Source organism: Chamaea fasciata, unplaced genomic scaffold (genome assembly GCF_029207755.1).
Source record: "Chamaea fasciata isolate MVZ Bird 193981 ecotype frontalis unplaced genomic scaffold, bChaFas1.0.hap1 SCAF_2, whole genome shotgun sequence".
NCBI lineage: Eukaryota > Metazoa > Chordata > Aves > Passeriformes > Sylviidae > Chamaea > Chamaea fasciata.
The window spans coordinates 87,735,128-87,799,401 of NW_027094087.1; the positions used below are offsets into that span (position 1 = coordinate 87,735,128).

The window sequence follows — 64,274 nt, forward strand, 5'->3', positions numbered from 1 at the left end:
TCTACAGCTGTGACACATTCTCAGAGAAGAACAGATGTAAATATTAGGCAAAATTGGGAAGTGTTCTGCAAAGTGTTTTTCACTGGAAGATGTGGATTTGTCAAAAGCAAGACCTTAGGGAGGAGATGGGATTTTTAAAATGGAAATGCCATATTCAAATACAATCGGAAAATGTTTTTAAAAATGATCAGAATATCTTCTTTCTATAACTTTCAAAAGAAAAGATGCAATTTTCAGACTGAAAGTAAGTTTCTGTTTCGAAATCTAAGTAAGATTAGACCGAAAACATCAGGAAAAAATACTCAAGTAAAAACACTTCAAGGCTTACCAAAAACCAACATTGCAGAATTTTCAATCTGATCTAAATTTTTGCATTTTACTCTTTAAATTCAATTTTTTTCAAGATTTGCAGTTCTGCACATGCAAAAAGTGATAAGCACATAAACCCTTTTTTTTTTTCACCTCTGCAGATCTATAAAAAATGTGTTTTCAGCAGATCGCAGACAGATCACACAAGCTTCGTATCTTTTCCAGAGAAGCTTTACCCACCAAGAAGATGTTGGGGGGAATATCAATCCTTCAGCCCTGGGGGGCCAGGAAATAATAACTACTCTGCTTCCCCAGTCTCATTCTGGACCCCAGCAAAAGCTTTTTTTCCCCAAGGAGAAATGCAGAGGTGCCTTGCAGCTGGTGCCTTCCCCCTGTACATAGAGGTGGCACCACAGTGGGATCCTTTCTTGCACAGGTGGGTGACCTCTGTGTTCTAGTCTGATCAAGGTCACCGCTTGGAGAAGCAGGTACCTGCTACCTGAAATGAAGCCCTGAATGAAAACAAAAAGATTTGGGGTTTGATACTGTGCCTTCCTGCCAGTGATGTCTTTTCAGGGGCAATTAAATGCTAAGCATCGGTCTGTTAAATTTAGTGGCAATTTCAGTTGTATGCGGCATCAAGTCAAGGACAATTTCAGTTTCAGGGCAGCTTTTATTTCATGTTTTGAAATTGCAAGTGCTTTTTATTCAAGAGCAGCTTTTGCTTGAAATAATACAGCCTAGCTGTTTCTCTGTGGTCCTGATCCTGCATCTCAGAAAGGACCTCACTCACAGCCAGAATCCTGCTGATAATCAGATATTTTCAGCAGGGAGACTGAAGGGCCCTAAGTATAGGCTGGGGCTTGCTGTGCATGTCTGTTCTTAGTGTGAGGAGGGTTTTTAAGATCCAGGTTGTTTCGTCCTCTAAGGCCCCCAACTCATCTATTGGCAAGACTTTTTGGGAGAAGAGTCACCTGCAGGATTTTACTTCAGATGCAGACCCAGATCAGAGGTTTGCAAAGGCATTTGAGTCAGGCATGTCATTGGGTTTCCTGTAGGAGAGGGTTTGTGTACCCACTCATTCATGTCCGCGTAGCCATACTTCATCTGTGTACAGGCAACAGCTTCCCTGAGTTTCCTTCCTTAAGACTCAGGTTTTCTATTACCAGGTAAATTTCCTTTCAGTTTTATTTGCATGGAGCAAGAGTGACATTCTGTGGCCAGTTAGATTTATGGCAGCATTTCCTCACTCTTTTTCCCATCCCATAAATACCTCGGGGTATAAACCATCCTCTTTTGTTTCGTTTGTGGCTTCTATCACAGTTTGTGAGAAATAAATATAGAGGAATTCTCAAACACATTTCTGTGGCATAGAATCCTTAGGGACTGCTTTACCATGAATTCCTGACAAATTCAGATGTCTATGTACTGATTACTATTTTATGAGAGCAATGCCTGATTTATATAATGTAAGATACCAGAAGCATGAAGAGACTATGACATGCTCCTCGGGCTCCACTCTAGCTGGCTCAGCCTGTTGTACTTGGAAGGGATGAGGAAACCATGTTCCAAAACCCCATAAAAAAATAAAGCGGAGTGCTGTTTAAAACAAAGCAGTGGGCTTTTTAGGCACTTATGTGCTCCAGATAATACACCAATGACACTAAATTGAACTCATTTAGCTGTAAACATGATATTACATTTGACAGCTTCCAGTGGTAAAATACCAGACAGCCTATGCTGAAGAGAGAAGAAACAATACGTAAGGAGAAAAATTCATCAAAAAAGAAGCCACAAAAGGGCCAACAGGGGAAAAAAATACCCAACAAAACCCCAGCATTTTTCAGTGGTTACAGTCATAACTCAGCACAGACATGCATGGTACCAAAAGCAACCTACCCACTTTAAACAGTGGAGAGCAGGCGCTGGAGTTTATGTTGTTCCCCTGTTTATTAAAAACGGATGGGAGCACTTGACAGAAAAATCAAACTTCTGGTCATGGCTCATTAATCTCTGTTGTATCTGTCAGATATGTGTGTCTAGAGTTTCAACAAGGCTCTAGAATCAAGATTACTGCTGAGCTCTGTTGTTTTCTCTAATTTTGAATGAGGGGAAATGCTGCCAATCACCCTAGGCAAGAGGCGAGCGCCGGGCCATGGCTGCAACCCTTTGCAGCCAGCATCTCCCTGCCCAGTGGTTTGGATCTGATTTCAGAGGCAGCAACTCCTCTTTCCCTTCCTCACCACAGCCAGTTTTGGCTGGCTGCCTCCTTTCCCTTTCCTCTGAAAACCAGACTCATTGCCTACCACCAAAGCACATGTCTGTCAGCGTTAAGGTGATGATGAGGTTGATCTGAGGCAGTGGTGGATGCTCCTTCATCCCTGAATTCTGCTCTCATACACAGTGTTAATCACATTAATCCACTGAAGACAGTGGAGCTCCTCCTGTGTAAAACCAGGGTAAGTGATGGGCTCAGCAGGCCTAGAGTGGGCTCAGCAGGTCTGAGACGAATATGGTATGAAACAATTAGCTGCAGATGGTATAGGAATCTCGTTTTCTGGAAATACAGATTTTGCCTGGAGATCTTTCTATATATATTGGATTTGTCAAACTGATAATGACTTGAACATTTGGAGAGAGAGAGGATAACCCACCGCAGGGCCAGATGCAGCTGTGATGGGGAGGATGGAGGATGTATATTAGCCTCAAAATGTGTCTGTCTCCCCATTACATTCCTATGCCAGTCTGTGGTGGTGGGAGGATGGATGAGGCCCTGAGTAGAGCAAGGCAGAGGAGCTCACCCGCTGCCTCCCCTTATGCCATTACTTTCTTTATTTGCTTTGGACATTGCTCATTTCTACACTCATTCTTTTCTTCACCCCTTTCCTCCTCTTTAGATTGTCAGTGTTGCTGTTTCCACAGACAGAAAAACTGATGGGCACTTAGAGGATGAGGCACAAGATTTAGCTGCTGCTTCGCTTAAGCGCAAAACACAGGCAGTTGTGAGAGGAGGTTTCCAGCTCTGTCTGCCAGAGGACAGGCTGGGGATTCCTTTCAATCCTGATACCAAAGCACTGTTCTTCAGGCAGGAACAGTGGACTCCCACAACACAAATATAGACACAGACAGAAAAATAGCAAAGAAAATATGGTGTTTTATGACTGAAGGTATACCACAAGCAGGCAGCCTGACCCTCACTGTTCACCAACTGTAAATGGCAGCAGCAAAACTGTGTAAAAGCCATGCTTGCCAGCTCCCTTTTCAATGAAACACATGGAGGTTCCCTCCAGGGGATGTCTCTCCTGCTTGCCAAAGTCTGCCCTCAAGATCAGCCCTGCCTGCTGCGCCAACTGCAGGATTGCAGGCACGGCTGCCGCATGATGTTTCAGATCATATGGAAAGCCATATTCCTGGGGATGTTCAGACATGCCAGAGAGCACGGCAGTCAGCTGGACTGGGAGTGGGCAGTAGGTAAATGGCAAAGAGCAGCACTTACCCTCTGTGCTGCAGCTTGCTGTTTCTCAGAAGCACAGTCATAGCCCTGTGTTTCAGCCTTAGCAGAGCTTGCCGATGCAGAACACTTCCCAAGACCACTTTGAAGATCAGATTTTTAAAGCTAGACTTATTAAAAAACCAGAATTTCTACTAGATCTTAACAGACAGGGTGAATCCAGTCACTTGCTAATCTGCTTGAAATGTGGTGGACCCTTCTAATCCCAAAAGTAAATTCCCATTGTTTTAATGTCAGCTCCTATCATTTAAAATATTTTCCAGTGGGTTTTCAGGAATCTGGGTTATTGGACCAAGAAATCTGGGCCTTCTGACCTGTTTATTCTTGCAGACGTGTGAGTGGCTATACTAGCACAACTTGCTGTTGCTCAGAGAAGACTGTGCATCTCTGTCTCTCTATACACACATATATATATTTGCAGTATTTCTGAAGCTTCTCTGTATTTAGCACTTAATTTTTTTCAATAAAGCATATATGACATAGGAGCCATTTTCAACAGCCATATCAGCACTTAAGCCTGGATCCTTTAAGCTATTCAAGTACATACATATATATATATATATGTCTCAGTGGAAGTGTTTCAGCCATCTTAGTGGGTTAGATGAGGAGCTTCCACTGAAATCTGTCCCCAGTTCCAGCTTCCCCTCAGTTGCTTAAGTTGTTCTTTTGGGATTTAGACACTGAGATGACAGGTACCTAAAATATGCAATAGCTGGATGACATGCATAAGGTAAAGACGGGTGTTTGAATACTGTAGGATGCAGGATAATCTTTAGCTGAGGGACAGTTCAGGAAAAGGCCACGTGGCCCTCCTAGGTATCTCCTGATCACCAAATGCCCTAGAGTAAAATTGTCAGGCAGTAAACGCTGGCAGGTACCTTGTTACACGCTTGGGTATGCAAAATTTCTTGTGCAGATACAGAAGGCATGGCACAGGGAAAACTTCCTTGTTCCAGCTTATTGGGAGCCAAGTCATAGCAGTGAACCTCTCTATTGAGAGCAGTTCAGGTCAGCTCGGGTGTAACTGAGAGGAAAGAAGGGACCCACACATTAACCTGGCAGAAATAAGGGTTTGTTTCATTGAAATACTGGGGGTATTTTTAATGGCAACCTGTCAGGAAGCTACATTGTATTCTTCAAAAAGCAGTAGCAACTGCGGCCAGATAGGCAATAGCTGAGTGGGATGTATCGCTTCCTGAATTTGGGCATTGGTCACACAAAATCACTATGAACCCAGGATTTGTTACCATTTTCCATCCTTTTGAGTGTTAATTTTTTTGTCTAGGAGAGGTAGAGAAACCGGAGGTAACAGACCTGCTCCAACTCTAGTCCTATCTCCAGGATATATACAATATAGCAGTCCTTGGTGTCCTTTACTGCATGATGTGACAAGCAGCATTCCCTTTATTCTGAAAAAGACTTTGTGTCTCCTTGGAGAGAATCACAGAATCATAGAAGAGTTTGGTTGCAAAGAACCTTAAAAGGTCATCTAGTTCAATCCCCTGCAATGAGAAATCAGGAGGTTCCCTTGGTGATGTAATTTGGTACTGCTGTGTACCAAGAATAACATTTTTAAGCAGCCACCTGTCCTTTGCCTTCGCAGTTTCCTTTCTGCTCTCTATTGCTGGTAATTTTTTTGCATGAATCTGTTATTTGAACAAAAGAAAATGTTTTCAAGTGAGTAAGTATATAAAATCAAGTTACTTGCACTTTGCTGGGAAGGTTAGTGGAAGGCAATTACAAATGTTTTTATGCTTAGCAAAATATAGCTGAAGATGTTATTTGCTTTGAACTGCAAAACCTGAAAGCACAAACCCTTTTGTTATTTGAGACGTGTCACTATAAGAATCTTTTTATGAAGGGAAAGCTAAAAACCCCAACAATATTATATTCAGTTACTCTGAAACTGCAATCTTTCCCTCTGCACCTCTGTTTCTACCATCAGCCATAAAAAGCCCTTCTTCTTACCACAGAATGTATCAACTGCAGGTCTCCAGTTAACTCATGTGTGAAATGTGCTTGATACCAAATGAATGGATGATCATAAAAACAGCGTTCCTTTTTCCTGGAAACAAAAAGCAGTGGTGATACATATTGCTTCTGTTTTCAGCCAAAGACTATAGTACCAGATGGCTAACACAACCGTAACAGCTAGCTGCATCTGGATTAAAAAGTTTGAAGGGTGTGAGCTAATCTTTAAAAAATGCCAGATAACTTCTGCCTCTTTAAATCATGCTACTGCTTACACCATCCTAGGACCGCTCAAACATGCCTTAGTCATATTCATTAAGCAAATTAAACTGAACAAAAGTAATTGTCAAGTCAGAGGCCATCTTTTGGGATATGATCTAAGATCCACTGAAGGCAAGGGAAGATGTCTCACTGATTTTTGTGGCCTTGAAGTAGGAGCCTAGTGGTTATTTGTCCTTGTCCACATTGATTACAGATGCTTACTTGTTTCTTTGTATGACAAGACTTGGCTTTTCAAATTCAAATGTACTTTTCCCCATAAAGAAAGATGTTTGGGTAACAATGGTTGTAATCGGAATAGTGATCAGATAGAGAAGAAATATATCTTTTTGCTCCATATGATTATTAGGTACCTGAAACAATTACTTGTAGTGAGGCCCTGGGGTTAGCTACAGATATTTTCATTGCAACAGTCAGGTACCATTTCAGATTACTTTAATTTCAGTATCTTTCATAATCAGCTAGAAATGAAATTAATACACTGTTGGATAGGACAGTTGTTTGAAATGGCTTTAAGGAAAACAGTATTTTTATTCTGTGAACAGCAAGGCTGAAATGTGTGGATGATGGGCTAGATACAGAGCCACTGTTCTTTCTTTCCATGGACTGTGCAAGACTATCAAAGTTCTGAATGCGAGCTCTTGGGTTGGTTTTGCTTTTCTTCCCTCTCCCATTTTCTTTCCTGTAATGGTAGCAGCATACCTTAAAATTCCACAATTTCCACCCTAATCTTTGCTACATTGTCAGATACTCAATGGGAAGAGTTTCACAATTGCTCAGTGTTTCATGGTGTTAAAATGTCATAACAATTCAAGTATTTTTTCATGTGAGAACATCTACAAAACTTCATGACTCGCCCTGCCAGGACAGAGAAAGAGAACAGCCTTGCAATACATCATGCCATTTCTAAAATGTTGGCTATCTTAATGGGGTCAGCACTGACATTTGTCTTGAAAGCCACTCAGTTACAGCGAGAAGTTCTCACACGGTCTTCCTCACAGATGGTGAGACCTGCCAGCAGTTTTATGGCTCAGCAGTCAATGACTCTGCAGCTGTATCGGCATACCTGCTGGAAGGCTGCCCAAGTGATACAGACAACACGTGCAGCAAAAAAACCCAGTGCCACTGGTGGCTTCCTTTGTTTAATCTTCCTCCAGCAAACAAAAAGTGACGTGGCTTCAAAACAATGGGAAGGAGGGAGAAAAATAAGGGGAGAGGGTGCTACTGAAAGATTTAGTTAAAGTCTATTCTTCTCTGGTATTTCTCAGAGTAGGGGTCAATGGTTTAAGTACAACAGGCTTGATTCACTGCCTGGATGAAGCAGATGGGGCAGATCGCCAGGCAGCAGCATCCAAATAAAAGCTGTAGAAGGCAGCTTTAACTTTCCCTGCAGACCAAAGGGCCATTATAACAGTGAGAAAAAGGGACCTGACCTGACTCAGCCTTCACTTCCATCTGCTCCGGAGAATCCTTCATACAGCAGTTCAGGTCAGAAGGACCACCTGAACTATCCCTCTCCTCCTCAATCAGCATCTTGGAGATCCAGTAGAGGAACAGACAATCTGACAGTGATTGCTTAAATCGATCAACCCCAGTGTGTTGCTGTATACCCTCACCTGGAGCCCAGAGTTTACTGAAAGAAAAGGCACTGCACCAGCAACTCACAAAAGGTCCTCTTGCCTGGAAGAGGAGAAAGTCTAAGAATGAAACTAGAGACAGCATTGGGAACATGGACACTTAGAGAGAAACACAAAGAAAGAGAGATCTAACATTGTTCAGCATCATGGCCAGCAGCCTGAGCGTTGCTGCATGTGTTGCAGGCCTTGAGACACTTTTAAAGCAGGGAATGAGGTAAGTTTACAGACATCTGCTGGGAATTCTTCCCAAGAGAAAAATGAGCGAAGTGGTGAAAGTACTTATTTGGAAGTGCAGTAAGTGGGTAATAACTGTGGTTTCATGGGACAAGGATGCAAGATTCACAACAATACTAGGCAGTGAAGGTCCAAGAAACTGGAAACAAGCAGTTTATATCAGGAACCAAGATGGAAACCAGGAGAGAAGCAAAAACATTAAGTCAATATGCAGTCTAGAAGAACTACTTTTTTCAGTAGAAGTCAAAATATGTTTTTGTGGCACTCAGCTTTCCATGATTTTCCAAGGCTCCTTTCCCTTCTCAAACTTGGAATAGACCCTAAGAAATCCCTCAGAAACCTGATAGAGAAGTACCTGGAATCAACACACACAGACAACTACATCTTATTTTGTTTTTCAGCATTCTGAGTGTCACCATCAGTCTACAGAGGAGTCTCTGTTCTACATGTTTTCTAGATTTTTAGAGACCCTGACTTTGAACTACTAGCACCCACGTTGTTCCCCAAGCTTTTGTGAAGCTTGAGTTATGAGTGTGTATAGTGACACACAGCTCTGATGAAAGGATATTGTACAGATTCCTAACCCATGTATGGAAATGTGTGGATAAATTTTTTCATGTCTCTTTGGGCTCATGTATTATTAGCAGATAGTCTGAAAGACAAATAGTTAAAAATAAATCACTCAACACATTGTATGTCCAGAATATTTTACTGTCTGTAGACATATTTCTATACTAATATGTATTTCTATAGTATCTTTTTTCTATTCACTGATTCATAATTTTTTCAGTTCTTTACACCAACCTCTGCTTGTTTCTCGAATCTCTGAACAAGAACAGCACAACTGCCTTTCATATGTCCAATATCTACCACTGCCTTTTCTTTCAGCCACAAAGTTTCCTAGACACCAAAACAAAGCATTCTTCAGTACGTGCTCAAGAGCTTTGCTCTCATACATCACTAACTGGGCAATCAGTTCTCACATAGTTCAGTGCCCTACTAATCCTGAAGAAAACTACTCTTGCCCAACTCCAAAAGGATTTTAATTTAGAATTCCTATTTTCCATAGGAGTTATGTATGGACGAGGCTACAAATATTCAGCCACAATGAGGAAAAAATGTGCAATCTACATCTACAGGAGAAGAGAACAATGATGGAGGAGTTTGATACCACGGTCCTGGGACAACAGGAATACTAGAACTAGGTAAAGCCATAATTTCTGCCTTCTGCCCTGTCCCTGCACATTATCATCACCATATAATTCTTCAATTACCCCAGGATTGCAGTGATGAAACCTTGACTATTTTGACTTCAATGGATTTTGAAGAACTGGGTCAGAATGCATGTATGACAGATAATAAGCCTTAACTCTAAAAGCAATAAAAATGCAGAAGGTGCTATCTGTGTAATATAGTCCCATTAACATATCACACTTGAAATCTTAATTTTGGAATTTCCTGAGGTAATTTTAACTATGCAGTCTTCACTTTACATTAAGAGTCTTCCTTGTATAACACCCAGGGTGGCACAGTGTAGCAGGAACTGAAACGTGGGTTTCTGAGCTTAGTGACTTTATCCTCTGCTGCTTGAGCTTAAAGATGGCAGTCAGGAGAGACACAGAGTGCCAGCGTGGGTTACAGTAGCATATTCTTTAGTTTTCTGCTACTCACACCCTTGTTTTCACAGCAGAAAAGGAAGATCAACAGGCCTGAAGGAAACTGGATGGAAGTGTTCCTAGACTCAAAATAAAATAGTAAGATTTATTTTGAGTATTAAGACACATATGCATATATGGGGGTTGGGAGTGAGGAAAAGAAAAATACTCAGCATGGGTGTTAAGGAGAGAAAAACAGTGTCTGCTTTGACAGTTAGTATTTGGTGCCCTCTTCTGCACCCATCCGTATTTTTAAAGTTCTTTAGAATGAGAAGAAGAGCATCTGTCTGTCGTCCATTTTTACATAGCAGTGCTTTCCTGCAAGGGGCAGGGGGTCATCCTAGCAGATGTCAGCCATCGTGGTGATGGGAAAAGTAGAATCCTTTTTTTGGTGAGAGGAATGAGTGTGTTAATAGAGAATAAAAGGCTGGGAATAGAAATCAAAAAATATTTAACTGATATTTCAGTTATGACATCTAAATTATTATATTAATAAAAGAAGGTTGTATTTTGATTGTGACTGAAAAAGAAGCTTATATATCACGTATATAAGGTATATAATCAGTTTAATCATATGCTGATCCCAGGACAATCTCATCCCAACATTTTATGAAATTACAAATAATATATAGCACACACAATTCTTCATAGCAATTTAAATGTCACTTTGCTAAATGAACTTGAAGACAGATTTGCACTTCTTGAATGCAGAATCATTTCAATATTAATTTCTATTTTTTCCATTACTGAGAGATAATTTTATGCTAGAATTTCAAACACTTAAAACCAAAAAGTTCAATAATTCTGGTCTCAGCTCTTGAGTCTCAGTTTGAGTTTCAAATTCAATTGGAAAGTTTCCTAACCATCTTTTTTCTGTCTACCTTGAACTTCATTTTATCCACAGATGCACAAAGCATTGCAAATGTCTTACAGCACTCCCTACCAGTCTGCCACAGCCTGGGCAGCCCTTGTTTCCCGCAAGATTATTCATTTGTTTTGAAGAGGAATGGTATGGAGGTTATAATTGTGCCAGCTCATAGCTCCTCCACTGAGAACTGAAGAGAGCAGTATCTAAATTATAGACATTCTTATGAGAATGACAAGCCTCAGGTTCCTGTACAGCAGTTCACCTGAGCCCCTGACCCTTGGCAGGGTTGCTCAGAAACATCATGTGAGCAAGAAATGGCAGACTGAGGTATGGTTTTATCTTTCCAGGTATGTTTCTGTTCCTGTTTATTGCTGGTTGACTTCATGAGAAGAAATCCATTTGACATTTTAAGATTTTCTTTCTTGGATACATAGGTTTGAGCAGCTGCTTCTAACCTCCCCTACAGTTTTGAAGCCAGTTTGTTTTCAGTCAAGTTAAACCTTAGAGCCAAAACTGTCAAACTTGGGTGACTACATTCCACAGAGAGACATGAAAGCAATTGGCCAGATTTTTGAGGATGGAAAACATTCTGAGTTTGGACCAACTTAGCACCCCCAAAAGTCAGGCCGTTCATGTAAGTGAGCAAATATGTATTTAGATTCCTAAATAGATTTTTTCTTTGGAATAGCTGGCTATTCTTTTCAATTTCCCTCAACACTGAAGTGCCATTCTCAGTAAGCTGTCCTGAAAACTGTTACCTTCTTTCTTATTTTCAAAGTTTGGAGCAGAGAAGAGACATCTTAAGTGTAATGACTACATTTTATATATATGTCAGAGGATAGATAGAATGGAGTATATCACAAAAAAAGGCCCAGGAAAATATGCAGACTATTACTCTGAGCAGGCACCCAACCTCAAAAGCAGTAGGCACAGTGCACCCAGGCAACCTCAGCCTGAATCTGACATATTACTGTCACTAAGCAGATCTGAGCAATATAAGGAAATCTTGCTATACTAGATCTGCATCTTAGTGTGCAGGAGTGCAAATCCCAAATGCAAGAACATCTCTGCAAAGCTAACTTTAGCCTAAATGATGCCCAAGTTTAACCAGGATCCCAACTTCAGTGTGGTGAAGCCTGTGGCTCTGGCTGGCCCACTAATGGATGCAGTCTAACAATTGATCTCCCTGTAGCAGGGACATATGTTTGCTCCATGGGAAAACTTCAAGGGTATACAGTCCTTCAGTGCCTTCTGCTCAACTAAAGAGGTCGGCCTTTTCTTATAAACAATTAACTGGAGATGTTTTGTTTTGTTTTGTTTTGTTTTGCAGCTTGCTCCAGTAAAGAAATCCATAGGATGCCCATCCACAACTGTTAGTATTACATACAAGCATAGTGTAGACAAAACAAACTCTAGTGTTATTTCACAGTGTGGTTGCTTTCATGCAAACAGAGCTTATACAAACAGAGTAATTCAAGCACAGATAATTCATGTTAACTCTTCACTGAAAACACATCCATCAGTGGTGCATAGGAAGTGATTTTACCCTTGCATCGCTTTCACTTAGGTTGCTAATTAAGAGAAGATAATCTAAACAAGTTTGAACTGGATTCAAAGTGTTAGCCTCCTGGATTTTTTTCTAGTTCACATGGATCAAATAAAATTAATTAAGTAAACTTTTGGAACTTTTCTAATGAGGACAAGATCCTGTGTAATAGAAAATATGAGCAAAGACTGCAAAACTAGATTCCAGAGCTTACAGCACCCCTTCCTGTAATGTCTCATATTTTTATATCATATGACCATCTGCAGCTAAGTGGAGCTGGCCATTCAACAAAGGGACTAGTCAGGTCACTGAAATATGGAGTTGCCCTTTGCTTGCATTTGGATAACTCTGATGGATAAAACATTGCTGAACATTATTCAGGAATGACATCAAAAATTTTGCCTCTGTACACAAAAAATAGCAGTCTAGACTGAGAGGAGGCTTTCAGCATTCTTATTTTCTACTCAACTTTGCAAAAAAAAATATTTTTGAATTCATTATTAAATGAAGGCATTTAAAAATAATAAACTAAAGCTGCATTTAAATTTCAAACAAGGATAAAGTACCTGTGGAAAGAGGAGGGACATTTTCCTCCTTTTACCATGGTACCTTACAGTTTTTGAAGGTGATTAACTATTAAATGTTCTAATATTAAAAGAATTCTTAAAAGGCATTTTATTGTGAGGATCTCTGATTTAAAGAGATGCTTCAGGAAGTAATCAGCTGTTTTACTATCCTGTTGAGATAGCTATCTCTGACACTGTAAGCTCAAGTAGAATTTATATCAATGTAAGCAATGTTATGGCATACAATCTCAGATTAAACTGTGTGGAAAGCAGATTCTAACATTGCATCATCTACATAGTAAAAATATATGCCATTAATAGAATGTACTTACAAAGACAACAAACAAATATCATGGATAGGCTGCTTAGGAGAAAAAGGCTTCATCACTATGTCATCATCATATTTCTCTAACCTAACAAAACAAAAATAACTTTGATGAGCCAGTTAAGAACATGATTTCAGAACAAAAACACTTGAGGTTTTTTTTTCAATGTCACTCTGTGCACATCGGATCAACTGCCTTGGTATTTAAACTGCTTGCCTCATGTCACACTGCATCAGCTGAAACAGGCAGAGGGACTTGTGCTAGAAGTCTCTTCTTTACAAAGGAGAAGCCTTGAAGGGGGTGAATTTCAGAGGAGTTATCCTGATTTTTGAAACCATTCCCAGTACCAACTGGTTTATCTAGGCTGTTTTCATCCGAGTCTGTCCTTACAGATTTCAGAAGCTAGTTGCTCTACTAGACCTAACAACAAGGCTCTGAAAAAGCCCCATTTTTAACTCAAAACACCACCTAGTACATCCAGAATCTAAAAGCTAGAGCAACATTCTCAGCCCAAAACTCATGTGGAAAACACTCTGACCTGCCACCTAGGGTGACTCAGCACTGATCAAAAAACACAGGTTCCTGAGGAGAAACAGTTTAACTGATCTAATTCTAAATCTATGGTATTCTGCTTACATATACAGATAAAAGGACCGAGCCCAAGATCAAAAGTGTCTAGTAGCTGCATACTGAGAAATTAACTTGGATCTCATCTGAAGAGGGTGACCTCTGGAAGTGTGTCTAGTCACACAGCTCCCCACAGCTCAGAGCAAATGTTACCTTATTTAGTGTTAACCACCTCAGCCCTTCAAGAGACATTGTCATCCCCTTCTAAGCCCAGCCCAGCCAGTCTGCAGCATGGGGCCATCTCCAAGCAAAAGGCAACACCTGTGCACAGGGACCTCATCATGAGTCTTAAAATCAGTAGAGTTTTTCTCCTAAATGTCCTGAAGCCGGGGCATAGAGATCAGACTCCTTGGCCTATGTCTATGTGACTCTTGGTACTCTCTTACTGATCCAATCTCTAGGATTATATATTGCTAAGTTAAACAGTGTCAGGCAGAGTTCTTGGGTAGGGGAAGTCCATCAGCTATATTGCAAAATTACAGTTAGAATAGTTCAGAATAGTTTAGAAGAGTTGCAAGCACAGCTTTGGTCTTGCCATATAGGACTTCACCAGCCATGGTTCAAGAATTAGTATAGCCCTGGCACCACTTCCAACAGGTGGTGTGGACGGCCTTTGCTGAAGGGAAAGACTTTATCAGTGCAGTTGCAAGTCACTCTGTGGCAGCTGGCCTTAGTGCCAGAACAGGGCCCCGGGATGCTTTGCTAAACACCAAACGCAGTTTAAGCACTTGTCAGGTGAAAACGTACTTGCTCTCTTCACAGATTCAGGACCAGATGTGAGGCATTTTCCAAAGAGACACTGGGAGAGTGGATGATGAATTAGACCACTTCAGTCACCCTCAGAACTCCAGGGCACTCTCTGACACAACTCTGGAGAGCAATACCATGTCCATGTATGCTGCTGTTAGCCTGAGGTACATCTGTGGATGAAAGTGAGGCAAGTATTGCTTTTCATGGCTATCAGAAATGGAAATGGAAGCACCACAAAGCACAGGTTTGCTGCTGTTATAGGCAATATAAAAATGAAAATGGTTATACATCTTCCCACCTAGGTGTTCATTTCCACAGCAGTAATTTTCAGATGAAAGGGTATGTCCTGTTGCAGTCTTAATTTCCAGTAAACAGAGATACGGTTTTTAATAAATGCATACTGTGGCCCATAGAAAATACAAATCATGTCCCTTGCTACTATGCAATAAATCTTCTCAATACCTTTTATTTAATTAATCAATGCATAGTGAGATTTTTATTTTAACATCAAGTCACTCCTTAACTATTAGAGTTCACTCCCTGGAGAGAAATGTCCCCAATTATCATAATTATCATATAGTTCAACTCCTGCAAATTTTATATTATGAACTTAACTTCTGGCATCATAAAATGTGAAGTGCAAAGTACACAGGATGTGCCTTCCTTCACAGCCTCAGAGGAGCATCACCTACTTCCTAGACCTGTGCACTTTCTGTACTTTCGACATGGAATTACATTAACATTAGCCATTCTTCTGTATTGCTAAAGTAAGAGAAAACATTTCTTTGCTTCAAAACCACTTGCTATAAGCCTTTCCTCCATTATACCAACCATTCAAAAACTGTATATTCAATTTTAAGAAAAATTCCTGGAGAAATTTCTGAACTCATCATAACAGGCTAGTTTTTAAACCTTTCTTTTGGAGATTACATGTATAAAAATTTCTCAAACAAGTCTCCTATCTACAGAGACATTTGTTCAACAGATAATGTTGCCATTTGAAATGTTGAGTTCCATTTTTCAATTAAAAACAATTAATCTGTATTAGGTCCTTTTATATTAGATGCTTTGAATACTCGGTTAAGCAACTTAAGGATGTATTTAAGAAATTTTTCCTGTGCATTTAAGAGCTTTTATTCTCAGTCTTGTTTATTTAAGTGCTTTGGACACATACTATAGCTTCCTTTCTGCCACAGGCTTCTGTCCTATCATCATCCATTTATTTTTACTCCTAAATGAACATTTGGAATTGTCACTTAAGAGAAAGCATATTTTGTCAACGTCCTTCTCTGTTCTACTTTACTCAGTTCTGTTTATTTTCTTTCCATATCTTCAGTTACATTTCTTTAAATATTGACTTAGAAATTCCTTATATCTTAACTAAGAAAAAAGACAGACTTCTTTATTGGTTTGTGTTAGAATTACTCATAATGTACTGTATATGCCCATGCAGAAAAAAAAATAAATTAAAAACCAGATTTTGTTCTAAATCAAGAAAATTTACCACAAATAGAACCATAACAGCTTGTTAGCAGACGGTGAGATTATTGCTGTGGCACAAAGGTTTCTAGATTTTTCTAAAGACAAGTAAAACAATGAGATAGTGGTGTGAAAAGGAAGAATCTTCAAACATGGATTATGGAAGAAAGCTCAAGACTGCAGATTCACTTGGAGCTACTAAAAATATTATCATATTCCAACAGTAATGCTTTTATAGATAAAAATCAAAAGGATAACTGGAATTTTAAGGAGAAGTTATTTTGAAAAGATGAACCATCTCATTATAAAATTAGTTTTGATTCTCTAAAAACATTTGGCTTCCATCTGCTACAAATTATAAAGCAAACAGAGAATAGGTACAGAAGAGAATATTAATTACTCTTTTTTATTCTTTTCTTTGATTTATGGATATGATCTTGTTTTAGTATAAACAAACAGTATATATTTTTGTTTAAGGAGAATATTTTTAGGTAAAAAGAACATATTTCCCTGCCCACCCCATTTTAGAGCTCCTCTTTTGCATCAGCTTGTTCAGATATCTTCAGCAGTGTTTAAAAATGCTGCAAGCTGCATGTACAAAACTGCATATTGTAACTCAACTATGCATTGGCCAGCACCCACAAAAGGTAGGTAGATTCAACACTTAATCACTAGAGTGCTTGCCATCCTGACAAAGCACCTGATGACTTTCTGCTGGCAAGGCAGGCATCAGACACAAGGGAAAAGGCTCCAGGGCTCCTGAGCATGGTCCCTCAGCATGGCAGAGCTGCAATCTTCTACTTCAAGCTGAAAACCCCTGGCCTGAAAAAATTCCATTAATTGATCATGGAAATTCTTCGGACCTGGTTCTGAAATTCCTTCTTGTGGTGCATGGCATTGAATAGTGTGCCACTAATGGCAACAGCTTTGTTCACCAGCTAAGAAGTTCTTTAAAGACAAATGGCAGCAGAATCCTGGCCTTGGTTCAGCCCTAAAATGAATTTCAAGAGAATGGAATTCTCCCATTTTTACAAATATGTCCAGGTTCAAAAAACGCAGTGCTATTTACACCTAATTTTCTTATGATCTTCCACTCTACATTCCCATTAATTTGATTCACTGACCTTAACTTCTGAGGATTCCTAAATTTTACATTTTTCTGAATACCGTGTTCCCGACCACTCACAGCACTGCCACTACTCAGTGATAGTGATAAGCTGTTCTATGTATTCTATCAGATAAAACACACCACCATCTAGAATTAAACCCTAACTGAGAGATTAACTGAATATTGCATAGAAGGTTTGAGAATTTATGGAAGTCCTCTAATATTTCAAAGCAGAAGACTAATTCAGATACGTTGATTTATTACATCTACTACTGGAATAAAGAAGCAAGACATCATCTAATTCTCAGCATGAATAGAAGACAAAAATTTTATTTTTCTAAAGAATTTAAAACTATTCCGGTTTTGTGCATCAAATATTTGCACGAATCTGAGAAAAAAATCTGAAGACCAATGTGTGTTTGCAAACATTCTTAAAATAATTAAGAGATGCTTAACAATCAAATGCCATTAGAGTGCAAAACCTTCTTTCAATAGACCTAAATAGGCAATTGAAAAAAATAATTATACTGCATATTATTTGCAGAAAATTTAAAACAGAAAAAGGCAAAACAAATTTTGTTTCCTCAAGCCTGTTCCTCATTGCAACACCAATTATTTTCAGGCTGCAAAAAGGTGTTTAAAATGTGATCTGAGCATTATCCTGAATGTACTTTACCAAATAATTCCTCATTTAATTTCATGCAACAGAAGAATTACATATAGTTGACTCATCTCCCCTTTTATTTTTAATGTTTGAAACCATAGTTTTTATTTTGAAAAGTATCACATTTTCCCTGACAATTTCACTCAGAAATAAACTTTCTTCTGAAGGCTTCTTGCATTTAAAAGCCTCTGTTTGCTCAGAACCTCTATATTCCAACAGAAACTCTTACTGAAATTCCAATCTGATTAACTTTTTTTAATGTATTCAGAAGAGTAGAAAACTAGAAGTCATATCTCAGTGAAGTCCTTTCTCAAGAGATATTTAAAAAGTTTATTCATTTTTCTGAGCTTCTAAAATTTTATTTTTTTTTTAAGTAAACAGAAATAATGTAATCTGGTTAAATCATATTGTATCTATAAGTACAGACTGACCTTTCCATGTAACTTTATAAATGACTGAGAAGGCTTGGCCAAAGAGACAAAATGTCTGGCATCTTTAAAATATGCTGGAGCCTACTTACCTCCACAAGGTTCAGGATAATTTGCTGCCAGCCAACCATGTCCGGCTGGACTGTGGCAGCACATTATAAATGACACATGACTTATGTCATCAATAAGTAAGTAAATCAGTTGGCTTGTGACTATGATCACAGAAGTTGGAGATTCCTTCTCTTTTCCCCCTCAAAAACTGCCAACTTTCTCTTCTGTTTCACCTCCCATTTTGAAACAGAGTTATCATAATATGAGAAATACAGTTGCTTGCTGCAGATGTTCAGATTTAGGCTGACATGCAGTATTAGTTCTCACATGTAAGGAGGTGATGATTCAAACAGTTTCCACTGATACTTATAATAATCTCAATTACACGTGCTATTTCATGAGTGAGCTCCAGACTGTATCATTTACCCTCTTAAAGTGCTTTCTTTGATGGCTGAAGATGGCAGAGCAAGAGATGTCAAAACAGGAACTGCCTTTCTACCTGTAGGTCAGGTTGAGAAGAGAAAGTATTCATTAGTGCTTCCTACTCTTTTCCTCAGTATTATTTCCCACAGTTGGAACTTGGCTCAAAGTGGTTACTGTCTGACTGGTTCTCCAAGCAGGCCGAAAACACCTGTGAGTAAAACCACTTCCCAAGTGCCAGCTTAGTTCTCCAAGAGCAGCGTACTATTTCTGCATTTGGGTTACCACTTGCACTGATGTGTGAATCCTAAAGAAGCTTTCCATGCTTACTTCCTTCTCCAACCATACCCACAAGATTATTGTGGGTTAAGATCTTTACATGTGCAGCAGAACTACTTCCAGGTGTCACGTTGACTGGGATTTCAGTACTGGCACCCACAAGGCAGACTGTAGGTAGTGCCTTGTTGCTGCAGTAAGAGAGAAGCCAAAAATGATCAGTTCTTTACTCAGAACATCTGGGAAAGACATCTGCAATATGTTAGATAGGTGGTTTTGCTGGACACTTTACGGTCTTGACATAGATTCAATACAGGCACATGATTTGCTTGTTTCTGTAGAGTTTTACAGCAGACAACTGCAAATTATTTTCTTTGTTATTTTAATATAATGGTCAGAAAGTAAGAGCAGTGATTTGTGGGTTTTTGTTGTTTTGTTGTTTTGGTTTTTTTTCCTTAATCCAGATGCGATTTGTCATTCTCTTTTCTTGTTATTTCTGGTAAAGATGCATTATATTTATTTCCTTAGATTTTTTTGTGGAAGCCCTGATGACTCAGAAGCTTCTGCTGCTATGGCTGTTTTAAAACCTGAAATCATTTAAGTCCTAATTTCTTTTACTTCATTATTTCAGAGACGGGTTCAAAGTCTATTAATGTAAAGTTAAAGCTTCCTTTTCAGCTCTGAATTGGATGATATTTTGGTCATTAGTTTCATTTTGAGGGGAGAAGAAATTTAATTCTGAATAGCCACTTGGTCCTCTTTAGAACACCTCCAAGAAGCATGAAAAAGTGCAAGGTGCTGGATCTGCCATTTCCTGAACTCCAAAGGCACTGAGAGGACCACTCCTATTCTCTAACTCTTCACCTCCCACCCAGTTCTCAGAAGGTGAATGCAGTCTTTTGTTAGAATAGTTTGTGGCCAAGGTGGCCACAGGTTCCACAACCTGGTCTGTTCAGCAGGATCAGCTTAGTGTCTGGAGCCACAGCACTCTATTGGACAGTGCTTGGTCATTGACCATCACGCACCTGCATGAATTTTAATCCAGCCGGAAAGATGTGAGGCCACAGGAAGACACATGCCAACCTCCAAAACTAAAGAGAGCATGCAGTCTGACAAAGATACAGACGGAGCTCACAACCTCCAGCAGCATCCATAAATGGTAGAATGTCCAATTCCTCTTGTTGTCCCAGGAGGGCATGCTCTGAGATGTATTTTCTGGTTATCTGGTGAGGCAGACAAGACTTATAGTGCCTACTCCCTGCCTACAAATGAATCTTGGGAAGCACACACAATCTGAAAAACTACTATTTTCACCTATTTATTCTTAATATATGTTTGTACCAAGCCCTTAAAGGAATCAGTAATGAAAAGTTTATAAATCTGAACAGGTTTAGTAATGGGAATAACAACATATTTCCTTTGGTGGGATGACGGGATAAAACTACTACTGCTCTGTGTCTAGATGAGGGAGATTATTTGTATTTGTGGTTCGATTTTGGGGTCTTCCAAGAAACTGTGCCATTCAGCTTAAGGAAGGTGGCCCTAAGCAAAGCTGATGTGACTTGATTGAGGCCACTCTGTCTCTAGGCCAGCCCTTAGGCCTGTTTTGTTTAGAAGCATAGGCACAGCTTCTGGATATAATGTCAGTTCTGACTCAAAGATGGTACTAGGATCAGCAATGACATTAGTCTAATCACACTGAGACAAAAAAGTCTGATGCAAACCCTAGTCTAAAGAACTGCTCCAAATGATTCTATTATTGAAATACTGAATCAGCAATAGCGACAGTGATAAACATATGGAGGCAACGTGTATGGTAGACAAATGACAAAGACACATTACATAGTCTAAAAGTACTTGCCAACTAAAAATAGGCATAGACACTGCATTTATATCACTTTGGGCTGACTCTGGCATTCATGTGGGATAAAACTATCTTCAGATGCCTCCAAATTACATCCATATAAATTCTCTTTCCTTCTTGGAACTGTTTGTAAATTCAGTGGGGTCTACCCAAGCACATATATTATGGCAGAGCTGGAACATCATACTCTGGAAAAGAATGCTCCCCAAAATGCCTTGCAGTGCTCAATGATACCCATAAACTGTGGGGGGGAAAAACCCAACCAGCAACCCCCAGATAAGGAAGAAAAGACGAAACAGATGTAGGGCTGTGATTCAAAATGCAGTGAAAATCTGGGCAACACCTTCTTTCATGGAGTAGGAAAGTCACGGTAAGGAACAAAACAGGGGGCACTGCTTTACAAGTAAAGGTCTCTGGCTACTCTTGATTCACTTTTCCTAATTCTATGCTCAGTCCAAACCATTTTCACTGTAAAGTCAAATACAGAATGCCTCTGTATTTGGTGTTGTCAGGTAAATTTGCTTTATTTTTATATTTGATAGTGTTGGAATAAAGATTCTTGAAATCTCTCTCACTACAGACTTGACTGACAGCCCCCTAAGTGCTGTGCCTTTTATAGCGTAACATAATTGACAACCCTTAGGTAGCTGGCATATGCAGTCCATGAAATGAAGTGTGCTCGTTCCACATTTGAAGAAAAGTAGGTGCAATGAAATAGCTGTTGTTATTATTAGCCTTTTAAAATAGAATTTATGTGTTTGCATTAAAGAAAGCATGACTTCTGGATAGATCAGACTCAAGGCTTTCAATAGTGATGAGGAAGATCAATGCAAAACAATTTCTGTGTCAAAAAACACACATATAAAATATCTGGAAATTACTTAACTGGAACAGACTTAAAATACTGCTGAATTGTCTGCATTTTTAACACTCATTTTGTAGTTTTTCAAACACATACCGATCAGCTTCTGAAACACAAAGCTTTCTGTCAAGCCACTCTTCTCCAGTGCTCTCCCGAAACAAAAATTCCAATTTTTTGTTCAAAGCTGGACCCAGGTGTTCCTAAACTTCCTTGGGCCTGAAGACAATCCAGAAAGTGCTCCTGGTTAGGCTCTAAGAAATGCTCTTGGCACGTGGATACTGTAACATCCTGAGATTCTGTGGCCCAGTCAGCCCCTGTCAATTGCTGTCCCTTTTGGCACATGTGCCCTAGAACTTCAGCCAGAGTACTTACAGCTTAAAGAAGAAAGGCACAGGGGAAAGAGAACAGAAAGCGCTTTATAAGAAGAATAACTTCAGTTCAGAATTCCAAAACAAACCTATTTTTTTTATTTCTGTTTAGGGAAAACGGAAAAATTCAGGCATCTCTTCAAAAATGGATTTGGATTACGGCATCCTGTGAAGTTTTAACCCTCCTACAACTATTTTCTTGTTTTCTAATGGATGGAGAACGCCATCTCTGCTGCAGGTTAGCTTGTTCTGTTGCAAGGCAGATCTTGCTATATATCCTTCACTGTTCTGACCTCTTCTCCTGTGTGAGTTTCTCAAATATCTAAGCCTAAGATACACTCTTCAGCTCATTACCGATTAGGAGAACTTTTCTCTTTAGATCTGCCCTGTCTTTATATCTCATCACAGTCTACAATTTTCTTGTGAGGGGACAAGGAGGGGCAGGCACTGACTTCTTCTCTCTGGTGACCATTGACAAGACTGGAGAGAACAGCCTCAAGTTGCACCAGGAGAGGGTTAGGTTGGCTATTAGGAAAAGGTTCTTCCCCCTTAGGTGGGCACTGGAGCAGGTTCCCCAGGGCAGTGGTCACAGCACCAAGCCTGACAGATTTCAAGTAGCATTTGGACAATGCTCTCAGGCACATGGTGTGATTCTTGGGGCTGGTCCTGTGGAGGACCAGAAGTCAGACTTGATGGATCCCCTCCAACTCAACATATTCTGAGATCCTGTAAGCACCTATCACTGGTAGAGTGAAGCCATCAGACTCAATGGATTCTTGTGCTGCCCCAGATCCTTGCCAATTTTTGGACTGCTTCCATGAGGCAGTGAGCTGGAGAGCCACACATCTCCAGCATGTTATCTACAAATCCCATCTCTGATCACAAAAGAACACCCCAAATCTCACTTCAGAATAGTTTGCATGTAGGCTGGTAACATAAGCAATCAGCAACTTTGAACTGGAGCTCAGCCTTAGGTTTGTGCTTAAGAATTTGCACACACTACAGATGTGCCCCTCCGGCTGTCCCCAATCCATACATGTGACAGGCTCAGCCTGGTTTCTTTATTCTCCTTTCAGTGATTTTTCACTTCAGAAACCTGAAGCCACACACAAAGGCACCTTTTTCTTATGTCAGGCCATCCTCAAAGACAGCACTCCAAAGCCTTGAATCATCCCAAATGACATGCTCAGCCTTCATTATCTACGTCTAAAAACAAAAGCAGGTAATGTGCTGCAGGCAACAGTCCCCAGTTCTGTGATTGCACAGAGCATGAATAGCAGGTTACACGAGGATATGGGTAATCAGGCTCACAATTGAAACAGCTCCCCAGAGTAGAATATTGCCCAGCTGGGCTCAGAAAGTACATTCCTGCCACACAAGTGACTAAAGTTCCTCAGAGGGCTTAGTGAAGCATTGGGGTAGTTTGCATGGATTAGGTAAGCATCTACAGTCTGTCAACTAAACACAGAGACAGAAAGAGGAGCCCTTTGGAGTTAATCTTGGGATAAGCAGATTAAACACGGTTTTCTTGCATTTCCCTCCACCCCGTCTTAACAAATTTTGACAGAGGGATGGGGTGCAGGTGGTTGAGCATGTAAATAACCTCTGCTCATTTTTATCCTACCTTTATTTGTGCTAAAAACTGATTTTGAACTGGCAAACCCAGACTCCTGCCACCCAAGCAGAAATGGCAATCTTTCCACTAGAAGGAATCTTTCTGGAACATGCTAGCCACAGCAGTACAGTTCCTTCAAAGCATCCCAAGTAATAACTACATGCACTCTTGATCAGTCTAGAAAATGGTTGCTCAGGGATTTTTGTACAGGTGTCTCCTAGGAGCAAGCAAGCACAGGTAAACTCCTTGGCAGAAGCAGGATGGCTGGGAAATATAATAAACCTGAAATATGTGCAAAAATCTTCCATCTTGAAGGGGCAGCTATCAGCTTCTAAGGGCTGACAGCCCCAACAATCCAAGAGAAAGACAACATTACCCTTAATTGCTGGACTTCACATACACCACAGTCTCTATTCAGCAATATGCAAGAGCAATTCTGTAACCTCCAGCTGAAACCATGGGCTGTATGAACCCCAATGTCATTGAAATCATGCTCCAGATTGCAAAAGCATTTAGGATTTTTTCACAGTGAGGATAGGAGTAGAAAAATGTAGGAAATCAAAGAAGTTGTATTTACATCAACTAGTTACCACGAATAAGTGGGCAATATTTTATAGGTGGCCTGCTCCTCAAGCTTAATTGATGATTAATTATATGTGGGGAATAAAAACCATTCACTCCAGCGGCGCTTTGATTCTGTAGAGCTGACAAGGGTGAGAAGTAACAATTGCTCAGCACAGCGAGGACTGAAGAGCGCCTCTGCTGCTGAACAAAGCCAAGCTGTGGGGCGACAGATGGCAGATGAGATTCACCATAGGCTGCGAAGAGGCCATACCCATCGCTGGCATTCTCCACCCCTTCAGCTCTGCTGGCTGCTCCAGAAGGTGGGTCAATGGGACTGTGACCCTAAACCTTTTTTCTCCCTTTTTCTCCTCCAGAGAAACAGCTAGCAACTAAATGCCATCCCAACACACGCTGTGACTGAAAGCATGGCTGCAGTTCCCAGTGCTTGGCCAGGTGTGCACAGGAGAGACACTTCACTGCTCTCCTTCAGTGCAGTGCTCATGGCAATCATTTGCACATACCCATGTCAGCAAAACTGCTGATGTTTTCACTTTCACAGCTGGCAACTGCAAGAATGGATGAACCTTTCCAGGCAGCTTCTCCTTGACCTCCCTGCATGGATGACTTCCTTTGCCCATGGCCAGTTTTCTTATAACCTCTTCTATGACCCAGAGAGGAAATCAAGGGGGGAAGCAAGGGCCACCCATGGAAAAACTTAACAGAAAAATAAACCTGGAAAAGCAGAGATCCATTCCAGAATTTCCTCTCAAATAGTAACTCCTCTTAAAGAGAAGGTCTCAGCTCAGTTCTTTTCTACAGAAAAGCTTCTTAAAATTCAGTTTTTAATTAATTTCGACTTTTCCCACGGGAGAAAAAGCTACTGACAATACCCAGTCACCTAAAAGGGTGTATCCTACATAACTCAGAGAAAAAGGAACAATCTCAAGTCCCCAAGTTTCAGCATCCAGAGATATTGTCATCACCTTGGGAGATGACAGGATTGACACCAGCTTCCCCTCAGCAAGAGACAACTGCTGTATCTCTAAAATATGTCATTCAGAGAAGGGATGTGGAGCTGGTGAAAAGTCTGAAGCACAAATCCTATGAGAGGAACCTGAGGAGGCTGGGGTTGTTTAGCCCTGGAGAAGAGGCTGCTCAGGGGAGACCTTTATCACTCTCTACAACCACCTGAAAGGAGGCTGTAGCCAGGTGGGGGTCAGTCTCTTCTGCCAGGCAACCAGCAACTGGACAAGAGGACATAAACGTAAGCTGCACCAGGGGAGGTTTAGATTGGGCATTAGGAAGAATTTCTTCACAGAAAGGGCGAATAGACATTGGAATGGGCTCCCCAGGGTGGTATTGAAGTCACCGTCCTTGGAGGGGTTTAAGGACAGACTGGAGGTGGCACTCAGTGCCATGGTCCAGCTAACTGGCGGTGATTGCCACGGGTTGGACTCGATGATCTCAGTAGTCTTTTCCAACCTCGCTGATCCTGCTATTCCTTGATTTTTTTTTTTTCCTCCACGGGAAAAATCCTAACAAACCAGTGCTAAGGGGAAATCTGGTTTTTGCTACAAATCTCCAGAGCAGTGCTGGCGCCCCAGACACGCTGCAAGTCCCAGCGCTGCGTACTTAGAGAGGAGTCCTGCTTTCAGCGCTGTCCTTCCGAAACAGGAGGCCGCGGAGGGGTCTCCTGCTGCCCACAGTCAATGTAACCCCAAATATAACCCACCACTCTCCCGACGGGGCGGCATTTCAGGAAAGCCGAGGGGCCGCCGAGCGAGAACCAGCGCCAAGCGCGAGCCCCGACCGCAGGCTCCGCCGATGCAGCAGCGCGCAGGCGCAGCCTGGTCCCGCCCCCGGCCCCGCCCGCCAATGGGAGGGCGGAGCGCCGCGGTCATGGCGGCGGCCGTGGGGCGCGTGCTGTGGCTGTGCCGCCGCTGGGGCGCGGGGCCGCGCGCGCAGGTGAGAGGCGGGCGGTGGGTGAGGGGCCGCGGTTCGCGTCCCGCCCGGAATGGCGTCCCCAAGAGGGACATGGCCTGGGAGGCCCCGGTGTGGTGCTCCCCCTGCTCCTGGGCCGGCGGGGCTGAGGCAGCCCTGCTTGGGAAGTGTCGAGGGCTGGCGCCGCGTTCAAGTCCTCCTTTCCGTGAGCCGCGTTTGTTTCCCTTGATGTGAAGCAGAAGAAGCTTGGTTAAGCCTAGAATTGACAGAGCAGTATATAGAACAAAGCCACCGCAAAAGATGGCAGGTTTTAAGTTGATAATTTTGAATGATAAGCTAAAACACAAATTCCATCTCAACATGAAGAAGAACTTCTTTACATTGATGTTGGCAGGGCCTGGAGTTTCCCTTCCTGGGGACATTCCGAACCCACCTGGAAACATTCCTGTGTTACCTGCTCTAGGTGACCTTGCCTTGGCAGGGGGGTTGGACTGGATGATCCTCAGAGGTCTCTTCCAACCCCGACAGTGCTGTGATTCTGTGAGTGGTGTTCAGTCAGCAGGTGAGTAGATCACGAATCATGGCGTTGCAGAGAGATTTGGGTCGGAAAGGACCTTAAAGACCATCTAGTTCCAACCCCCTGCCATCGGCAGGGGCATGTCCCGCTAGACCAGGTTGCACAGGGCAAGTCTCTGAATACCTGCAGTGGGGAGAGAAATGTGCTCCGCAAGTAAGGTAACTTCTGATTAAACAGAATCATTTTGTTTTGGGGGGTAGGGGTGTTCAGCTGATTGCCATTTAATTAAAAAGCTTAGCTGCTGTCAATATTGTTTGTGCTGTGGTATTTGATACACCTGTATATATATTTCATCAGTGCCCAGTATCCCAGCAAGTGGATAAAAAGGCCTGCTGGTAACACTTTCAAATTACAAAGTAATTTAGGATAGTATGGGCTGAGGAACTGTTGGTGACTGGACTAAACCAAGCCATGGGGTAACAGAAGAAAGATGCAGTAAGGAAATGAAATGTAATACCGGAAGGAGCAATTTGGACTATTTATATTGGTTACATCTAGATTACCTTTACCCATTAGGGATAAAGGCCTGGTACCCATGTGGATAGTTCTGTATGCAGCAGTCAGGAATACATGCCCTTAAGGTGTGAAAGGAATGACAAAGAGAATAAATTTGAAAATATTCTAATACTTGATTTCATTCTCAATTGGAATAGTTTGTGTTGCTTTGGTTATCTTGTGTCAAAAGTATGATTATGACTGTAACTTGGTTTTCCTGGTGAGGTACATTCTTGAGTTTTAGCTGAAAATTATTTGTATTGTAAATGAGAGAATGTTCTCAAAGGAGGAGTCACAGAGGAAGGTAGGACTGGAAGGGGCCTTGAGGGATCATTTTTCTATTCATCTCGCCCCCAGAGAGGGGAGCAGTACCTGAGCCTGTGGCTATACACAAATTGTCTAGCTGTCTGTGAACCAAAGCATATGAAGAGGACTAATGGGGGACAGGGCCCAGAATCCTTAGAGACTGTTCTTTCATTAGGTGTAGTTAACTTGTGGAAGTGTTTGGTGAGAATGTTCAGGATGGTAGGGATTTATGTGAATAAAAAAAGCAAGTTGAGAAACTTGGAAGAAAATTCCTCTGAGCACCATTAAAAACAAGATACCGGCGTGCCTGAACTGCAGATTGCTGGAAACCAGACAAGTGCCCTGGGAAAATTATCACTACTTGTTGGTCCTGTCCTTGTGCCTCTGATACAGGCTGTGTTTGAGAACAGGGTATAAGTTGATGTATCCATGTTCTGACGTTCTATAACGATTTCTTACATTATGCACTTACCTGTCCTGACTGTTTGGAAATTTTTTTTATGATGCTTTGTCCCTTGCAGTTATTTAGTTCATAACTACTTGTCTGTCTTAGTGGGGGAAAATGTTTAATTTCTTTAAGTTTCTTGTATTGAGAGGCAAAATGGAAGAGGAACTTTGTAATTTGAGTTCCCTTTGCATTGACTGAGCAACTGGTGTAGTTTCCTATTCTTCCAATAAGCAAATGGCAGAGATGTAGTGCTATTTATAAGGAAAAAATGATCTAGCTTAGTGACTATCTATCATTCACTCTGATGTGATTGTATAAGTATGCTCAGCAGAAGAGTTCAGAGTTCCTCTTTAATTTGATTGGGTTAAGTACTTTATCTAAATCACTGTCGATGTTATATGTACCGATATGAGAAAGAAGTAGTAGTACTTGGGTGAGAGACTTTCAGAACTACCTGCTTGAAATGTAAGAGAGGCCTTTTTTGCAGTTGTTAACTAAGATACAATCAAAAAGCCTTTTAGTACCTGAAAACTTGAGCCTAAAAACAACCAGATCCAAATTCTGTTCCCTGTTATACACATCTGACTTTTGCCATGCATCGATACATTTAGGGTTATTTCTTACTTCCCCAGTGTATAGCAAAACTTAATATGTAGATTTGGTAAAACATGCACAGAAAGTAGGTTTTCTGATCAGGTGAGATGCAGTTCTATGGTTCCTGCCAAGGGACTTAATTTAAAAAAAAAAAAAAAGTTTCTTCTAATGAAATACTTTGTGAAATCAGGTATAAAAAATAACATCAAATCACTTATGCATATTTGCTGACATCTTGTGATGCTCTCCAATGTGTTTTGCAAAATGCTTCTGAGGCATAAATCTGTTCACATAATTAGTTTGTAGGCCAGCTGATATCTAAGATTATATCAATGTTGTTTTAAATAATTCAGTTAAAACACATTTTTGTGAAACAGCTCTCTAGAAATCCAAAACTCACTTATTGAGGAAAAAGCAATTCATTAGAAATTGGGATGGCTCTGAGCATTTATATTCTGTATAATTGCTGTGTAAAAAATGTTTTTTTTTCTTGTGCAACAAGTAAACAGAGGACTGTCTTGCGTGTCTGCTGGGTTCAGTAGCAGCAGCAGCTGTGCCAGTAGCTGAAGTGTTGAACACTGGGCAGCTTTAGTCCTGCATACTGATGTGGTTATACAGCTCCAGTTCCATATCTCTTAGTGAAGTCCTATCCCAGAGATAACTTCTTGGTACAAATTTGTTGGTGCACTGCGTGGTTTTTGAAAAGGATGTGGTTGAAGACTTCCAGCTTAGAGCATGGAAGAATCATGATGGTGCAACACTGTGTGTGCCATGTTGTTTGATGTCATCTTCTGCCTCTGTAACTGTGTCTTGTAAAACAAACAACTTTTGGGTTTGAATTTAAATCTCCTGAATCCAGTCCACCTTTTCTCCCATTCCAAAAGTACAGGAAGCTTTACTTCTCTGTTTGTTAGTTTGGTTTATATCCATGTAACTCCAATGAAGCAAAATGAACAGTATGAGTAAACAGATAGTCCCAGATACTTCTCTTATTGGAAGGAAATAGGCCAGAGAAGTTGAAGTTGTCTGAAAATGCTATTTTTTTTTCCTAAGGCAAATTTAACATAAGCTGATTTTCTATAAGATTGTGGTCTCCCTGTGAAATCAGGATTTGCCAAACAGTTTTAATTCTAGGTTGCTCAGAAAGGAGTATGGAAGGAAGGATTAATCACAATGAGTTGGGTCCAGAAGTAAAGGCTTTCCCTTCTCCCATGTTCTGGTGCAAGAGCATATTATTTCATGAACATTGTTAATAATGTTAATAAGCGTTACTGTTATTTAAAAAATGGTGAGGCTGCTGTCTTCGGTAATGCCTTATGAAATATGTGAGAAGTGAATGCAAACCTCTGTGGTTTCTTCTGCAAAGTAGAGGAGCATGCTTTCTTGTTTGACTGAAATGCCAGAAGCATTTAGCTGTGCTTTGCAGTTTCTGCCTGTGCCACCCATGAAATAGTGCTCTTATCCCAGAAGAGGTACCCAATACAATAGTTATTAATTTACATAAGAGGCTGTTTTCTAATTATGAACAGTTTGTGTGTCCAGGGACTTTTGATTAGTGACGAATTGAAACTAGGGAAGAATATGAATAGCTTGAGGGAAGAAGGACAAAAATGAGAAAATTACAATAGAAATTGACAGGAATAAGATGAAAGCAATCTTTTTTTAAGTATTCCGTTTAAAGCATACCAGAGAGAAAGCTATTTTGGGCCAAGTAATAAGGAATCATACGTTCATTAACAAGAATTACAAATAATTAGTTACTATTAAGACAAGTTAGACAGAAGATGAATTGAATTCTTTCCTGAGGAGTGACTAGGAGAGAGGAATAGGGAATACGTGGAGATACCTTTGCTTTCCTCACTGCTTTATAAGGAAACCACCAGAGCCTTGCCTTTGGAAAGTGTGTGCATTTAAAATTTTGATTATTTTTCTTTTAATTCTGTGTATGTCAATGTTTCCTCACAGGAAACATGAATATTAAAAAGAAAAGAAAAAGGAAGAGACAAACCAGGATTAGAGCTGCACGCCGTATGTATATGAACTGCGGAGAAAGTGAAGCAGCAACAGGCTCTTCAGCACCAAATTCTACCTTAGACCTGTTTTAAAATCTTTTCTAGCAGAGGTATATGTTACTCTCCCGAGGTTCATACCCTGAGGGGCAAATCTTTGTCTGTCAGGTAAAAGCATAGACGGTCAGTCCTTTCTGACTCATGATCTTATTCAAAGATTACCTTCTATATCAGACCTGATTGAATTCATAGGACCGATCTTGCAGCCCAGGCATGGGCTCTATAGAGGTATAAGGCAGTATATTGTAGTCTTAATTTCAAATTGAAATTTCAAGTGGAGTTGTTATGCTTTGTGTATTGAACACTGACACAGGCATGGATGGGTAAACTGGTCGTGAGCAGATTTGCATATGTGCAGCAAATTAGATGAGTTGGATCAGTCCATGCTGAACGGCCAGATGTCCAAAATACCAATTGGGCTCTGTGAAAGTACCAAGAAAAGCTGTGTTTCATTTCCTGTTAATGTAGGACGTGACCATGTAATGCAGAACACCAAGAGCTTCTTGTCACAGGAGAAGTTCTTGTAAGCTAACTGACGTTGCTAACAGAAGGTACAAGTTTGATCTGCTTTTCTGTTTGCCTTGCAAATACATTTATGTAATCTTGTTTTGATGAGGCATGTGTTTGTATTGTTGTGGTTATAGCTGGGTTTTGAGATTACTATTGTGTTAGTTACAGGAAGGTTGCAAGTGTTGTTTTATTTTATTTGTATTAGCTGAACTCGGATGAAATCCGTCAAATTGCTCAGCATGTCTAAATTGTGCTCTGAAGAAGACAATTTTCATGACTTGGAGAACAATTGAATAATTTCAAATACTACCTTTGTTCTGTTCCTTGTAATCAGAACCCTAACGAGTTCACATTGCTGCATGTGTTTGGCTTTTAATATTTTGCTGAAAGTAGACTGAGGCTGCAGCTCCCAGAGTATCAGGGGCAATTTAATAATTTGCTCAAGGAAATGAAGGTAAAGAAAATACTCCCCCTCTACTTTCTTCCTTCTAGTTGAGTGTTTCAGCCGCCTTCTTGTTCCAGCTTTGGCAATTCTCAAAGTGATCTCTGAACTGCTCAGACTTACCAGCGTGGCTGAAGTTTGCATGCTTGTTGGGATGAAGCAGAAGTTAGTGTTCTGCCACATGCAGGCAGCTGAGTTGGCTTGCAGAGGAGTCCTGTGCCAGAGCTGGCACAGGGCGAGTAAAGGGAGTGGAGGAAAGGATGCTGGCCGGGTGAACTGTGTGATCGGCACTCTCTGCCCTGTGAGGCTGCACTGTCTCCTTACAAAGCCTAGCCGTGGCATGTTGAAGGGTTGGGGTTGACGTCTTTCAGGGTACTATGTGATGAACAGAACTTGGCATTTTTCTGAATCAGAAGTGATTCTTTTTCTCTCTTTGCTTTTCTGTCTCACATTGCTTTCTTTCTTGTGATTCCCTCCCTCCCCCCACCCACAGAAGACCACACAAATAATCAGTTCTCATTCAGTTCTTAGAGTAATTAAGCTGCAGAGAACTTTAATACTAATGTTGGAGAGCCAAAATAGTGCATAATATTGACACTAGGCCAGAATTTAGACATTACAGCTCTGTCAGTGAAGCTCCTGTTTGTCTGGCAGAGAGCATCAGTGAAATTAGTCATCTTAACATCTAAATTGTCTTGACAGGAGTAAGACTAAATGTGTGCTGCAAAGATCAGAAGGTAACTGCCCTCTGAGTTACGACCTGAGCTGCTGCAGTGCTCTGTAATATTGGCTGCTGGATTACTACCCTACTAGTTTTCTGATTGGTCTGCTTGAGACAAGTGAAGTAGCTTAAGAACCATTCTGGCACCACAAACAAGGAAGGAGCAAGCCTTGGCCTTTCCGGAGCTTTAAGCAGTATTTGGTCAGTGGCTTCTAAAAAGCCACTAGGGAGCTGCCCTGCGTATTCTTACCATACATCGTTGTGGGATGCCTTTAGGTGAAGGCAAAACCTGCTTATTTGCTGATGGATTTTGATTTATGGTGGGGTCTGTTATCAGTGCTGTTCCTTGCTTTTGGTGGGTGTTCCTGGCTAAGAATGTTTCTTTCCATCAAAGAAATCTTCTAAATTAATTGTAATGTGTGAAAATATGATGGTTTTAGGATGTGTTTATCTGTTCATGGACATTAAACCATTGGAAGAAAATGGTTTAATGAATAATAATGCTTTTCCTAACTTATTCTTGTGATGTGTTGAATCTTGTTATAGGTATGAATAGCTTGCTATAGTATTCATGTATTCATTTTATTTAGAGCTCACTATGCCAGAAATGTAAAATAAACCTCTCACATTTTTTTCATTTCTTTTTTTTTCTGTTAGACATTAAGGCTGATCTGTACCACTCCAGCAGTGCAGAGGAAAAATGCAGGGGCCTCAGGACCTGAAAAGTACACAGAGGCATTTATTAAAAAACAGATTGAAGAGTTCAACCTAGGAAAGAGACATTTAGCCAACATGATGGGAGAAGATCCAGAAACTTTTACCCAAGAGGATATTGATGTAAGTACAGTTGCTCTGTTGGAGAAGTAATTTACTGTAGGGTTTCAGATATTGAAAGCACTTTACTTCAGCATGAGCCCCTCAGCTCTCTGTGAATTTTAATCAAATTGTCAGAATAAGCAAGAATGCTACTATACATTGCAAACATTGCAACTGTGACTGTGAATAGACATTCTGCTTCTGCTACCATGTGAGGTCAGGCATCCCAGTATAGAGCTGTATACTGTATCTTGTTAAAGCACAGTAGGTTCTTTTTAAAAGTGCTAATGGATAATCCCCTTGATCTGAGGTTATAAGAGGCACTGTAAAGGTTTATGTAGCATTTCAAGATGTTTACTCACAGTTTGACTAGCTGTGTATGTTTAGGGTTTTCTTGTGTGATAAGAACCACGGGGTTGCTGGTAATGTATATTAAATTTTATAGGATATTTTATAACCAATGCACTGGTTTAGCTTGAGGATTTTAATGCAGATGTGAATTTAAACTCATATCAGTATCTACAAACATCCTGTTTTATTGTCATTCCTGCTCATGACTGGCAGATGGGTGGCCTCCTCTTTGTCTCTGTCATTTAGGCTCATGTAAAGATAAGCTCCCTTTCACTCAGAAAAATGTTTTGTTGCATGGATTTTTCAATTTTTTTCTTTTTTAATGTCTCATCTGGGCTTCACTTCTGTCGTATCTGTCTTATTTTTTCATACATCAGAGGTAGGAAGGAGAAATGTCATTTGGTGACATTCACTCTTAGGTGAAGCTGCATGAAGTCTCATGGCTGAAGTTTTCTTTGCACAGGAGCAGCACTACTGCTGTAGCCAAGGCAGCCCAGTGTGCCAGCAGGGCCCTTAGGGCAGAGGTAGTGATGTCGTAAGCACAAAGCAAGAGCTGTCCGTGGTTTCATCTCTTTCAGGGAGAGGAGATTTGTTTGTTGCCTCTCCCAGTGGCAAAATTCTGTCTGCATGGCTGTGTCCATTTGAGAGGTCTTGGCAGTGTGCTTATTCCAAGGAATAATCTGTAGGTTGTGATATAGGCTCATTTCCGACATGTTTGATGGGCTTTAAAACTAAGTTGTAAAAATAGGCAACAAGGTAAAGTGATCCAGAGTAATGACCTGTTGAGAAAGAGGCTGAATTTAGACTTGAGTTTTATCAGGTATCAGAAAATCCTTAAAGGCAGCTTGAGTTCAGGTCACAAATCCACAGGAAATCAAGCTTTGTGAGTGCAAAGCTGTGCAATGATACTGCATCTGATTCCATGCAGAGGTGTAGGGATTGCTCTGCTCTTCTACCATCTAGTGCCAGTGCAGAGACCCTGCCAGTCTCAGTGTCAGTGGGTAAGGTCCACAGTAGAAGTATTCACTGAGGTGAGCAGTAATACCAGGCTGTTTCTTTACATTGGCTATTTTATTTCTGTGCAAACTATAAAATTTCCTTTCCTTGTATTTTTTAGGGTTTTTTTATTTCCCTTACCTTTAAGGATCTTTATTTTTTTTTAGTAACTTTCTTGTAAACTAAACATGCACCAATCTACCACTGGGATACGTTCCATTTTAATACAGTACAACAATGATGCTGATAGTTCAGTTTGCCTGAAAGGTTAATGGTAGGAGAATGCATTAATCTGTAGTCTTCCTTCCTTCCTGCCTTGACAGGGTCTAGAAGAGGCTTCTATAAAGCAAGACTGCAAGAAATGCAAAGTGAGCATATCTATGTAGTGGTTTCTCTTTATAAATCCACAGCACTATGATCATTTGCACAACATTAACTAAGCTCCACCATTTGTAAAAGCAGATTCATTCTGGAAATTCGCTTTTACAAATGCAGTGCAGGTGACAAGTATGGGACTGCCTTGCAGGCTGTTTCTGAAATGATGGAGAAGTGGAGCCAAAAGAGTAGTGTTTTGTTTGGTGATACAAAGTATCTGTGGTTTGATTTCTTCATATTCCATTAGGTGTTGGGAAATAATTAGAGTGTGTAATAGTGTCTGCTATGCATAATTAAATTTCTGTTATAAAAATATAAAAGCTCCTTAAGCACTGGCAGGAGAATTACCAAGCTTTACATTTTGAACAGCAATAATTCTTTCTGATGAGTACTTATATACCTCCGTGTCTTCTGCTGTTAATCAGTCTTTGCAGTGTATTTCAAAAGTAGACATCCTAGGATTCTGTCCTTCACTGGAGTTTTAGGTAGAGTTTAATAAAAGCTAAACCTTGTGAAGTTTTAAAACAGGAAAATAAGTTGACTTACTTGCTAATCCTCGGATGTTGTGGAAGCAGAATTGCCTCTTACTGATGCTTTTATTTAGGAATGAAAAGTTAAGCTGTGCATTACAACAGTATTTCTGGAGGAAAAAAAAAATCGAGCAAATTGATATATAACTCTGCACAAGTCTACCAATTGCTTTTTAATTGGTATTATAGACCTCGCTCTGAAGCTAGGATGTTTTATTCTCCTATGTGTGAATATATGCTATGAAGTTTTTCTAATTGATTTGCTTTGCCCATTCCATTTGATGTATCATTTTTCACAATATTTCATAATTTGTGCTCATTTCTAATGAACAGAGTCGTTAGGACAGGCATGTCTAAGTACAACTGACAGCTAACATTAGGTGCCAGATGCAGTTTATAAAGCTATGTAGAACTGCAGAGAACAGTTTAAATAAATTAGCACCTGTACATTAGTCTCACTTGCTGGTAATTTATAAGCGAATCAGTAGAGATGACATTTAGGTAAGTCATTGATCAAGTTAACAGCTGCATACCCACTGCCCAGCTGGGATACCTAATTAATAGAGATTGCAGTCCTGACCTAGCGCCTTCCCCCATTTGAGTCTGTAATCCTTTTTATTTTGTGATTCAACTTTTAACATACTGTTGTAGTAAACAGCCCACAGTCATTTTCCACTGTCAGTTCTGTGATATTCCACTTTAAAGCCCAGAAATCTAAGTAAGATTAATACAAGAAGAGTGTCTTAAGCTTCATGACCTATTTATATGCCAGTGTTTTTATTATTCATTTTTATGCAGTCACTAAATGCTCCCTCTGATACAGGCTCATCATAAAGCAATACTCTTTCCCCGTAAGAGTTAGTAAAACTCAAAAGCTAAAGATCTGCATTCATTTTTGCTTGTTGTCTGTCTTCTTATCTAATAGATTGTTGTCAAGCAGATGGAATAATTTGAACATAAAATATATGTTTTCCTCTACTAGCTTTTATACTGTTGGAAAAGTACCAGTAAGGTAGTTAACGGTGAAAATGTTAGATGTTAAAAAACTTAATTCCTCATAAGGTTTCTTTCAAAAAATTAAGGCTTCTTTCATGAAAAATTGCGTGTGTTCAGTTGCTTTTAAAGGTGATTCAGCACATCTCATTTCTAAATAATGTTCAAATTTTAGCAATACAGAGTATTAGAAATGAGTGAATATTGGCAAATGTGAAATGTCAGAAATGTTACTCAGAACAAAATGTGTTTCTGCAAATGTGTTGTCTGCAAGAAGAGTGTCTTGTACTGCATTGTTCTTACAAGAAATAATGGATTTTGGATTTATTTAAATAGTTCAAGCTAGAATGCTTTTTTTCAACTATTTTTAATTTTTTTTCCCAGTAGAAGCAAAATCTGCATCAGTTTGTTTTTTTTTTACTTCTGCATCAGTCCGAGCTGATAACTGCTAAATTTTTTTTTTTACTCTTTTTAATACTGTTCCATGTTTTAAAAAAATTAAATAAAAATAGAAATAAAGACTGTTTCTTTCAACAGATTTTTGGAGGTTTTTTTGTTCTGCAAGCTCATGACAAGACATTAATTTTCATTTTGAAAGTGATTACATAGCATAAAAATAACGTAATATTAAAAGAAGGTGGGGTTTTTGATATAATGACAGTGGATTGTTTTGCTTTTTTGGGGGCTTGTTTTCAGGCTATAGGGTTAAAATGGTATATCACTTTGGACTTGAAACGTCTTTCTGTACAAGGTAGAACTCAGCTTTAGATGAACAGTGTTGGGGGTGGTTTCAATAAATTTTAGTAGTTAGTTTTTAGAGGAGGGGTCTGTTTTGCAGTATAAACTTAGTTGTGTCATTTTTTGGGGGGGCGGTTGTGGTTTTTGTTCTTAACCTTTTCTGTCTTGTTAAATAAAAAAAATATTTCAGAGTTAACATTTTGTGTCCCATTTTTATTTCATTCATTACTGGGTTTACCCCAGATATGCTGGATTTTGGGTGCTGCAAATTGTTAAAGAATACTGCCAGTGTGGTTGGAAGGAAAACAGCTGTTCCAGAAAACATCTCGGTCTGAGAGGTGATGAAGTACAGTGACTAAATGATGTGATTCAAGAGGCACAGTTAAAGAAGGGAAGTGGCTCTCGTGTGATCAAGTTGAGGAATAGAAGCTGAAACAGCTTTTGCTCAGGTGTTTCATTAAAATGTTATGGCATAAAGTGTCACTTCTCACTTCAGTGTTTTGATGATTAAAATTTCGTGTATATTTGAAAAGGAGTGAGCTGGATTCTTGAGCCTGCTGCCAAAAAGGGTGCTGCTGCAAAGGAGCCCCAGGGTAGAGGTGGTTTTTGTTTGGGTTTTTAATTTTTTTTTTCTTCTTTCCTTTTCCCTAAAATACATTTCCTCACCTGATGTTACTTAGATAACTGTCTTTGCACATGTTTTGAGCGATGGGAATTGGTGGAATGTTTTGTGTTTGAGCTTCATTAAAAATGGGCAAGATCAATTGAAGAACTGAACTGCTGAAGTCTCCTATCCCAGTATGACTCAGTGAACTCTGTTTGAATTAAAGTATTGAATTCTTCATTTCTTAAGACATTGGGAAAAAAAGTAAAAGAAAAAGTAACTCTTACTGACCCAGCTGAACTTAAACTTGATTCAGAGTTAGTCTCTGATGTGTGAGAAAGTGAGCAAACAAAACTACTTGGCTTGTAGAGAGGTGGTAGGAAGGGAAGGAGGATCAGATGTCAGGATATGCCACAGCCAAAGGGAAGAGGAAAGGTGAGGGTGTGGCAGGTGCACTGAATTTACACAACATACACATGCAGTGCTGGACAGATTTTTTTAACGAATTGGTTTGCATGTTTGAAGGACTGCCAGATTTTTTGGGTTTCTCTGATTTGTTTTTTTTTTCTTAATAGGGGATGCAAGGTTGTACTCGTTATTCCAACTGTCTTGAATTCAAACTTAAAGCTGCAAGTGAAAGACATTTTGGTCCTGTGGGCAGTGTGTTGACTCTTCTGGTCCCTCAAAAAATGATACAACAGGATTTCTTTCAGTTTGGTACAGGAAAGTTAAGTTTATCAGCTGTGCAGTTTAAGAAATGTCAGATGTAAACTATCATGTTACTAATGTGTTCATTACAATCTGCTGGTTTTAAAGGTGTGACTACTGAGTATTTACCTCTTCTCTGTGTGGATCAACAGTGAAATTCAAAAACAAAGGTTTTCAAATCTTAAAAGATACGACTAAATATTTTTTAGTAACTCATAGCAGAAGCAAACTGTACCATTCCACCTTTTTCAAGTAATTTATGTAATTATTTTTGGAAACGTTGTGTTATTAGGTACCAGGAATTTTAATTGTGATTCTGCTGAAAATAATTATGGATGTTTAATTTTTAGAAAGTTGTGGTTTATTTCCAAAGACAATGGCAACAGTATGATTTAGCAAACAGAATGTGAAATAGCAGCCCCAGAACCTGTGGAGTCTTAGAGTGGGGGGAACGTATCTTCTGTAGCTGACATGATGACATTGAGAAAGTCATTCTTCATATTCACCACAACAGTTTCTTTAATCTGGAGTTCACGTCCAAACAAGCACTAAAAAAAGGGCCAGGACCCTTGAGGTGAAAACCACTTCTGGAATGGGCAACTGCAGTTGAAGGTTTCTTGGGAACTTTACTGCTAGCATTTACACCTTGATTATAAAGTTTTAAGAGGGACATTCGCCTGCTTTTTCTGTTCAGGAAAATGCAACATGTGTAGTTAAACCTCTGTGGAATTTTAGTTTGAGACCTGGAGATTCCTGAAAGGAAACCTATGTTCCATATCTGAAGTCATTTTAAAAAAGATTTCAGGAAAATAATTTCATGGTTATGTGCTTCAGCTGCAGTTTGGAGAGACTAATTCTGATGTAATTCCTCAGATTGATCCACCATCTTTTTATATTGCTAGTACAGGGCTTTTTAAAAGATTTCTGCAAAAATGAAACATTTGCATAGACAAAATCAGCTTCTGTAGATGAAGTTCCCAAGAGGCAGCCTGACTTTGTGTGTAGTTGGTAAAGTACAGCCTGAGGACCTAGCTGTGTAAAATTAAGAAGAAACTTCTGAATAAAGCTGAACTGGAATCTATTGCATTCCAGGATAATTCATCCTTGATTACTTTTCCATAAAAAGGGAGAAGTCAGGAAGACTTCTTTGCATTTTGTAACAACAAAAAATATGCTTATAAAATGAGCCATTCTTCTTTGGTTAGTTGTTGTGTGAAGATCTGAGACTAGATGTTAGGATTTCTTAATACAGGATGTGTTCATGCTGCAGTTTAAAAGACATGAGTATACACTTAGCAATAAAATTAACTTTCCAAGAAGTAGGAGGTCTCAGATGGCAGCTACTTTTTTCATGGTAAATGTTAAATTGTTATATTTGGCATTTATTAAGGTGTCATAGTTACAGTAACTGTTTTGGCTGAGATTCTGGAAATGCTTGTATAAAGATTAGGTCTTAAGTACACACACAGTCAGTCTCAAGACCCTGTAATAATTTCTTTTAATATATTATATAAGGTGTTGGTTTAACATCATTTGGCTCACAGTAGATTTCTCTCTTGTCATGATAATTAATCCCCATTTGTTCATAAATAGGCGTTCACCTACAGTGTGTATGCATAAAATGCCCATTGACTAACAAATGGGAATACAGTAGTCACTAAGAGAAACAAAATTACCATTTTATAAAATCAAGTTAAGCCTTTTGTTTGCTTCAGAATTCTGAAAATTTCTGTTCAGAATGCCAGTAGGGGATTAATGAAAGTAATAGGTTAGGTCTTTTTACACTCCATGCATATTAAATCTGTTTTCAGCACTGACAAACCACTGTAAGTCTATGGAAAAAATTATCAGCAAGTAATAGCCCTAAGGTAGCCTAACTAACAAAGAACCATTCTTCTCAAGAGAAGATTTTAAACTCAGATTTTATTGTAATTCTACTTTTCTGTACTGTCTAATGGAAATACAAATGAGACCACTGCCAGAAGGGTTTATTTGGTTGCTCCATTTTACTGTACAAGCACAATATTTTTGTCTGAAGCTCTACTACCCACTGTCTGCCAGACTACACTTGCCAGACTCCTACATCTGGGAGCTTTTGGTGGCTAGCTTTTTCTGGTTTGTTTTTAAAAACAAATAAAAATAAACAGCTCTGACAAATGCATGTTTTTATATTATTAAATTATAGTTTAGTTACATTGAATAAGAAGAGTAAGATGCTGTTGAACAGAAATGTGTTTCATAAGGCTTGACTTTGTAAGGTGCTTTGCCTTGCATTTTGGCCAGAATGGCTTGGAATATTGGTACACTAACTTCATTTGTTGTAGGCAAATAGTGCACATTTATATATATCACATAAATACTGGTAAATATGATTAAGTAAAAATAAAGTATGTACCTTGTACTTAGTTAAAACAGTTAACAATGAGTGTGTAATGAATGTCATATTTTTCTGAAGTGTTTTAGCAAACTTTCAGGTATCTAAGGAAAAGAAAAGATGTCACTTGAGTCTTTCTTCTCTGGACGGTTAATTCAAGTTCAGCAAAGATTTGAATGATTCACAGTTGTTTTTGAATGCAGTGATCAATGAAATGCTTATTTAGGCTATGTAAAATTGCTATTACTACTGCAACAAACATAGTTTTTTAGACTTGAGGAAACTGTCTGGAAATTGTAGAAGGTGGGTTTCCAAATGTTTAAAATTTGGCTTTTTTCCTGTTGCCTTAAATAAAATCACATGCTTGGTCTGTCAGTAGGCACTGTTAGCAAGCACTGATACTTTCAGAAAGCTAAATAGATAAGTGTTGTGATTTTCTCTGGAAGTCACAGCACTTGAAGTTCTACTGGAAAATCGCTGTTTGTAAAGGTGGTCTTTGCACTTGAATACTTCTGGTAAGTTATGATAAATGCCTTCTATAAAAACTAAATTTGGCAGAAGAAAGTTCACTCGTTCTAATGCAGTAGAACACAGCCTTCAGAATAAGGTTTTTCTTCTGAGGATTCCAGAGGAAATTACCTGCTTTTCTTTTCAGCACATCACATATGTGTCATATTTTATTACTGATTTGGTTGCCTACTGTACAAAAGTTACAGTATTTTTTACATAGCAAAGTATGTAAGGAATGTTTTGATGATGCTTTTGTGGGGAAAAAGTCACATACAAGATCTTTCTTCTTGTTTTCAGAGAGCTATTGCCTATCTCTTTCCTTCTGGCTTATTTGACAAACAAGCCAGACCTCTGATGAAGGTAGGATTTCTTGTTACATTTCTGAATAACTGTAGCATGATACTTTGAGTAATTCTTTTTTCCTTTTGCTGATATTTTTTTTTATTATTTACAGCATCCTAATGAAGTTTTTCCAGAGCAGAGAAGTAAGTGTTCTTAGATACTTAGGTTATTATTTCTAAGTATTTGAATTGTTGCATATGGAGGATTTCTTATTTTTATGGATTGGCTCTTTTCCGTATGTTCCTAATGACTGCTAAGACATGAGCAGTAAAAGTCTATTCTGATATTCTGTGTTTTAGAATAAAAATTATGTCTGTTCTGGAGTACCACTGATTTTCTCAGAAATTGTGTTAACTGACTAAGATAAATGTTTTTCATTGTTTAAAAATAAGCAATAAATAGAATGATGCATAGAATCTCTTGAAGTCATGGGAAAACCTTTTGTTAAATTCAGTAGCTTTTTGTCAGAGCTGTCTGTCACCTCCATAAAATATTCATTAATACTATTTTAAACCAAAAGTTTTCTTTGTAACTTTGGTGCTCTAGAAGATTAAAAATTACAATTTTGAATTTTTTAAAATAATAGACAGAGTGGAACCTCTCCTAGTCTGTTCTTTGACCTTAGAGTCCTAACTCTGTCCATACTGTCTTTGGTCTTGCTCCTGAGACACTGTATAAAGTCCCAGATGTCAGTGATATGCCAGTATGTTGATCAGTTCACTAAAATCAACAATTTTATTTTACATAGAACATTTAAAAGATAAGGTGAAAACCTGGTTTTGACTAGTATTTGATATGAACTAGTAGCATGGGTGTGAAATTCTACATTCACTGAGCTGTCGAGTCTCAGATAAACATTTCTGATTATCATTAAAATCTTACAATTTTTCTTCCTTTTTCCTGCTGCTGGACTAATTGATACTTGTTTTTTGGGAGACTCGGTGTCTTTGGAAAGCTGTCTAAGCTATCTGAAATTTTGGAATTTCAGCTTTCAAATGGTACCATGCCTTATTTTTTAACTTCCCTGTATTGTGAAGTAAAAAAGTAGAAGGTGAAAGGGTAGGAGAGAGTTAATCATTAAATAGTTTTAAAATCCAGGGGATGTTTTATGGAAGAACTAAGCTACTATTCTATATGCTTTCAGGACTAAAGAATTCTTTGAAATGCTAGCTCTATCCTGAGGACTGTAAGAACAAATTAGTATAAATGTGTATTTTGTATTTACATCTAAAAATAACACTTTCAATAAGTATCTCTTAAGGCAACTTTGTCTTGTCTATGTATTGCATCTCTGAGAACTTTGAAGTACAAAAACTTAAATTTAGACTTTGGAAAGTTTCCAGAATAGTTTTTTCAGCAAAATATGCTTTCACAACTGCAAACATGGAAAATCACACAGCCCGCTAGTAGTATCTGTGGGTAAAAGTCCCCTGTATTCTTTCTTTCTGCTAAGTTTTGCATCTTTACATTAAACTCCTGCTGTATTATATCTTGGTGTTCTGATTCAATATATATTGTGTTTATCAGACAAGTTTTTGGAGTCTTATCTTTGCCTTTAGTTTATAGATAGCTTTAATTAACTTCACTGGATAAAATGGCTGAGATTTTCTCTACAGTTCAATTTGTAATAAGCTCTCAGGTTTTAATTCTGTAATTTTTTCTTTATTTGAGAGAGATCTTTATGTTATCTAAGTTTGCCTTTTTTTTCTCAGGAGTTGAAATTTATTTGCCTTCAAATAACATTTTGTAATGAATAAAACACTGGATATGCTGAATTAATATGGAACATCTGTTTTCTTGCTGAACTAATTGTGTGAACTCTAGGATAGGTCTTTGTATTTAAATATCCCAAATGTACTAACACTAACGAGTTCCAAAATCACTCAAATTCTGAACATGGTTGTTGCCCACAAAAGACAGTTGTACACATACTTAGTTTATCTTAGATGTGTTATGCTAATAAAAACACTTTTCTTGTAATACTGTTTTTTTTCAGAGCTGCTATTCTTTCATCTTTCACTTTTCAATGTAGATTTCAGTTGTCTCTTTTACTCTGAAATGTATACTTCTGTTTGTAATACCTATACAGTTTTTTAGAGTTGTACACAAGGGATTTCCTTATATAAAATGTTATTTACAACTATAATGTTAAATATTTTATTATAATTGCAGATGGAGATTAGCTTTAAAAAAGATTGTGTAAACTATTAGATTTCCAAGCACTTTGAACACCTGTAAAATATCTTTGTTCTCTGGTATTTAAAACGACAATCCGTATTATGAGGGATGTTTATAACTGCAGTTAAATACGAGGGATTTTTTTTTTTTGGTGATTGTATATGGCTTTCTTGTCTAATCTTGCCTTCCATTAGAAATCCAGTGGGGAGAAGATGGCCGACCATTTCACTTCCTCTTTTATACTGGCAAGCAGTCATATTATTCATTAATGCATGTAAGTATTTTAACTGTAATAAATAATGCCAGCTCCCAGTCAAGTACATGTTATTCTAGTGGTGCCACTCAGGAGCTCCTGAGTTTAGTTATGTTTTCACAGTAGACCATAATACCGCCACTGAAGCTACATGCAATGTATATTTTTCTGTCACAGCATTCATTATTATGGGCATTTTTATGTCACATCTAAGAGAACCTGCTACATAATAGTTCTTCCTTTAATTTTAGGTCCATTTTACAGTTTTGTCTTTGTTCCTGTTTTGAATAGCCTGAACACTTTCATGTAGGCTGTATCTAGTTGGCAGCAAAAGATTAGTAGTAGAGAATGCACATACAACAAAAATGGCTAGTTCTAGCAAAGTTCATTGTAGAATAAAAAAATAGTTCTTTTTTTTTTCCTCTGTGAAGGGCAAAGCTATAGGAAATGTTATTTGTGCTGACATTTAGTGTGAAGAAAATTTGCATTTAAACTGCTTAATTGATTTTTCTAAGGTGGTTCCATTCATGCAAACTTAAGGCTTTTTCTGATTAATATGGTTCCAGGAGTAAAGGATCTGCATCTTTTACCTTTATGAAAAAAACTGTATCTAATAGAACACCACTAGACCCTGAGTCTTGACATGGGTTATGAACAGACCTTTCATATCTGTAACCATCAGTAGCACAAACATTATCTACATCTTTAGAAGAGTCTATGGAAAGACATTCATGTTTCTTACATGTGCTTATAGAAGACAAAAGCATTAATAATAACATAAAATGTAATAATGCAGAAATATTTCATTGGGTATTCATGTCAGATTTTGTTTCCTCATTAGATAGTTATAAGGAGTTAGTTCTGTGGTTAGTCAGTTGTCAGAAGAACAAACTTTATGGTCACAAATTCAGTGCACAGCTTTACTGAGTATAGTGTTTTTATTAGAATGATCTGATATTTATTTGCGTTCTGCGTACCCAAAGGACAAAATCCCCTCTTGTCAGGTACATTTATTTCTTTGGGAGAATAAAAAACACTCCCACTTTTTTTTTCTTTTTTCTTTTTCTTTTTTTTTTTTTTTTTTTTTCTTTTTTTTGTTGACCTTGGGCAAATGAGCTTCTTGCCCTGGCAGAAATGAAATGAATGATAAATGTAGAGAGTGTCTTTGCTGAGTAATGGAGCTGCAGCATAGGCTTTCCACAGAGGTTTTCTCCTGCACAGCCCGAGGCAGCCCGAGGACCCCTGCTGTTCATTTAAATAGGTATGTCAAATCTGCCTCGAAACGCCGCTGGTTTGATCTGTGGTAATATTTGTGAAGGTTCCATATGGACTTGAGCCCCCTGCAGTGCTAAGAAATAATGTACAACGCTTCATGGTGCAGACGCAAATTTTCTCTGAAAAGGGATGCAATGCTGCGTTTTAGCTGTCGGAGAGGATGATGGAGCTGACGCGCTAGGCCTGTCAACTTGTTACACGGATGGGTTGCACGCAGCAAGGCTGTGGAAAATCTGTGCCTTTTAACTTTTCTACTTAATCACGGTTGTAGCATTGCCTTTAGACTGTATGCTACATTAATTCTCTTCCTGCCTTCTGCCTTTCATCCTAAGTTTCACGGAAAAAAGTAAAGCATGCAGGTCTTGTAGAGGAGCCTTATCAAACAGCTGTCATCTGACAAGCCATTTGCATTTGTTTTGGCTGAAACAGAGCAACCCAAGGGCAAGATGTTTTGTTGCATTCCATCATAATGAAGAAATTACAAATTTTACAAGGAGCTCAAGTTTATTTTTAGCTCTTCCTAGCAGTTAGAGTATGCAAGCTTGCCTTGGAAATCTCTGAAAGTATAGTGCACATTTTGTTTCTAAGAGCACCGCAACCACCTTCAAACAAATGGCCTTGACAAATGCATTTTTCATTAGTATAGGATACTTGAGTGTTCTTTAACTGTTTCTGAATATTTTTGTTAAATAGGCTTCTATAAATGTAAATCCATTAAGTGAGATTTAACAGGGGGTTTTTTAAGTCGGCCAAATGAAAGCCAAAATCTGCATGAAATTCCCAACATTGTTTTAGCCACTTCTTAAACTAATGTGTCTTAAATTAATTCAACAAAATGTATTCTTAAGTCTCAAAGCTAATTAATTTGTCCAGAAAAGAGTTATATGTTAGTACAGCCTAGTGTAAGTAATCAATCTGATTTGAGAATGTCTTTTAAATTGCTACATTGAATCTAATAAACAGGGTAAACATATTATTTAGCCTAAACTTGTATGCCATTAATTACTGCATAGGCTCATGTGGAACTTGAATTGTATTACTCGTTAGTTATATAACCGAGCATAGCATTATTGTTTAGTTAGTGCTAATAAATAATATTGTCCATTTACTGAAAATAAGCTATCTTTGTATGTATCATAATTGCCAAAATACATATTTGGCTTTCAATGTGAAATGACCTACCATATATTTGTTACATGCGTTACTGTTTTTGTTCTGCTTGTTGAATAAAGTTTAGCTGTAGGGAAAAGGACAATTTATTTTTCTTCTGATACACAAAAGAATGTTTATTGCATGAAACGCTGTTTCACAAATGTTTGATAGTACCTTTGATCATCATTTAACTGACAAGTTTTTTAGAATAATATAATTTTTGTAATGCGTAGAGCAAGACAAAATGGTATCTTCGTACCATTGAGTACAGGAAAATAGTAATTCCATGTAATCATGCTTATACGTTTTTTAGAAATATCAGGGCTTGTGGATTGAGGTAAATGCTCGAACAATTGAGCATTTTAACTCTGAGAAATATTCCAAAACTTAAAACCCTTCAAAGTGTATGCTGAACTCAAAACACAAGAAACAAAGTAAAGTGCCAAGTGAGGTAAAATATGGGCTCCGCAGAATATCTTAACTCTAATGTTAATAGAATTTTTTTTCCCCAGAAAAATGTCTTTCAGGATTTCCTTTGCTGTTTCTTCCCTATTTTTTTAATGCAGAGTAAAATAATTTTTTATTTTAAGTGTCCTTGTAGAGATCTGAAATTTGATCTCTCTATTAGAAATGGAAGCATTTCAGTACATAGTCAATCTTGTAAAATCAGCTATTTTGATTGTGTAATAGCTGAGTTTACAAGACACACAGATGTGTACAGTCATGAATTGGACTATTGAATCCTCAAGTGATTAGTAAAATCTTCACCTGCCAGCTTTGAAAAAGCAAGTGTTTCTTCAGAAGCTTTCTTTAGCTGTTGGGGAGTGAAGATTTGTCAGATAAATTATTGGGCATTACATGTGATTCCTGATTTTGCAAAGGCTCATCCACATACTTTACTTCACACGTGAGGGGTTCTTTCAGTCTGTTGGCTTTATCTCTATACAGAGATTAGATACATGCATCATTTTTTAAATTTTTTTTTTAGTACTTGAGACCAAAATTTTCTAAGAGTTGCAAGTCCACTTTCATTGCCAGAAATATGTAGGAAATTACATTTAACATTTCTCTTACACTTGGAATTACTTTAAAATGCTACTTTTCAATGTTGCTTGACTTCGTCTCCCATGTAAAGTGTTCTTTGTCTGAATAGACATGATTGCTGTAATTTAACCAGAACAGTTTAAAGGGATCATTTTAATTCTTAAAAGTGCACCTTCTTAGAACTTAACTGGGCTGTGGAGTGTTGGTGTTCTTTGGGATTACCTGGGGAGGGTCTTCAGGAAAATTTTATTGTTGCAGCTGTTCTAAAGCTTTTTGTCATTGTAACTGACAATTAATTTCTGGGGATAAAAATTGGTAGATGGTAACCCATATCTCATTTTATTTGCCTGTGTTTATCAATAGTTTCCAAATATGACAAAATCCTTAAGTCTTCTTTTAACTTATGTCATGTTACCTGAAAATACTTGAGTTGCTGTTTAGAAGCAATTCTGACTGTAGTCAGTCTGCCTTAAGGTCACAACTGTGATAACCTCCCTGTGTCCTTTTTTAAGGAACTGTGTTGTAGCTGTGTTGAGCTCCTATTTATGTATTTTTGCTGACCATACCAATAAATAAGTATGTATGTCAGAAGGTATTGGAGGAGGATGGGTGTTTGTGAGGAGGCAGACAGTGGCTGATTTTGCAGGTAGAGTAGTGACACCCTCTGCCTTTGAAGGCAAGAGGTACGTTAAGAGTAGCAGTAAGGCGAAAAACCTCCTTACACATTTATAAGACCTAATAACCCAGTACCTCTTCTAAGCATCTGACACCAAAAGATCATCTTTGTGCCTGGTTTGACTTCTTCCAAATGCAGAAACTCATGGAGCTCATCAGATTCAATCTCTGAGACTGTTCCAGCTGAGCTCTCCCCAGCTTGCTGAGGGACAGGCGCAGCCCTCCTTCACCTTCTCTTCCCTGGCTCCATGGTCCCAAGCAGAAGCCTCCATACTCATTCTTTTCCATGGTTTAAGTACAGATACCTAAAAATTGCTTGGTGCAGGCACACCTCATGCTCTTTAACCCAAACTCCGTCTGTGCTTTTAATGTATAGGCAATAATTTTTGAAGCCTAATGGTCGGCTCTGAATGGAGTTAAGATTACCAGGGTGATGTGGCATAAATCTTGCCCACAGTAATGATACCATGTCTTGTTTTCTTAGAGGACTACAGTTATATTTGTGAGGTTTGGAAATACTTGAAAATAGAATTTCTGCTCTTTTATGTAATGTTGCCTATGTTTGAGGATAAATAAACTTTTTTTAAGGTGAAAATTTTTCCTAGTTCCTATCTGATATAATTATCTCATGAAAAATAAGGGATTTCTGAAAGGCTTACTGCTATAATATATGAATTCTCATGCTCTCTCAAAAGGGAGGATTTTGAACTTCAAGGTTTTTTAACTGTGGAATTATTTAAAAAATGTTTTGTTCCGCTGTGCCATTAAAAATGTCATCAGTGACCTGCGTCAGAGACTTCAGTGAGTTGTCCCTATTTAAATGCTTTGAGTGCAGCTCAGATAACAATCTGTTCTTTGTTCATACATTTTAAGCACAAATATTTTTAGTGTATGTGCAGGTGTATTTTATATTAGTGAAAAAATCAGCTTGAACAGTAGGTGTTTATAACTAAGCAAGGGACTTCTATTTTGGGGTTATTTTTAAGCTGTTGCAGAAATTTCACTGCATTCTGTTATAAATCCCAGTTTTATGTTGAGAACTAGTATTTCATTAGTTAACATGTGACAGCAAAAGAGCTGCTGTTTCATGTTTCTTCCTTTACTGTTTTTTTGAAAGTAATACAAATTAAAAACCCAAACCATTCTTTCTTGTCCCTGCTAATTCTTACGCTGTTGTTTCTCTCTAGTATTTGCTAAAAGTCATAATAGTGTGGTATAGGAAAGTGACTCTAAGCTTTCTATTTCACTTGTAAACAAAAGTAAATTATTTGGCATAGAAGTACTTGGTTGTAGTACAACTGGCCTGTTCTTTCAATCTAATTTATAGTTATGTCTCCAAATGCTCCTATCTACCTTTTCATTTGGATCACTGTTGTAATTAAGAGTATTAGATGTTATATTTTTGAACAAGTAGTCTTCATTACTTTCTGAACTGAAAAAACCCCCTAAAAATACTTTATTTAAAGCATGTTTCTTGTGTAATATTTTTACTGTGACTTTTATGAGTATTTTCCCTTTTTTTTCTTTTTTCCTGAAGTACTTAATCACAGTCACACCACAGTTTGAAAATAATAACATAGCTAAGAATTTTGAGAAAACTATTTAAAAATGCTGAAAATTCAGCATAAGTACATCTGCACCCTTGAAAGAACAGAAATTCTTACTATAGTAAATGTGCAACTTTGTGTCCATGTAGACATGCCAGGGTAAGAAGTTGTGACTGATACCAAACCCACCAGTAAATCTGACACTTCTACATGTACAAAAATCCTAGCTAAATGAAATTGAATAAGTCTTAAACCTTGTCAGTATTTTGAGGAAGTCAAACCAAAATGTGAATGCACTGATGAATTATTGTCCAGCACGTTTTAGAGTTGCATTCGTCATACAAATGTAGTTGTCTTTCTGTATACAGTTGAGATTTTTTTTTACAAGCATATATAAGAAGGCAAAAAACACTGTTGCAGAATTCAGAATCAATTCTTTTGAACTGCACATATTTTTTTTTTGTCAGCGCTCTGCTTGTTTTCTGACCTCTGTACTTTAAGTGTTTGAAAAGAAAAACCACATAAACATGTGTTTTAAGTAGCAAAATTTAAATATTAAAAGAAAAAATCTATTTAAATACTTCATATATATTTAAGGAAACATATGAAAAATTGCTGAATGTTCAGAAACATCAAGACCAATTGATAGCTCAAGACCTTCCTCTTCAGAAGGAAAAAAGGTAAGCTTGCATTTAGAATGTATATTGGTAGTAGTTTTCTTAATGTGCTTTCATATTCTGTTTTGGCACTTCTGGTAGTTCCCCACCCTACCTGCCTCCTATTCCACAAGCACATTTTCAGGCTTTGGCTCTATGCCTTGTGTAATATTTGTATGGTAATTCCATGTTGAAAAGTTTTACCAGATACGTGTGGAGTACTTACTTCTCATTGTTAGAGTAGGGAAACCCCATCTATTTCTCTTACTCTTTAATCTCCGTCTGCTCTTTTAAATATTCTTTGCCTTATAAAAGTTCTGAAGTGTGATTTGAAAATAAATGGGAAATATCCAGAATTCTATCCTTCTGTATGAAACATATGTATATTCATATATATGAATGTTTATGTATATATACATATAAAACATACATTCTGTATAAATTTTTCTAATTGTCTTTTATTAAAGCATTTTGAAAAAAGGAGGTAAACTTTTTATAAGAAAACAAGGGCTTTTAAAGTACCAACTACATTGTTCCTGCTTTAAAAATCTCAAGACCTAAGGCTGAGCTCTTTAATAGTCTTTAATTGCACTTCTTTAATATTTTAACTTACCAGTATTTAAATTTAAGAGTCTCAAAATACTTAAACTCTCTATTTTTCTTCTAATGGCTTTGAGCAGAAATCATCAAAACCTAGTAGTTTTAGAAAAGCTCATTTGGCCATATTTCTTTAATTATCACCACTGTTAGTAATTGAATTTAGTGTCTCTTTTTTTCTGTTTAACTTCTCTGGTATGCACAGCAATCTCGTCATCTAGTTAGCCACTGGACAGAAAAGATCCATGTCAACCAGAAGCTATGGAAAATCTGCAGTTGTTGGTTTCTGAGTGTATCCAGTCAGGATGTGCTTTCAAGTGCTGTTTGCTCCTCTTACACTGTATTATAACTTTTATTTTGAGATTTCTTGCATGGATTTTATATTTAAAAATTAGGTTAAGCAGGTGCTTAAAAGAAATAGATGCAGCTATGAAGTTTTGGTGTAGGCATTTACTGCTTTTCTGTATAGTTACTTTTTTCCAAATCCCAAGTTGTTTTTATCTTTGTTCTTGCTGCGTATTTTCTAGCCAGATTTATGCATTGCTCCAGGAGCACATCATGTTGGTTTGTCACTTCTTCATTTTAGCCATTTGTTATTTATGTTAGGAAGAGAAAGGATTAATTTGCTGTGATGATTTCAATTTCTTAAATAACAGAAGTTCATGTTTCTTCATGATATAAATAGCATTCTGTGACCCACAGAATGTTTTATTATAGATTCCTGTTAGGTTCTGAGCAGACAAGAGAACAAATGAATTTAGTTTCTTGCTGCATGCTGCTGAAAAATAGCCTGACTCCTTACAGAGCACAGCCAGTGGATTTACTGATGTGAAAAACGACCTAAAGCTAGTCAGAGATGAAAGGTTTTTTCCCCTGTTAGGTTTGTAAAGCTCAGAGAATTTAAAGGATTTTTGAGACTTACTTCTCACGCTGGATATGGTACTTCCTCTGAGATTAGTCTGGATAGGATAATTTATTTCCTAAGTGTGGGTAGAAGGTTGGTGGGAAGGGCTGTTTTTTTGGTTTGAGTGGCATGGAGTTTGTTGGGGTTTGGTTTGGGGTTTTTTCCACAGAAGATAACCTATTGTGAATATGTTCTGTAATATTAACTGTAGGGTTAAGACCTAAACTGCTTCAGGTTTATAGCTTTTTACATGCAAGAAATTTTTTCCAGCTTCAGTGGAAGTAGCAAGTAACAATATGTAAATGTAATATATACTTGAGTTTGTCAGGATTGGAAGCTTTTTAAAATCATGGTTAAAATCTGCATTGTTTCTTAATAATCCTTTCTTGTGTCCTGACTCAGAAAAACATTAAAATGCATGTTTGAGAAGTAGTACTTCTTAGAAACACCTTCAGAAGGAGTGTTTTACTGGATCACAGCTTCCTTAATGCTGCTGAAAACACTGTTTCTAAAAAACCGGGGGAGTTAAGGCAAAAATGTAACTAGCTCCTTAAATTTACTTGATAATGTTGGTATGTATGTTTATGGCTGTTTAGTTGGTCACTTCATATCATACATATTTCAAAGATTCGCTTCAAACATTGGTTTTCCTTTGTGTTAGCATCTCTGTATGAGGCTGTTTCCTTAGAAATTTCTGCTTTTGCTAGCATCAGTGCAGTCACTGTGCTGAGTAGCTCAAGATTACACAGTAGATAGAATACAGGGTGTCACTGCTATGTTAGTACTTTGACTATGCTTACTGCTAATGCCATTCTTTATATTGATCAGAAAAGTAAAGACCAATGGCAGAAGAATTTGATTTTAACATTCTGCCTTTGATTTTACTCTTTGCTGCTAGTAAACCAAATTTTTCCTGGCAGGAGGCTTTTAAAAGTAAGTCATAAGTAGAGGGGAAGATCACTTCCTATTGCAGTGTTACTCTAATTCAATCTCAGACTTCAATAATATGAATAATGCATAGCTGATACTCATAATGGTCATGTGGTTAATTGAATACATGAAGTTACCATACCTTTGAAAAGGCAGATCTTTTAAAATCAACGTAGGCCTTCTCATGTTTACTATAGGAATGTGATCTGCATTCATTTGTAATGGAAAATGTATTTCTGAACGAAGACTGACTGGATGTGTGGTCTTTTGTGATGTAACTCTAATTGCATGGTTAATTAAATGAAGAATATATGTGATATTTTAAACAGAAACCTGGCTGGCAGCAGATGGCTGACTAAGATTGAATTGGAAGAAATGTTGTTAGAAAAAGTGTCAGATGATGATGTAAGTAATCTTCCCAATCTTAAAGAAGCTTGTATCTTAAAAACATGGACTCTTGGTGTGGTTTTGGATACTGGAAAGGTATTATGCAGAAGCAGGTGCTCTTCAAAATTGGAGTTTTCTGTCTTCTGATGAAGTCTGTATACGTACTGTTACATTCATATTGCTTTGAAGTGACTTGTGTTGATATTTATCTAGCACAATAGAGAACTCTTAAGAACTTTCAATTGTTACTACCATAATTTAGTTTTTCTCCTGGCAACATTGTGAGACCTAGAGCACTTGTTCCTTGTTATCTAATTACGTGGTCAGGAATGGGGTATAAGAACTTATTATAGAAATAGTCATTTATTGTAGTTACAAATGAAAAGTAGACAGAGCTAGAAGCTCTGTTACTAATTGTAGAGAAGAGGTAAATATTCAGCGTGAGGAAATGGAATGGATTTGTACAATAGTAAACCTGCATAGAGATAAGTTATTTAATGTTAAGGATGATGTGGTAATGGTAGAAAAATCACAGAGGGCTTACTAGAAATAAGGAGTCCTTTTTCTTAGTAATTGACTATAAAATCAAATAACAGAAACAAGACACGAAGCTGTATAGATCTGTGGTTTGATACAAAAATCTCCTGTTACATTCTCCTTGTTATGAATATGGTGGGAGAGGGGAGAGTTTTGCAGTTTTCCTGCAAACTGTATCACTCTGTGGGTTTGGAGTCATCCTTTACATCTATCTCTGAGGATAAGACTATTCATCCTAATAGTCATATACTTTTGTCTCACTCAGAGCTTTCCCCTACAGTCCCCTGAAGAGCATTAGATTTTGTAACAGCAAGTTCAGTCTATATGCCCAGCTTTTGAAAGCTTGAATATGACAGTACCAGAGAATGTAACTGTATTTGTCTGAACATTCCAAGTGTTTTCTCACCTACAAGCAGTGCTCCTCAATCTTGTCTGTCCTGTGAACAACAACTTTGCAAAAACAGCATAACAGCAGCAAACATGTGCTTTGCTCAGTTGTCATCTGGAACAGTGGCATGTGATGGCTTCTTTGTCTGTGGGGGATGTAGAAAGGTGTTGAGCAGACTGTGGACCATAAGCATAAGTCAGAAGTAGTTGTTGTAAATTCTCCATCCTGATAATAGCCAGGAGACTTTATCTTGCCCACAGTGGAAGCCGTTAAGTCTTTGGTATTTTCAGTATTTGGAATGGCTATTCTTCCTCTCCTACTGTCAGGTCTACCTGCCAGCCAAACAGTTTGGTGTTCTTCACTGCTTGGTTTTAATACATTCTACATCTGTAAAAGTACGTTGCAATAAACTTAAAAAAAACCCCAACCAGCCAAAAATCTACACCAAACCCTTATACATACTGGCCTCTCCCATGCAGGACCACAAAGCCTCAGACTATAGTAAAAAACATTGTTTAAATATATTTGAAATGGCTCAGTATAAGCTGCTAGTCTTACCTGCTCAAATTCTTACCTTTTGCCACTGCAACAAAAATTTCAGTGGTGTTTACATTATTAAACAAAATCAGAGCTATTGATTTTTTCCCTTTGCACTCTCCAAGTGAAAACTGTTGGAAGCTTTCTACTTCTATAGCCTCTATAATTTCTACAATTTTGCATTCTGCTCTTCAAAGGCTTTACCAAAGTCTGTGTCATATTGTTAGGTAGAAATAGTTTTCAAGTGATGTCAAAGTTCCAGGAACTGTTTTTAAGTTACAAGAAAAGTAGTAGTTTTGTGCTAGAGAAGTCTCTGGTAACAGAGAGAAGAACAAATACTTGAAATATAGCTTGTAAGTAAAAACAAAAACAAAAACAAAAACAAAAAACAAAAAAAAAAAAAAAAAAACAAAAACAAAAAAAAAAAACTTCAAAAGTCATGTTATGATATCTATCTATGAAAAATCCATTTTTTATGGTATGATACCTTTATGTCTGGTTGACAGCTGTCTGGAGCTCCCACCAGTAACACTTGGTAACAGGACATCCCAGCTTTTGGCACAAATGGGTTAACACACTGGTGTTACTCTTTAATCACATGTTGAAGAACTTTGGAGGGAAGTATAAGGGGGAAGGAGAACCACACAGTAGCGAAGGATAATTTATTTCAAGAGGTTGCCCTTTAAGTCAAGTATCTCTTGAATTTTTAAATACCTTGATTGTTCAGTTTTAAAGGAAATCATAAACATTAAAGTAATTCAGCTTGAACAGCCAAAGATAGGCATTTTTGTATATGTTATGAAATATGATCATTTATGAGATTCAGTTCAGTGAAATAAAATTATTTCCAAATCAGTGAATATGCTGACTTATTAAAAAGCAGGTGAAAATCTTTTCCTTTTCCTATTTTAATAAAGCAATAATAAAGTAATTAGACATCCCCCAATGTTTGGTTTTTTTGTGGGTTGTTTTTTTTTTTTTTTTAAGTGAGATGAACTTCATTCTAATACAATAGTCCTTTATTTAAAAGGGTTTGGTTATGCTTTGGAATAAAGTTTCACTGTTTCCTGAAGAAAGAACTAGATGTCTTTAGTCACACAGAAAAATGATGCAACTGCATGCTGTTCTTAAATCAGCATGTAGGTGCACAGTGTCATCTTGTCAGAAATCATCAATAAAAGTGAAGTAGGAAAGATCCATTAAATAAAAATAGAAAGTTTTCGCAAATGCAATTACACTTGCATACTTTAATGAAGTCTTGTTTTCTTACAGTATTCAAGATTTATTCAACTCTTACAAAAATTGGTAGCATTGCCATGTGCTGACATCGAGGAGAAGTACATACAGAAGTTTTCCAAAGAAGTTCCTGTGCAGTTGCAGAAGGTGGTTATTGAGCCCTTGCAGTATGACGAACGAGGAGTGGCCTTCAGCACTGGGGAAGGTAATAACTCCAAGTTGATTGGTAATGATGCAGACTTTGTTTCTCTTCAAACTGCTTTCTTTATAGTATGTACAGCACTGCTGAAAGTGTCACTACTTCATTTTATATGCTCATATATGTGTATACTGCATGTATTGCTGTTAGTGATGTTATGGAATACCAAGTTAAGACTTGGACTGGTCAGAAAGTAAGAGTTTTTGGCCCGGGTTCCTATTCTCTATTTTTTATATATGTATTTCTACACAGTGATAGCTCTGCAGAGACAACTCCATTGTGTTACAGGTTACAAAAGGACTTCCATTTTTGGCCAGAGCTGACTGCTGAACATAAAGAGTGGAGGACTGCAGGAGCATAAACACATATGAATAATTCCATGGATATAACCATGTTGTTGCTTAGTATAAAAACGGCATGCTTAGACTACTGAGTAACCTTTATCATGACTTTTGTAGGCAGTCCAGCAAAGGGGAACTTGGAAGATGCAAAGAATAAATAGCAAGGCATTTGGATATTTACAAACAGTCTAGGAAAATGTGAAGAGGAAATTTCTAAATATTACAGGACAGAGGTGGATAATGGGATATTGACCGAAATGGAGGAGATGTTAGAGAAAAGACACAAAGGTCTTTGTGTCTTCTAAACACAAGCTGTTACGTTTTTGTTGGAGAGACACACCGCTGGAAAACAATATAATATAGGATATGAGTGATTGCATAGAAAAAAAATAATGTGGCAGCAACACGTTCAGGAAAGGCTGATGACTTTCAGGACAAAGCATGTGTTCACGCACAGTTTATGCTGTACGTTTAAGAGGAATCTTAGAAATGGTGGGAATTATGCAGCAGGCAGCAGATGATAATAAGAACAAAGGTCACAGAGAATTTGAGGGGCAAAATGGCTAGAGAGCTCTGCTTTACCTGGGTTGTCTTCAAGATTACATGACAACAAAGAGATGTGAGAGCACCAAACCGTGATTTAATTTGCACTGGTTTTCAGTAGTATCTTCAGAACAGTAGTTAGTGAAGTTTGATAAGCATGCAACCTGTGTGATTTAAGAAAACCCACCAGGTTTAATAAGTTCAAAACCAATCTTGTTTGTGCCCCATCACCCCCAAAATGATGAAGAATGTCTTATTTGTTTCATAATTCCTTTATCAGAATGATTGCTTCCTTTGTGCTGAAGAAGATTGGTTTCCCAACACACACTTCTCCCCCACTTAATAGACATTGATTAAAATATATTGAAAGATAGTGTTCTTTGTTTGCATTTTTTTTTGTTACCTCAGCTTGTAAAACCTAACAGCTGGCACAGTATAAATGTGTTGAGATTTGTTTAATTACTTGGACACTTGAAGTTCTGTAGAATATTGAAGTCTCATAAAAGATTTGGTTTAATTCCTTTAAGGTAAAAGAAAAACTGCAAGTGCTACTGCAGTAGTTTATGACAATGGAACTGGAAAAATTACAATAAATGGAATAGACATTTTGCATTACTTCCCAGTGCTGCAGGACAGGTAAGAGCACTATGAAATGCTGTATTTTTACTGTGCTTAAATTATTCCAGCAAAAGTGACACCATACAGTTATTTGTTGGTGCTGTGTTGATTCTGTGTTCTTGTCTCTGTATAACTATCTATTTAAAAAAAATGTGTCTTCCATTTCCTCCTAATTTTCAGGAGTTTACTGATAGGCAAGCCTTCCTCTGTGCTTCTTGCCTCACCTTTTCTGAAGAGATGCAAAAACCAAGAGCACAGACTGTTTCAATAGTTCAAATTTTAGTCCCCTTAGAAAGGGTTTGAATTTTATTTTAAAAATAAATAATAAACGTTGTGTTTAAGTGTTTTGCAAGAGATTTGCAAATTGCATGCATGTGTAATTACTCTGGTATACAGTAACATAGTGAAAGCAAACAAGGTCAGGCTTTTCGTTTAAAGCTTCAGATTTTTGAGGATGTGCACAGTCTGATACAGAGAAGATTTCTCATTAGGCTGACATAAAGTTTTGATTCCTAATGTTATTTTTATTTTTATTTTATATTTGATTTTTAAGCTCAGGAGTAGAGGGAGGGATTGCTTAGTTTCAATATTCAGAGCTGATCCATCCTGGCATCCTTAGAGAAGTAGTGGAATAAAAGTAGATGTGAAACTGAACTTAGCATTGGCATTTGGAATATGCCCCTAGCTGCTAATTTCTGTTGATTTGAATGAGAGATGAATGCGTATCTGGATCTCTGGAAGCCCAAAAGTTAACTATATTTTTGTTAAACAAAAGAAGAAATGTGCGTAGCGTGGAACTTTATGCACATGAATCTTTTAAATTTTTTTTCTCTTTTTTCCCCTGTAGGGAACAGTTGTTGTTCCCTTTCCAGTTTCTTGGCAGAATTGGAAAACATGATATGGTTTGCACAGTCTCTGGTGGAGGAAGGTCTGCACAGGCTGGAGCAATACGTTTAGCCTCTGCAAAAGCCTTAAGGAGTTTTGTGACAGAAAAGGAGGTGGAATTCATGAGGCAAGGTAGGAACTGAAATTATTTCAATGTTTCTTAATGTGTTTCTGGTAATTAACAGAATTAATACAAGGATCGTTAAGGATCAGATTTGAGTAAATAATCCCAGTGAAACCTTGTATATTGTATGAAAGGGATCTGCATTTATTTATAGACTGTTTTCTCTTGTTTCCTAGCATCCTTTGTGTACATTTTGGATGACTTCTCAAGCGTTTTTCCATCTGTTCATGACCTCTTTTAGGTCTATTAACCAGCTTATATTGCCTCAACATAGAATCACAGAACATGAATGTGTATTAACTACTAAATTAATCTGGATCAGACATTAGTGAGCTGGAAGGTACCGAGATCATGGTTTGTTTTACTTGGCTGGTCGTGTCTTGTTCATGTTTTAAAAAGTTTTCTTCTGCAACGTAAATGCTGGAGGGTTGGCTTTGAAGAGAGAGTAATGAATATAAACGTGCTGCATGCAACTAGCCAAACCAAGGGAGCTTCTTTCCTCTCTTGCATTATTTTGTGTTTGCAAGTTACCTAGGATAAGATAGAGTTTATTTAGATAACTGCAGGATTTGATGCTTCTTAGTGATGAGATATCCATGCTGTTTCAGCAAATGCAGAGTTATGAACAGTGAGCTTTTAACTATGCTCTTTCTGGACTAGTAGCAAGAACACCTGCCTGTATTAGTGACAGAACAGCTGTGATTTTTTTCACTCTATTGCCACCCATGAAACCAAAGCTGTCTTCATACTTTGCAGCAAGTTTCTTTGACTGTACCTTTTCAGCACTGGCAAGTTGGACTTGCTAGAAAAACCTTTGTAAATAGACATTGTAATGAGTTTGGTGTCCTTACTGAGATTAGCATAATTCTGAACGTGTTTGGGACATTGCCAAACAGACTTTTAAGTATATTTATATATATATAAATATATTTGTACTTATATGTAAATATACCACAAAACAGTGGTCTTCATGATGGGGAGTGTGCAGCTGATCCACTGGGACTCAGTAAAAATGTGCTGTATATAATTCATAAGTGAATGAATACATATATTTGGGAGTACATGCTCAAAAATACTTTAAGGACTGCATGATCAAAAAAGTTTACAGACCACTGCTTTAAAGACTTAAAGCAATATGGGTAGATTAAAAAGAATGGGTGGTTATTTTAGTGATGTGTAAAGGAAAATATGAATGAAATTCAGTTGCTAAAGAGAAGTTAAGATGTTAGAGGGTCTGATGACGCCCCTTTCAGCACTTGTGGTTCTGAACCTTTTGCCCTCTAGGTGATACAAATCATACTGTTAATGAAAGTCAATTATTTGCTCACAGGTGGTATACCTGTAATATTAACTAGTAGCAGTAAATAAATGGGTGCATTTCTGTGTTTTGTAGCTGGATTACTAACAGTTGACCCACGTGTGAAGGAACGAAAAAAGCCTGGTCAAGAGGGACCCAGACGGAAATTCACCTGGAAAAAGCGATAGGTCTTGAGTATTGAAAAAGTGACAAAGTGCTACCAAAACTTCAAAACGTTTATGATTTAAAACTGTTGTATGAATATATTTAGTAATAAAGACTTTTTTTTTCCCTTTATAATTATTGTCTTCTGTTTTAAAAGTAACAAACAACTCTAAATTTATTTAAAATTGTGGAAAATCGTGGTGTAATTTGATGGAATGCTAAGTCTAAAATAATCGTCCAAGTGCCAACTTTGCATCTTAACTCAAATGAAGTCAATAACGATTTATGAAACTATTGGTGGATTATAACTTCTAAAAATCAGTCTATTTGTTTAATGATTTGGTAGTTTAAAATCTGAAATTAGGCAGCTCCTAACCAGGTATTTTGGATATCTTCGATGTGCCTCCCTTTCTGCCTCGCAGGTATCTGACGATAAGAACAACTTCCTGCCTAAACTGTGTTGAAGTTGAGAAGCCAGTGAGAATAGGACTGACAATTGAGAGGATGTTGAGAGAGGAACTGTCACAGAAGATAACCTTTGCCTGTAGAATCAGTTGTCTCCAGGATGCTTCCCCAGGTTAGGTAGGGAGTGATTCAGAACAAGTACCTAAAATTAGGTTCTCTGAATCATCCTCTGGAGGAGTCAGTTTTTCTGTTCTTCCCCCAAATGCAGGAAGAGCTGGAGGGATTAAGCTGAAGTTGTCTTTTAGAACATTCTTCTCCACCCCTTAAATCTCAAGGGGCCTGTTCAAGGAGGCGTGTTCCGAAAATGGCTAATGCACAAAGATAGCATTGGACTCTTTGCCAAATACAGTCATAACTTTTCTGTTTTAAAATCAGAAGCAGGAGGTGATGACAGTGCTGCCCACCTCTTGTCTATAATTGTAGCCTTCCAGAATAGATTAGTGGTTACAGTGCTCACCCAGAAGCTTAAGGTTTTGGTTTATTGCCAACTTCCTACCTGGGACAGAGGTCAAATACTTTCAAGAAAGAGCATATCCTTCATCTGTCCTGTAGGAAGAGGGCCACAGCAAAAAAGAAGATAAAGTTTCTCACCAGGAAAAACAAAAATACAACTGAGTAGTTTTAACAACAGGGCACTTTCCAGCTTCCTTTTAATTTAGAGCACTTCAGTACTTGGAATTCTTTCTCCCACCCAGTTATTTTTAAGTACTAGAGTACCTGCTCTGCTTCATACTTGCTGTAGATCATACCAGAAGCTACACCTTAGAGGTCACAAAAGGTGCCAACAAGTCACTGCAGGTGATAAGCAACTATAAGTGATGTGTAAAGGTCGTTATTTCCCAAGCAGCATTCAGGGGAGCAACAAACAAATGGACTCATCAGCTGAGCAAGAGGTCAGAAACTGGGTGTGCATCCTTGGCATGATTGTGATTCCTCTCCCCAAAGCCTGTGCTTCTTTTAAACTTCTGTTCCATGAGAATACTCTGTAAACTTGTCTACTCTGTAGACAGGATTCCTAATTGCAAAGGTCGTTCATCTCAATCAGAATACATGAGGCTAAAATTACCTGAAAGGATATTGTAGTAAGTGGGTGTTGGCCTCTTTCCCAAAGCAGCAAGTGATAGAATGAGAGGAAACCACCTAAAGTTGTGCCACGGGAGGTTTAGATTGGATATTAGGAAAACTTTCATCGCCCAAAGGATTGTCTAGCACTGATCAGGCTGTCCAGGGAAGTGGTGGAGTCTCCCATCTCTGAAGCTCTTTCTAAGACACGTAGATGTGGCACCTGGGGGGACATGGTCTAGTGGGGGACTTGGCACTGCTGGGTAAATGGTCAGACTCTGAATTTAGAGGTCTCTTCCAATGCAGAAGATTCTGTGACTAGTTAAATTGAATTCAATAGCTGAGGCAATTCACCTGTCCCTTTGAAGAACAAATGGGGGGGTTATGTGAGAGATTTTCACGGAGGCAAATACAGAAACGCTTACCTAGCATTTCTTTTAATTCAAATCTGAATTGCTTCTGTGTAGCAAAATAACTTTGTCATGTATCAGTAGAAGTTGTGATTTGAAATAAAAACATTCAGCCGTGCTGGGACAGGTACCTAAGGATCCTTTTGCTGTGCTCACATAATGAAATTAATGTTATCACATGGTCTTGAAGGTGCTAGCTGAAGAAGATTCTGGAGAAGATTAAACAGTAGAATTTTTATCTTGGTATCTTCTCAAATGAGAATTGATCAGTTTGGCCACATTTCTTGTCTCATTACTAGACAAGAAGCTACAAGTGCAATAGCTTACCAGCACTTCAAACATGCAAAGTCTTCTATCATGTTTTAAAGGAATTATTAACGTTTTTCCTTCCAAAAAAGTATGGCCATGGCCTTTGATGTTTAAACTGAGCAAAGAAAATGAGATAAAGTTTCAGAATTTACCACAACTTTTTAGGAAAGCCATTAGGAACACTAGTTAGTGCTATGCAGCCAGGTCACTTGCTTAATAGCTATCTGAAAGTGAGCCAAAAGAGAAAAACATTCTTGAAAGAGGAAAAAAAAAAACAACCCAGAATCATACAGGGGTGTTTTTTTCATTTTTCATTCCTATGAAGTTCCTCGCCATCATCTGCAATATGTGTCAACATTTAGGACTTAGCAAGTTAAATAGTTGTATTAAGAAAGACTACTATATCTGTAGTGTTAAAGCTGATGAAAAGGCACCAACAAGATTTCATATTTAAGTGTCCTGTGACAGGTGCTTATACACTGAACTTTAAAGTATTTTCTGAAGGTGGGCAAAAAGAAATAGGCCTTCCATGCTTTTTTGGCCAATGTATGTTGTGATTCATCCAGGCTTTTTTTTTTTTTTTTTTTTTTTTTTTGCCCCCCCCGTTCCTCTGCACCAAACTGATGGTGTTCTTTAAGGTACCAAAATCGGCTGTAAGAGAAGTGAGAGATGTCTGTGCCGCTGCTTCCTGGTCCTTGTCCCGTTCCCGCGGTCAGCGGGGAAAGCTAGCGCTGTCCCCGGTGCGGTCAATGCTGCCGCGCTGCCACCAGGTGGCGCAGTTCGCAACAGAATGCAGAGCCGGCAGTGGGATGCGGATGCTTGGAAGAGGGGAGCAATCCTCCTCATAAACACTACTTCGGCACCCACAGGTTAATATGAGAATAAATGTATTGGGTTTCAAAAGGGTATAGTCGAATTCTCTTTCCAGGACTTTTTTTTTTTCATGACAAGAGAAAAGGTTTTAGTGAGAAATAATAAACGTCAGTTAATAGTACTTTTCAGCAATCTAATTTCTGTGTGTAAGTAATACCTTCAAATTGATAGTACATTATGCTGAGAAATGCCAGCTGCTCTTTGAAGCAACTGTAACATTGTGCCAGTCATCAAAAATCACGGCATGGTTCGGGTTGAAGGGACCTTCAAAGATCATCTAGTTCCACTCACCCTGCCGTGGGCAGGGGCACTTTCCACAAGACCAAATGGCTCAAAGCTCCATCCAAGCCCCCAGCCTTGAACACTGCCAGGGATGGGCAGCCATAGCTTTTTGGAGCAACCTGTTCCAGTATCTTACCACCCTCATTGTAAAGAATTTCTGCCTTATGTGTGACCTAAACCTACCATTAGAAATCACATACCAAACGTATACGTAACATAATAAATATATTTTTAAAATAAAATGCCAGAAATCAGTTTTGGATGAGGGGAGGGAGATTTGTTATTGAAACTGCATTTTATCTGTACAGTTTCATAAATGTATTGTAAATATTGAAATTAATTTTCCCAGTATTCTCTGATATTTGATATGGATAAAATTTCATGGGCTGGAATTAGAAGCTTTTTTTTTTTATGCTGTGCTAGCACACAGTGGATATAGATTGTGGTATCTTAATAAATGTTCAGACAAACAAGTAAACGTAAATCACTGCCCGTGTACCTGCCCACATAAACAGTGTGGGAGCAGAACGAAACAAGAAAGCAAATAGGCAGTAATGAGTTTAGATTTCATGGTGCTTAGCATCTGCCTTATCCACTGTTTCAGAAATCACCTTCACTCTTAGTTCTCCGTATTAAATACCCAAATGTTGAAGTCTTTCTGGTGGGCAATTCCAGTGCACCTGCTATTTGTCTCCTAGTTACCAGCCCCATCACCTGTGATGGATACTCTGCTGCTGTGCTGGGGACTTGCTCAATTTGAAGGAAGGAAGAAAAACTTGAGTGCTTCGCTCACAGCATAGTGTATTTCAACACACTAAGTCTTTGAGGCATTCAAGGTGTGTCCTGACTATTTCTTCATCATTTCAATAGATGTCACATTCAGATGACATGTCACATTCACTGACATAACAAACAATGCAAGCAGAGCAGTGTGTGTTTGTCACATGTCCTGAGCAGACCAGTACATCATGGAAGCAATTTCAGAGT

General features: G+C 38.3%; 1 protein-coding gene across 2 annotated transcripts; it reads left to right on the forward strand.

The window, feature by feature from the left end:
* Positions 1–25,851: 25,851 nt before the first annotated feature.
* MRPS9 (mitochondrial ribosomal protein S9) lies at positions 25,852–60,017 on the forward strand. 2 transcript variants are annotated; one of them, XM_066176654.1, is made up of 12 exons: positions 25,878–25,943; positions 30,305–30,461; positions 32,739–32,918; positions 41,374–41,436; positions 41,531–41,561; positions 43,791–43,870; positions 50,140–50,222; positions 52,959–53,034; positions 55,751–55,919; positions 57,325–57,433; positions 58,263–58,432; positions 59,818–60,017. In XM_066176654.1, the coding sequence occupies exons 3-12, from the start codon at positions 32,874–32,876 to the stop codon at positions 59,907–59,909; spliced, it is 918 nt and encodes a 305-aa protein (XP_066032751.1). In that variant the 5' UTR covers positions 25,878–25,943; positions 30,305–30,461; positions 32,739–32,873; the 3' UTR covers positions 59,910–60,017. The 2 variants fall into 2 exon arrangements, with proteins under 2 accessions (XP_066032750.1, XP_066032751.1); XM_066176653.1 differs by lacking the exon at positions 30,305–30,461 and having other exon boundaries at positions 25,852–25,943.
* Positions 60,018–64,274: the final 4,257 nt, after the last annotated feature.

What these genes read in the sequence shown, in the direction of transcription:
- MRPS9 (XM_066176653.1), top strand. Translation starts at nt 25,854, where the DNA reads ATGGGAGGGCGGAGCGCCGCGGTCATGGCGGCGGCCGTGGGGCGCGTG. An exon ending in TTACCCAAGAGGATATTGAT is followed by an intron (nt 32,919 to 41,373) that starts GTAAGTACAGTT and finishes TCTTGTTTTCAG; the next exon opens with AGAGCTATTGCCTATCTCTT. An exon ending in AGTTTTTCCAGAGCAGAGAA is followed by an intron (nt 41,562 to 43,790) that starts GTAAGTGTTCTT and finishes GCCTTCCATTAG; the next exon opens with AAATCCAGTGGGGAGAAGAT.